General features: G+C 32.8%; 2 protein-coding genes across 6 annotated transcripts in view; one reads left to right on the plus strand and one right to left on the minus strand.

The window, feature by feature from the left end:
- The first annotated feature begins 29,532 nt into the window (after positions 1-29,532).
- On the plus strand, positions 29,533-59,493 carry LOC143176975 (uncharacterized). Of its 4 annotated transcripts, none has more exons than XM_076374669.1 (13): positions 29,533-29,966; positions 51,284-51,811; positions 53,166-53,377; positions 53,451-53,551; positions 53,665-53,781; positions 53,961-54,111; positions 54,183-54,521; positions 55,184-55,279; positions 55,340-55,469; positions 55,534-55,691; positions 55,764-55,862; positions 55,949-57,392; positions 57,453-59,493. In XM_076374669.1, exons 2-13 carry the CDS (start codon positions 51,319-51,321, stop codon positions 58,175-58,177), a joined length of 4,065 nt encoding a protein of 1,354 aa, XP_076230784.1. In that variant the 5' UTR covers positions 29,533-29,966; positions 51,284-51,318; the 3' UTR covers positions 58,178-59,493. The 4 variants fall into 4 exon arrangements, with proteins under 4 accessions (XP_076230784.1, XP_076230785.1, XP_076230786.1 ...); XM_076374670.1 differs by having other exon boundaries at positions 57,462-59,493; XM_076374671.1 differs by having other exon boundaries at positions 57,475-57,677.
- Positions 59,494-66,103: 6,610 nt separating this feature from the next.
- The window catches only part of Hppy (MAP4K3-like protein hppy), a 9,368-nt gene continuing 8,976 nt past the window's right edge, over positions 66,104-66,495 (minus strand). For both annotated transcript variants that reach the window (XM_076393218.1, XM_076393217.1), the window contains one exon: positions 66,104-66,495. This exon is cut by the window's right edge and continues 290 nt beyond it. The gene's annotated coding sequence lies outside the window, so the exon portion shown is untranslated.

Below are 66,495 nucleotides of genomic sequence, written 5' to 3' on the forward strand. Positions count from 1 at the left end.
TGCTTTGTGTTTACAGCATGGCTTTCGGGACCAGTGTGTCATGTATGCGCGCGTGAAAGTCGTTATGTATCGGGGGGGAAAAAATGCACGCATTTAGTAATGACCTAATACCGATGTCGACTGTGGCATTAAATTTGAACGACACCCATTGAGATCGCTGAACTGATACTCAGCACCGTCAGCTATTCGATATGCTCGCTAACTGGTAATGACGAGGACTCTAGTTCGGTGAGTAACGAAAGTATTCGGATTGTAGGATAAGTGACATGTTTACCAAAATGTTATCAGGTGGAAGATCGGGTCATCAAATTATAATCTAATCATAACTCTTAATAGTTATAAATATGTTGATCTTGCAATCGCTTCAGTCAGTCTTGCTATAATGCTCAAATAAGTTAAAGTGAGAATACTTTTTCATTTCTTTTTGTTTTATTGAATGGACATAGTCTTTTAATTGTAAAATAAGAAGATGCAAGAAATATAGAGTGATATGTGTAAATACTAATAATTAAGAATGATAACGAATAGAGGTGTATACAACAAATTTAAATGAAGCTATTGTGTCATGAAGTAGTTTTTTCACTAATTTAACTAAAATATTCAAAGGATTTGTGTACATATAGGTAATATAAATTAGATTAAAGCCAAAATTAACATTTAATTTAAGAAACCTAGGCTAGACAATGAAGATTCCATGATAGTGGAACGTAGTAGTACTAATTAAGTTAGAAGGATCAATGAACTAAACAAACGATTAACATTGTTAAAGTATATAATATACATATAGTATTTAACTAGTGATTAAGTTCTAATTTAAAAGTACTAATTTAAGTAATATAAGTGGTATCTTTACCTCTATTTGAATTATATTAATGCAAGTAATGTTTGTCAAAGTTTTCCATGTAGTCATTAGGTGGTCGCTAATAATTATTAAGTTAACGCACTGAACAGTGTTCCAAAACAAAGAAATGAAAGAAAAATCTATAATAGAGGCTAAATTGGTCAACATATTATAAGAAATGCAGAATTTAACTAAAATAAGTTCTCTTTATATTGATGTTACAAAAGTTTCCATTCCTCCAAGTTAGTGTTAAAAACTTAATAACTACACAGTTCATAAACTTAGCTAATAGTAACTAATAAACTTGCGAAGAATTCCGTGTACGTATTGTCGTGCCAGCGTTTCCGTTAATTTACAAACAATCACTTTTTCACGAGAGTTTTCGCCACCTCAAAACAGCACTTTCTCCTGTCATAACGTTCATCACTCAGCTTTTTAATTTTCGATTCGACACGATGGCGTTGACCGTAGAACGAGTTTGACCATTTCACGAAATTCATCGTTCGTATTTGTTCTTTTTGTGAAAGCGGGAATATTGTGTTTCACGGTACACGGCATTAGAAGTGCATTGCTTTGTATCGAATTTCATTCTGCTAGCATGTTACGTTGTCATATTTTGCCGTTTCTTTTCCTTGTTTCTTGGTTGACTAGGGCATTACACATTTAACCCTTTGCGATCCAAGTTGTAGTCGCTGTTTTCTTCTAGCTAGTTCTTATTTATTTGGCCCAGTGGTTTTTAATCTTTTCAGATATATTTTTTTACGAAACACTAACGTTAATTTTTATGTAATTTGACAAAATCTTAACACTAACGATAAAAAGGGCATGCGGTTGACAATAAAACAAATGAGGCATTGGGGGTAGTAAAGGCAAACTCAACAGATCTGAATTTCGGAGAAAACGCTCTTTATTTATATTCTGTAGAAAGGAATAAAATAAAAAATATTTTTGAAATTGTTGATTTCACCCTTACTACCCTCAATGCCTCAAATGTATTATATTTAAAAAAATAGCTTAAGACAAAATGGTAAAAAAGCAAAGAAACAAAAGAAAGAATAAACATAAAAGTATATTACTTCAGGTAAAAAAAAAACGCATAAATATTTTTAAAGAGACATTTGTGACGGTTTTTACATACTTGAACAGTATCAGATCTAATTTCGAATATAGCTACCCTCATTTTCTATTCGCGTGAAACGTGTTTGACTTGGCGCTTATTCTATTGACTTCCCTGTGTCTGGCCTAGCTAGTGCATACCAACAGTAAAATAAGTCTCAAGCTAAATACATTTCACGGGGAATGTTAGGCATTTTCTCAACAATTACTGACTCTAAAACAAAGTCTTGAACGCAATTTTGTCATTCCTGATTTTTGTTCTATTTTGTCACGTAGGATCACCCCTTAGAATTTCTGACATCTATTGTCGAATTATTCTGTACATTACTCCATACAGTCACCTTCTTGATACATGTTGTTGCTACAGTAGAGACACAGCTTTATGTCGAGCTGATCTCGATATACGACTGGCTGGAATAAAATACGATGTCGAGTCAGATTTGACATACCACCACAAAGGGTTAGCGATTTTATCGAGCAAAGACTGTCCCGTTCTTCATTTCCGTTCTTATGTTTCTGCTCCACTACGTCTCCAAATGCGAAAGCAACATGAATGAAACATTAGACAACGGCGATTACCATCATCGATGAACTTCAGCTACGCTAACTATGAATATTCATCGAGGACGTACGTGACGATAATAATAACAGCGATGTTTCAGAATGGAGTCGTAGAAAAGGGCGAAATAAGTGCGGATAAACGAAATTACCATCTCTTTGCCTTGGGAAGTCGCCCACGATAATCTTTAGTCGACAACGATTTGTGAACTGTATTAATCGATCAGCCTGATTCCATCGTCGAAGCGCAGCAATTTCATTTTCTCATTGTCATGCATGCTGAATCAGTTACACACAATTGCAGCAGAAACTATGTAAGGTGTGTCTCAAGGCATTGTGCGACTTCATTGAGGTTGGAGTTAGTTAATGATGCATTCTACATTTTACATATGAAAGTGTGAGTTTAAAATATGTTGCAAGGGAGGATAACAGTTTGAATTGCCCCAGAATACTTACGAGTACCTACTTTCTATGTGTAATTAAAGCTGAGTAGCTTGATTTATTTCTTCCATTTTACTTCTTTTTAACTATTTGAAAGGACTTACATCATTTCGAAAAAAGATTAGATTAACAAGATGTATTTTCAAAAGTTATACAGGTTTTTCCGATGTTCCTGTCTCTGGATGGTGGATCTGCTGAAAATGCTTGCACATCATATCGGAAATGACAAAAGTGAAATTGTGCTGCATTAGGCGACGATTTTTTAAATTCTAAGAAATGAAGAAATGCTGGCATGTTAAAGAAAAATTTCAGTTACTTTGGAAGATAAATCAACTTTTTCTGTAACTAAAAAACGAGGAGTTATAAAAAAAGGCTTCGTTGCCAGATGCGGAATCTTATGATGAACTTGAATGCAAAATTTGAAGTCGATTAGTCGAATGAAGTCTGAGTTATTAGGGTCATGCATGTCTTGAAAAATGTCTCAAAGAAACGGGTTTAAATGTTGTGTACAAGCTGTTACACTATCTACATCGTTCTTTGCAAGACTTATAATTCTCTAATTTTTCAAATTTTTTCGCGGGACTTGTTTTGAAATATTCTTAACAGTGTCAGTTCATGTAAATATGTAAGAAAAAAATTTTTTAAAGCTTTCAAACAGTTACCTTTCTTTAAAGTATATTCGATTAAATATTTTTTTTTTTTTTTTTTTTTTTTTTTGCGAGAAACGTGTTTCATTGGTTCTTTTAATTAATGAAGTTGATTGCTTCTGGAGTTGTACCGTGAACGATCTTTCCCACTGGTGGCGATACGTATGCAAAATTCGACATTAGCTAAAGCGTGATCTATCGGTGTCCTTAATTAGTGGCTCGCTAGATTTATCTTGGATATTTAGCAATCCTAATCGTTACGCTTCCGGTGGTCGAGGAATCTCGAACGATGGCTTGATCCCATCTGCGAAAATGACCTCTGTACAGACAGTCTATAGAGAATGAAAAGTAAAGGAATTAAAAAACATTGTATTTCATAATGGTCGCAAATTTGAATCAGTCTGTAACTTATACACATCCTTAAAAATGAATACATATAGTAAGGTATCCCGTATTCGAACTAACAGGAACATAAAAATATTTATACGAGGGAATTTTTGAATAATAGAACAATTAATTTTCAGATGTTAAACATTTATTCAAATAGAAAATAATATTTAAGAATCCTGTATTTTTTCGTCTCCTAAAAGGATCCAATCTTATGGAGTTTCATTTTTTCTGTCTTTAAAACTAAAGAAGCCCTTTTGTTCAATGGCTTGAATGCTTCGACGTCATTGCTTATCTTTGCCATCATTACTTTTGTATTATCATTTTAGCTTCGGCTTGTGTAAAGTATACATGCGCGTCATTTTTATCATTTCTTTATTTATCACAAGAAAATACATGCATATTGTACATACATACTCGATACTTTAAATAAAGTACAGTATACATTTAGTTATTGTAATAGAATTAACTTGTTACAAATCAAATCTTATCAGCTGACGTTCAGCAAATCATTGAAACTGTTCATCCGATTATCTTCAAGTTTGAAACATTTTATTCCTTATAAACGTTTCTAAAATATAGCATAAGATTTATGATTAATTTTGAAAAACAGTGAAATGATGGCATTTTAAGGAAGAATTTTCTTTCTTCACTGAGAAAAGATATCAACTTTAAACATTCATAATATTTTAGTAAATTAGTGTCTGAAAGAAAGCATACACTACATTGTAGATAATCTTATAAGAAATAATATTTATCTATAAATTGTAAAGTTAATTAGGTAAATAATTTCGGGAATCTTTTGGGTTTGAAGTATTTAGTTCATAGTATTTTGAATATGATGTGCAGTTCTCTCTAATGCTGTAATTTTATGTTACTTTATATTAACTGTTTCAATGAAGAAAAATTCCACTACTAAAATATTTTCCAAATATTTTAACAACACAAAGAGAAAACTTGTCGATACTGTGAAGTTGATAAGGTGACGTACCCTTTCAAGAATCCAATTAGACTTCAATGAAATGCATTATTTTCGAACTACTCACCCTGTATATTAGAGTAAACGCAACGAAAATCGTGGCCTAGGTTCACGACATGGACCTTAACGTGAGAAATCACTTTCATCGCTCCTCCTAGGAATTGAAAGAACAGAGAGAGAAGGTGAGAGTCTCTTCTCGTAACCAGCTGATCAAGTTACGCAGAGTTAGAACCTAGACTAATTTCATCCGGTCGTTTACTTTTCTTTCTACCATCTCTTCCTTATGACAGTTTGTTGAACCACGCCCTCTTGGCGTAGTTCATGTACGGCAGAATTAACGCTTTTTGTGGGTACAGATCTGATATTGTTTAAAGTGTTTCCTTATGCCATATTAACATGTGCCTTTCTAATAACCGTGCAACTTGGCAATTAACTATTTTTTTCTTTTTATATTGGTTTTACAGCTATTGAACTAAAAAAATGCGTGGCTCTTGCTTTTACCTTTTCGACACTCCTGGAAAGTTTTATTGAAATTAAAAGGAGGCACTTTGCTATTATTATTAAACTCGTGGGAAATCCATTTATCTATTTCTGTTACTTTTCTGTTTGAAACAAGTGATGAAAAGTGATAGAATGCCTTGCAAAATATTTGAAATTTAGTTTTTCTTATCGTTTCATGCGTATTATTTTCTGTATTCTCTTTTTAAAACATTTAAGATAATAAATGACCTAGTACCTGAACACAATCGCTAATTTTATTTAATTTTGAGCTTCAACTCCAATATACCTAATAAAAGAACAAAAAGTAGTATCATAAAATAGTATATTCAGCTACTGGACTGCATTTCAAGTGACTGGAAGCGTACAGAAGTAGCTAAAAAGCTATTTTAATATCCTAATTATTCTCAATTTCAAGTAGTGAAGGTCTAATGAGCGTATTATAAATTTTATTATCTAATTTTTGATATATAATGTATATAAGAAAATTGACAAATGGAAATGGAATGGAGATTTTCATGAATGGTATCAGTCTATCTACAATAAATTAAACAATAAATTAATACTAACAATAAATTAAACTATTAGATAAACAATCTACTTGTAAAAACACAGCAAATGTGTGTTGTACGTTTCAAAATATTAATTAACAAAATGAACAATAAAATTTACATATACAGAAATCTACAAAAATGTATAACTTTGATAAAAATGTAGCAAGAACTACATAAAAATCTGATATGTTTCTGGAAAATGAATCTTGAATTTTTTAAATTTTATAAAAGTTCAATTGTAAGAGATACAACAAAATGTATCAAGATTTTTTGCTCTACCTCTGCCCTTCAATTCATTTGTAAATCTACAGCATCATTTGATTAGTAGTTTAGGATATAGGTATACTAATTTTGAGACATTAGGTAGGGGAAACCAGAGACAAACATAAGACGGGACGAATGCAACAAACGTTATAAAACAAATACTAATCGATCAATAATCTTGTGCTTCCATTTTTGCATGTCGTTTCCATCTCTTCTTCACCTTAGTTTTGGGCATCACGTGTTAATAAGCGGTTTTTCGTATTTTAACGTTTTATTAAAATAGTATATTCGAGGTAAACTTGTAGAGTCTGTTTCAATTATATATCCTGTTGTTCTGGCTTCATAAAATCCTTTGACTTTTTTGTATTCCATTTAATAGACATTGACCTTTTAGGTAGGTATAAAAATTGTTACGATTATAAGATAGATTAGTATGTAGAACACGTTCCTGAGAAATACTGCTAGTAGGAATAAAAGTAAGAAGTTGTTATTTTTGTCCCGATTGTAACTTGGGACATTCTTCTATGCTGTTTGCTTTAACGAATATGTTATTTTAGTAAAAATTAAAGAAAGAATTTCTTAAGTCACATTTTCTAAATTTTACAGACGAGTGATTTTGAAGTTTGAAGCAGAACACTACAGAATAACAAAAACGAGTGATGCAATCAACCTAGTCAACGTATTTCAATACAATTATTAGAAACTACGAAATAACTTCTCGTTTATTTGTGAAATTGAAAGAATTTCTCGTTTATTTGTCAAATTATTTTCCTGTTTCACACAGACTTTTCAAGTTATTTCCCTGTAGACTCATGATGAAAATATTTATTCATACCTTGGGACTTGTCAAGATTTCCAGCTTTTGATTATCATACGACATAAATAAAAAACAGAAAAAGGACAAAAATGAAGTTATTAAATTCTTAAACGCGATCTTCAAATACGGGATTACTGTTTATAGAATGTCCCACATTCGGAAAAGAAAAACAGATTGTAGGCTGGCTTCTTAAAAGTCTATGTTAAGTTTATATTGATATTTATACGTATTTTCTTCAAAATAAATAGAAATACCTTTCAGAAGTATTTTTTATATTACTTAATTTAATTTTTAAACTTAAATAGGATGTTACCATCGTTCCTACCTCATATTATCGTATTTTACTTTCGTCCCAAGGGGTAGTGACAAAAGTAACAAATGACATACTTCAAAAAAACGTTTATTTCAAAAAATAGCTGTAATATACTGCTAGTTTTTCTTGCTTTATTACGTTGTTTAATAATGTAGGTTTACTGTCTTGTTCAACCTTTTTAAAACTTCTAGGAAACTTAGAAATTACAGAGTCAAAACCCCAAATTGTTATGTTTGTCCCTGGTCTCCCCTATTATTACAAAATGAAGGCATATCAAGCCCTATGTTATAGAATAATTTATGTTCCATTTGAGTTTCCTTACCACCTTATATACATATGTATATTTCGAGTCATTCTGACCTGCGTCTGGTATTATTAACATAGTATAAACCATATAAGGGTCCGATGCCTGAGGCTTAAAGGAAGATGAGAAAATTTATCAGTGTTACGGTGACGTATTCTGAGTATTTATTAAAGATTCTGGTCATACGTCCGCCTCATATGCGCGAGTAATCAAAATTGCGTTCGCATGAACGCGACCTTTCCAATTGTCAGGGCCAACGAGAATGCAGACACGCATTCAGAGGAAAGGAAACAGAAGTTGCTCTTAATCGGTCTGTAAATGTTGAAAAACCAACATACAGTGTTTCTAGTTTTTCTTACAAGTCGTTAGAATGTGTGGCGCAAATTCCAATCGAAGCGAAAGTTTGCGATTACTCGTTAATTTTTTATTTTTATGTTTTTCTCCAGAGGATGTAAAAGGCATAAGAAGTTCACACATAATAAATGCATTGGTTCTCAAATTTCGCGATTATTGATTGTTAAATGTATGCAGTGTGAACAGTATATTTTTAGAAAATTGAAAAATTTTGGTTCGAAGAACCCTATTGTTAGGCATTAAAATTTGAAATTTAGATACAATTTATTCGTGAAATTTCAAGTACGTATACTTATTGTTAGATATAGGATCGTAGAACCTTTAGATTTCGGAAAATGAATATGTTTAGATTCCCAAAATTTATAGGATTCTCACAATTTATAATTCTAAGGTTATTGAAATTTTGTTTCAACACTTTACAATTTTTTAGAACTCAAGAATCTATAAAACTATTAAGGGAGTGTTTTGGTCTAAACAGACAATTTTAAGGTCATTTTTAGGAATTTATTTTGGAGAAACAGATGATGTCACAGCATTGGTGTTTTATTACCATTTGCGTTATCTAAATAAATTTTTTAATGTGCTGTTGCTAATTGATGTGTTTCTGTGTTTCTGAAAATTAGTTTCAATGGTAGCACTGATTGGGCCTCTCCTGATAGTTCGAAGTGAGAAGTTTATACCTCATCTTAATTGTATTGAATGTGATTATCATTCCTGTCAGAATAAATATAAGAATATTTTACAAAGGCGATCGTATAAAGTAAGATATTCTTATTTAGTATGAATTTGCAGCTTTTAAGTGCTATAAGAAAAATATTTGTAGCATTGACTTGAATGTGATAGGGACAATAGCATATGTTTTGAGTATTTGTGCAAAGGTATTTACAAATTAATCAATTGAACGGTTCTAGAAATGGCAGTGTCATCAGTTTAAGAAATGTTGTTACAAGAAACGCATTTAAATTTATATTTTGAACGCGTTCATCATTGTTTCTTTCAAATCTCTATAATTTACAACTTCATTATTCTTTTGAGTTTCAAAGAAAAAGCGTGGAAAAATATTTTCAGAACTGCAAACATTAGGAAAATGGAAAAATTGAAAAATCGATTGTTTGACATTTCTAATCAGAATACCTCTAGGGGAGGCTTGTCTAGGAATTGATTCATACGAGCAGCGGAGTGTCTACTCTTGTTTTCAGAGTAAGAAGCAACGAGTGTCGTATTGTCAAGAGTAATAGGGGTGGGTATTTATAAATATAAACTGTAGTAACCTAATCATTCACATTACACCATGACCTCTCCTTTTTCACGGCTGCTCCAACCATTGGCCTCGGACAGCGAAGACTGCTTTTCATGGTGGGAGTAATCTTTGGATAGGTCTGCTCTATGACCTAAAAGTCCCCTGATTCTGGTCATAGGAACTATTGGCCATGATCACTACTTGGAGTATTACTTCGAACTACATATGTGTGCATAGAGTAAAAACCTAATCACTGTCACTTTAAGGTATTTCTTATTTATTGATCAAAGGCATACCTATGTTTTTCTTACCATTTGTCATTATTCAATCTGTTTATTTGAAACCAAGAATTTGGTAATTCTCGAATCCTCTACTTTTATTTAAAAATTTATTGATTTGAAAACAATGTCTAGGGAGCTGTTACTGTCACTCAATCATTATATCATTATATCATTATCGTACTAAATAAAAAACTTTATCAATTCCTAAATTACAATATAGTTAGTATCTTCCATGACACTTCAGTTGTCTGAAACATTACATTTTATTTATATTAGTAACTCAAACATTACAATTATAGACTTTTCTTCCATATCTCACTTTCTCTGTTATCATTAAGGAAGCAACTTTGAAATATTAACGAAAAGAAATAAGTGGTATTTTTACTCCCAGATAAATTACAGTTTTAATTGTATGCTAATATTTTAGCAAGGTCTGTTTGTTATCTTAATTAAAATAGCTTAGCGTAGCAGTAACAGTAATTGAGTAGGTGTCAGTAATTAGGTTCTTTTCTACTTCTAACTTTATGTTTTCTAAACATTGTTTAAAATACAAGGGTGTAGAACATTTGTATCAAACTCGTTAAAATCCTCGTTAGATGTGCAAGGTTGTGATACTTCATCGATTCACTGTATGCTTGTCAAAAAAATCATTCTCTTTCTGATTAATCGTTTTCTTTGCTTCCAAGGATAGATATCCCACGAAACAAGAATATTTCTCGGTTGTCTTCTTAATTTACTACACCTGTAAGTAAAACGCTGTACTTGTTGGATGGGTGTTCAGTAGAAAGAAGTGACCGGTTTTCAAAATTGCGGGTTAACGACAAACGCGTTGTCGGGCAAGTTTGTGCCCTTTTTTGGAATTTGGCAGTTTGAACATCGCTGAAAATTCGAATTGAGTTATTTTCGGGGAACGAGTCTTCCGAGTCCATCCTCTTTAGGCAATCTCCCTCCCTCCTTGTTTGGTTCGTGGGATGAATTACTTTCGATGTTGGAGAAAGTGACATCAAGGAGAAAATTCTTCGTGAGTATCACCTCCTTTTGATGGATTTTACTTGGCAAAGGAATGTGATTATACTTAATCACTTACGTTCTAATTTTAAAAAAATACCTAAGGGTGGTTAACACGTTCCGTGCCGAGATAAAACTGACATAATATCTCAAAACTGCTAGCCAGGCAGCTCGCCATTAGCTCAGCACAAATGTCTTACGCGATAGCGCGTGAACAGCAATTTACGGAGTATCAGGCGTGTACAAAAAACGGAACACGTGGCACGGAATGTGTTAAGCTTATATTGAAAAAACACTGTGCCAGTTATTTAATTATTAAAAAAGGAAACAATAGTATAATAATTATTGAACGTTACTTCAACTCCTTTTTCATTATTTTTAGTAATATGATAGTAATAATATCTATTTCAGTACGGTATTTTCCCTCTATAATATACTTTTATAAAGCTTTTTATTATCTACATAAAATTTAAGGAAAAAATTTTGCAAGTATAATTCTCTCCTTCGTGACATAGAATCATAAGGCAGTAAAACTAGTACGTATGTATATCTTCAGGAATTTGTGCAAAAAAGATTACAAAATACATTTTTTAAATACATGATTACCAATACATTATCATTCACAAATATAGAAATGATTAAATAACCATAAAAATAAAATAATGAAAATAATTATAATTGCCTGTAGCGTGCACCTTCATTTTAACATTGAAAAATATCTGCGTGTCTTTCCGTCTTTTGCCTTATGTTGCACCACTCTGTATCTAAAAGTCTATGCACCGACTTTAATGTCCATGATGTTTTCAAACGATCGATATATCGTTGCCATTCTTAGTTATAAGTTACAGCTGCAGGAACGTAATAGAGGGACTGTCATTGATGAATTACATCACTTCTGATAAATCGTGTTATCCGCGTTGGGTGAACTTGACTTTGATTACTTAAGGCTGGTCCCGAAGCAATTTTAGTTCCTCGAATTTATCTTATCGCTGGTCCTTTTAATTCCTTATATGAATACCGTACGATGAATATTATTGCTCTGTAAAATGGCTATCTTTCCCACTTCTTTCTCTCTCTTCTTGATCATGAACCAAAGTCAGTTTCAATACTTTTCCCGCAGATAATTTTTTCAGTTTATTTTAACGATTCATTTATTTTGACTTAATGAACTTGTTAACGTAATCATAGAAATAAAATTGTATAGAAATAGAATTTTTTATCCATTTATTTACTTTTTAATTGTATTCGTGACAAACTCGATATCCACATCTAGTGATTTTCAAGATACTGATTGGACAACTACGGCAAAATTGCTCCTAAACCGGTAATAAATACATATATACGCAACTTGAGCTATACATAAAAACAAAACGCACAGAAAACATCGTGGAACACATCAGCACTATGGAAGCACTAAGTAGAATCTTATTTTTTTCACATTTCTTTTCTTTACTTCCGCTTTAGGCGCAAATAATTTTCAACCAATCAGCAATCTTCATCATCTTCTCCAATTATTCCCCCGAGGATCACTATCCACATCTACCTACTTTCTTTAGAATTTCTTTACAGTATAACTATTTTCATAATGGGTACACAGGAAAATAACTTGATAACTTCATGTGGAGTAAGAGAATAATTTAGTAAGTCAACGAGAAATTCGGTATCTACATATGATTGAATACATAGTTCCAAATAATTTTGTTGAAGAACATTGGCTGTACTGATTGCACAATTCGTTTTTGTTATGTTTTAACTCCCTCTTTCAAGAGCCTTGTAATTGTTCTCCTAATCTAGAGTTTAGGAAATGTGATTTAACGGGTTCTTTCTCTGTGGTCTTCATATTAAATCGTTTGAACATCACCAATATTAGAGATAGTAGAAAGTAGAGGAGAAGGTAGTAATACGGAACCCCAGTTTGTTTTTTGACGAGTTTTCACCAATTAGTGCATTAACTGATTTAAGTTTGGGCTTAATTTAATCGTCTTTTATTATTCCTTTCTTATATTTAAGAATGTTAAAGAAAAGAGAAAACTTTCATTTTATTTGGTAAAGTATATTTTTCCACTCAAGAGTTCTTGTGCAGCTAATATGGGACCCTGATTTCCTTAAATAGAAAGTTCGATTTGTATAGACATATTGACATATTGTTTACATATTTTCACCCATTTTCTTTGCTTTTATTGCTGCACCGGCTTTAATCGTATAATTTGTATCGCATGACCTTTTACATTTTATTGAAGCTAATGCTTTGAGGCATATCTAAGTACACATATCTAAGAAATGAAGAAGAAGCGTCTACTTAACTAAAATGGACTAGACGTTAACAGAACACGTTTCATATGTAAGGTTCCATATTAGTAACAACCCAACATTTTGCTCAAATTTACAAATAGTCAAAAAATTCAATGCAACCTCTTGTTACAATAAATCAACGTACTTTCAAACTACTTTAAACATCACAAACATCACAACAACCGCCAATAATCACCAATTAAAAAAATAAAAATAAACTGATATAGAAAAAATTAGAAAAAACTTCTCGATTTCACAAAAATGCTTTAACTGTTATACAAAACCAAATACGATTGAATATGTCACTTTTTTCTACTAGAAATATATCTGGTTACACCACAAGTGGTAATGTAATACTTATTTTAATGATGGGTTCCAATTTACCAATGGGTTCCATATAACCACCCACTCCTCTACTGTTTCAATTTCCTAAAACATTTATGGAGGACTCGAATTCGATAAGTCAATGTTCGAGCCTACTTGCGAGGTACTTGATCCCATCCCTATGTACTCTTCCTCATCTCTCGTTGCCTTTCCACTCTGCGTGAACCGCTCCCCTCGCCTCGGTGCACAATCCTCTCCGCCGCGACGCCGCGTGAAGAAGGACAAGAGAGGGGGTGAGAGAGGCGCGGGACGCCTGGTGCTGGCGCCGGCCTGCTGCACGCATTTTTCCGCATCGAACTGTGCCGCGGCTTAGCCCGCTTTCTGGGAGAAGCTACGCGCCAGCACGTGACCGTACGCCCGATAGAATTCCGTTTCATCGGACATGTCAGTGGACTGGGTGGTTTGGAGAACGGGTCGCTTCGAACGATACAAGTTTGCTAAGTATAGTGCTGACTCGATACAAGCTCACGAGACTTGGAATCAGTTAAGAGAGGAAAAATGAAGGCGTGGAAAAAGGAGGGATATTCAATTTTAGCATTTCTCAGGAAATGAGAATATAGTTTTCAATATGTTACTTCATATTTTCTTATGTAGCAAAATTAAAGATCTTTTTGGTCTTTTATTCTGCACCATGTTCAACTGTTACTCTAAGCTTAGCTATCTATGTTCGTTTTGCGCAAAATTTGAACGAAGTTTTGAATTTTGACATGTTGCTAAGAACTGCTAAGTAATATATGTTAGTGTACAATTCTGAAAGTTGGTGAGTCATAAGTTCTATTGGTAAATCCTAGCATTTACCATTAGGAAGGGGGTAAAAGGTCGAAAAAAGCTTATAAATGCTTTCATTAAAAACTTTTACCAAACCATTTCGGTAAATGCTGAAGGATTTACCAATTTTCTGACATTCATAGTAACAAGTATACGAGTATAACAGAGTTAACTCTCAAAAAATGAAAACTATTCCAACAGTATTATATCCACAAAGGAGGGATATTAGAAAAGAATTGCTTTTAATATCACTTGTTCTTGAGAAATATTTTTTATTTTTTGTTTTCGAATCTTGGTTGGAAACACAGTATTGTCGTCTTAATGTTCTCGTATTCTAAATAGCTTCCGGTTCAAGATCCAAGTGTTATCTTCGACGACTCAGACTAGAATTTTTAAGCTTTTTCTTCATAGAATATATTTAAAATTTGTAGTTCTTCGAATCGTCGGCGAGATCTGAAACATTTCTTTTTTTGTATTGTCTTTCTTCAACATTCCTAATCTTTTTGTTGAACATCTCAATTTCTTATAACCGTTAAGTTAAAAAAAAATTGTTATTTCCATCGTGATGTAGCCAATGGTTGTAGGTAATTTTCCTTCATTTATAATTACAACATTCTTAGCCTACACTCAAAGAAGGCATGAAGAGGTACGTACCTACATGACCCGCTTCGATTCCGTTCGTGCGTGAAGAAGCTCACCCGCTTTATTTATAACCGCATTGTGGACACTTTCGACGCTGGAGATTTATCAGAGATCCTCGAAACTCTTGAAATCGCACGCACAAGCAAAGTGCACCCTTGAAAAGCACGTGGAACGCGGTCGATACTTGCTCAAGTGAGCAATAAAGATTGGAGAATACTTATTATTATAGTAAAATCTTTCAAATCTTTCTCTTATGTGCTTCGTTTTTTCGACTTAATGTGAGGGAACTTTAAAATTGCGGTATACTCGAGCTGAAAACAGAATGATTAATGACGTTAATTTTAAAGACAATGTTAATTTAATATGCGATACTAGTCCTCGTCATCTAATTCTACTCTGTTTCTCTTTCAAATATACAGGACTGTGCGACTGTAAATAAGTTCTTACTATTCTACTAACCCATTCATCGATTCATTCGTCACTCATGTTGGAACTGAACTTCAGTCATAGTAGAACTCCGTTCATATGAATGAAATTTAGTCTTAATTCTAACTGAGCTCTTACATACTATTCGAACCACTGTTGAGTGTCGCTCCAGATACATATCGATAGCTTGATATACAACCGTTGTACCCGTGTCCATTTTTAGACATACAACGTTTCTGCATTAAACCATTGATATAGTATGCCGATAATTATGAAAGTGGTCTAAAGTAACATATGTTAGAAAGTTAAATTTATCACTATTTTATAATGTAAATGGATGCAATAGAAAACAACTGATAAATTTAACTTTTAACATTTTTTGACTTAGGTCACTTTAATCATTTATTACCACCATATATGTATATGTATGTATGTATAAACGTTTAATACGGCGTAAACAGTAATTTATACAACATTAATTTCATATTAATACACTGCACCATGTGTCAGAATTTATTCGTCCGGTACTACGTTTTTAGTACCTACAAAATAAATCAAGAATTCATTAAAGCGTTAAACACTTGCGTCGTTCCTTGAGGGCCGATGGTATTAAATGGAAAAAAAAGCTTTATGACTCCACTAATAACAAAAAAACTTTTACACTTTTTTATTGAATTTTATTGACGTATTTTTAACACAACTGAAACTCCAAATCATAGCTAGTTGAGGGAACTAACGCAAACTCTTATTGTATGAATCGACCTGCTTACGATGAACTTGTTTCTTCCCCGAAAGGTTCATATAAAATGGAGTTTTACTATATTACTACTACTGTATATAAATTGTTTCACTCATTATTAACATTTTTATATTTAACAATCATCAAATTCGCATTAGCTTCTAGTTTTGACTTCAAATTCAGCCTAGAACCTTTAGACACGCACAGTAGGTGAATGGAACCTGCTTTCGAGACCAATTTGTACAGGCAAACTTTCATAAGAAACAGTGATCATTTAGATCGATGCTCAGTGTAAAAAAACGTAGCTCTTAATCGCGTTCACAGTCGCTAATTATTTCTCTCGTACGCGTTACGTAGGTTGTGCGGAACTCAGGCGCCTCTTACGCGCATTCTTACTCTCGGAATCCACGAGTTTTCATTCCACCACGAGAAAGTTGCCGAACGAATCCAGAGCAAAGTCTTAAAATCTGACGAATAATAATGCAAGAAGAAATCTCCTTCTACATAAAATATTAACTCTGTTACGACAGACTGTCTTTTTAGAGTACATATTAAACGTCACACTAAAATCTTTTACATTTTTATGTTCGTTAAGTAAAATTTAAACTTGCGAAAAAAGTTAAAGAAGTTTCACGCATACTTTCATGTCCGAACTTTCTGTAATGCGAGCTAAATGTCTCCTTTTTATGCTACAAATTTGTAACATTCACGCGCAATATGTACGTCTTTGTATTCGAAATATTAAATATACAATATGGATACGTACATGTATCTATTTTCCTACGATAAAGACAATAAGTTTTGCAGAAATTAAAATAGCAATGGAAAGAGATTTGAAGAAGGGTTTCAATCGTTCGAGACACAGAAAGAATCCAACTTTATAGACTCACATATATTGAAAAACTTATCTGATTTAGCACCTAAAAGGATAGCAAAAATTGTCAATTTTTTTATTTCTATGTGAATAATATTTTCTTTTCCAAGTACCTTTGTTTTCCTATCAAGTCTCCTTGTCGAAATTTGCCAGGAAAAATTATATTTAACTACATTGACTGTACTTAACAATAGTAGTTTATTTTGGCATTCTCAAACATGCGAGTGCATGAAAGCAAAACTCATTCACTTTAGACAATACCAATTCGTATTGAATACAGCAGCAACCGACCTTATATCGAGGGAATGCTAGAATGTTCGTTAAATGCATATCGTTTCTCTCTTAGCCACCCGAAACATGCCCTAAATGAAACGGTGATTCAAAGCTCAGGATGCGAAAGAATTCGCGTTTCGCGCAAGGCAGGGTTTCTTCAGACTACCTTCGTCATTTAAGGGGGCAGACTCCTTCGGGGCCTACTCCGAATCGATCGAAGCGCTGTTGCGAAAAAACGGGCATTAGTGAAAACATATAATTTATACATGCGACATTTGATAATGTGGCATCTAGCGTTATCCTGTTGAATTACAAATGAGAAGTGCGAAGGTATAATTGCCAAATCGCAACGTAGGAAAGTTCTGTCACACTGTTGCCACATCAATTACAATTTTATGCATCAGTAAATCTCTACTGAATACGCCTTGAGCCGATATTTTGCTTCATACGAAATATAGAAAAGGACGGTGCGAGCGAGAAAGAAAGAGTATCACGAATGAAACAATACATATGTGCCCAAAATTATGAAAGTGGTCTAAGAAACAACATTTTCGTATGAGATTCACACAAAATTTCACATTTATAATAAATGTTCATTAATCAACACTAATTATAATGTTACGTAATATAAAAATATTTTCTAATTTATTTAAATATAATCCTTTAAATATCCCAAAATAAGAAATATACAATTTAGACCACTTTCATAATTATGGGCATATATATATACTAATATGTGAAATCCTAAAACTTATATATATAGAATAAATAATTCATTAAATTCATGCTATTCATTCAATCATTCATTCATACTTTTTAAGAAATAAACAAACGAAATTACTTTAATTTTTTTTTACTTAAAAATAAAAATTTTATGAGTGGTATAATTGTAATCTGTGAAAAGGTATACAAAAATTAGAATTATTTAAAATAAAAATTGAAAACAAAAAAAATTAAAAGCTACCACGAGATTCGAACCGGGCACCTACAGATTATGAGGGAATGCCTAATTCACACTCAACTAAAGTACTTTCTTGTAAAATTAGTGGATTAAACTATAACTTGTGATACAATTCCAATTGTTTGTTTATAGTAAATAATAGCTATTGAAGAATAATGATTTGTAAATCACCTTTACTTGCTACATTTTCATCGATGCAAGGGTCACTCACACTGAACCTCTCGTACTGTTTGCAACGAGTGCAAGACGTTGCGAGTATTCATTAGCAATGTTATAATTTATACATTTAGTGAACAATAAACATGTATCATAATATAATGACAAAAACATTATAGGGGTATATATTTTTCGTAAAACCACTCGTTTCAGGGACCAATTTCGCACAAAATGCAGTTTAACTAGGAATGTTATTATTTTGTTTATAACGTAAAAATTCAAAATTCTATTTTAGCCGTGTTTTGTGTTTTGGTTCATAGTATTTGCATACAAATTTGCAAAACGATCGATCAGCATGTTGTCAGTGAAAACAACGACAATATACTATTTTTTAATATATTTTTTAAATAAATTAATATTTTTAAAAACTATTTACATAGGTGGATTCGTCGTTTAAAAATACACAATCGCCCCATTTATATCATTTTGCTATACGCACTAGTTTTGGAGATATTAAACGAAATATGTTTCCCACCCCCAACTTTGGAGGTGGTTTTCACACCCTTTAGATGAATTAGAAGCAATAAAAAAAATACGTGTCGAATATTTTCGGCTATTCTACAATCCTACAAAGTTTCATCAAAATCGGAGACTTTCACCTCGCGATGTTCCCTTATTAGTAAGAATCAAAATCTCGGCTGGAGTTAGATTCGTTCAAGTTTTCCTGATGGGCAGAATTGTAATATGTACATACATATATGTGGCAACAGCGTGACCAAACTTTCAATACGTTTTGGCAACTAAGCCTTTCTTGCGTCTGTATTCGTGTATTCGATGAATACGCCATTCAGCTGTCAAATTCTAGATTACATTTACCGACTGATCTGTATTTTTATCGATGCTGATGGTAATATGACCAAATTGATTAAGATATACCATTAACGCTTCTAACGGCAAATCGTTGAACTATTTTTGTGTCAAAACGGGTGCACAACGAAAATTACGCTTTACGCCTTCAAGAAGTGTTAAATTGAGAAAAATCGCATTTCCACGATATTGTGCTAATTCAAGGAAGGGTGCTCTGGTGTGCTATGAGTGAAAAAACCATTAAATCGTGAGATATTTGCAAAAATGTCACTTCGGCAGCCATCTTGCTAGTTTACAACAGCGTCTGTTTCATGTTTACAGTTTGTAATTTTACAGTTTTCTCAACGTATAGTATTTATTGGAGTTTAAATGGACCAGAGCACCCTGTAGTGAAGTCTACTCGTGGGTTCTGTACCCGCGAAAAATTCATTTATGCAAGTATCGAGACGTAAAGCGTAATTTGCGAAACCGTTTGTCTCTCTCGCTCATCGCGTATACGTGTATGACTTTCTTTGCTTGTGTGAGCGCACGCACACAGCTCAAAACACAAGGAGTCTGCCCCCTTAATTTCTTTTTGAACGTAGGCTCTCCCACTGGCGCACCGTGCCAATTATTCCTCGCACGGAAGTTCCACGGCTTGGCGTGAGAGATTGATGTAAGTCGATGCACTCCGCGCGTATGTTTTATTCATACCTTTCACCGAGTCCGATAAGAAAATTATATTTAAAGCTGGCGCCTCGATGATGTCGCGGGAAAAGAGAAAAGCGGGACCGATTCGACACGATTTGTTTTCGTCCAGTGGAAAGTGATGTTTTTCAATAATGATGCTTTAGGTGGGTGGTCGACTATTCTTTCGCTTTGGTTTTTGTTGAAGAGGAAGTTCTGGTCTAGGCGCCTACAAAAACGTCAGTTTTAGGAATTTTTCGTATAACAAAATGAACAGGTGGTAATCTATGGTTTTTGGTATTTTATTTATACATCCTTCGATCGTATCAAAAGCTGTATATACATATTTCTTTTTTACTATTAAGGAGTTCCGTGATGCATATCATAATAGTCTTGGAAAAATGATCTTTGAACAATGGGATGTCTAGTACCTCAAATGTAAATCGGAACCTAAAAATCGAGTATATTGAACTGTATGAATTTTCTGAAGTAATAAACCTATGAAAGTGAATAAATAATTGTTTTACCATTTTTTGACACTTTAAAGTCAAATATCATTTTTTTTACTGATTCCTTCACAATTATACATCTTTTAAGAATTAGTAAATTTGAAAAAACTCGAAATATCGGGTCATTCCGTGCGAAACCAGACACTTTTTGGAATAACATTTCGGATCTTGTTCAAATTTTGATATGATAATTTTTGAAATTTTGGGAAACTCTGACATACGTTTAAACATCGCTAAAGACTATATGCATATGTATAATATAATATACGTAGATACACATAATATAATATACGTATATACATACAAACATATACATATAATACCTAGATATACATATAACAGTTTTTATTTAAGAAATAACTATGATATTAAATGATGATAAAAAAAACAAAGTTAAATTGTTCCGTTTTATTTTCATCCAATTGTTATAGTCGCTTAAAACGATGTAAAATGAATATAAAAATCTTTCATTTTTATTTTTAAGTGGTTTGTACAATGAGCTATGGTATCAGTTTATATTAAAATAAGAACCTGTATCTTGCAGGTGTAGAAAAGTTCCCCTTTTTGAGTTTATTTGAGTTATTGACAAAGTAAGGTCTGAAAATTGAATTCATTTCATGTAATATGATAATAATATCAGTATCAATTAGATAAAAGTAGATAGTTTGTCAAACTGTTTGCTATTCTCTTTTATCCGACTGTGCATTTCAGCAAAAAGGCCTAAAATACTTTTAGATCTATAGAACTTATAGATCTAAAAAGGCAGTTGAAAATTAATTAAAGTGTTCTACCTATTACTTGTTTAAAACTCTGAAACAAAAATGATAAAAATCCGCTGAAATCAGTTTTAACACGCTATTGTAGACAAAACTGTTAGTTACAAATTCACTATATGCAATACACTATCTTTGATTTTTTACAATTCATTTATATAACATATATAAAATAATTTTACCAACTGTCCATACTAAATCCAGCATAGTTGTTAGGTTTATAGGTGCTGGACACAATCTATCTGCGTTATCTTTGAGTTTAGGTAGTATGCTATTGCGCAGCACATTGTCAACGTTATTGATACTTATCGTAATTATTAAGCACGTAATGCAGCGTGACGCAAAAGGAATTTAGTAGGTCAGTTACTCAGTGATGTTATACGTTACTGGCAGATTTACCTCAGAAGTTGACAATGTATTACTGTTTACCTTTAATGGATATTACTACGTTTAAGAAATACCGATGCAAATTAATACACTGTTTAGAATTCGATTTTTGTAACATTAATACGGACATCAGTAATTCTAACAATATTAATTGTGCCATTTATTTAAAAAAGATATAAAAATCTATATAAAATCTATATAAAAAAAATTGTATTTTGTATTTATTAATCTATTGACAAATGAAGATCAGAAACAGTTTCAGGACTTAAATACCATAAATGTTTCTAAAATTTAAATACAAAATCCTGATTTAGTGTTTTTGCAACAAGAGAGATTTTGCAAATATAAGAAAATTTACGGCAATTGGCGTAATAACAAAGCCATGAAGTACTAATCAAAAAAGTAAAACAAGAATACCTCTAACTAACTGAATAGGTTTGGTAGTGGACTTGAAATAGCAACGGGAATGCGTTTATGAGATTTTACAATTAAAACTTTAAGACTTTGAGAAGAAGAATTCAGAAAAGAATTCAGAATTCGAAAAACAAAGATCACCCTAATACTCATAAAATTAATTGCCATTTCCTTTAACCTATTATGGAACGATAAAGCTTAATCGACTAGGCCGATGCCCAACTTTATTTTGCACAAGATTGATCTAGGCAGCAAACCAAGCCTTTACGAGCACTAGAAATCCCGTTACTTCAAGTTCCCAAGTGCCCTGCAGACGAATATTGTACATACAGGGTGATCAGTTTAACTGGAAATCCTCCGAATGTTGGCAGAATTTTTTGTAAATGTTGTTAGCATTGTAAGTGATGCTAATACTCATTACAAGGTTTTTAGTTAAACTGATATCACCCTGTATCTAGCAATGGACTGATTCATAAACTGCAAGCGCGTCGAGTGCTCATTCAGGGCTTCAAGGGACGTATTTCTTCAGAAGAGGATCCATGCTTTTTTTCCCGCCTTGAATTCTTTGCTTATGAGAGGAGGAAGGCAGACAGAGGAAAAAAAGAATGCTCGATCAGACTGCAATAGCTAGAGCAGCACGTAGTGAGTCACTCTTGGTGACTGGCTTGTTGTAATTCATTGCGATGATTGAACCCCCACTGGGCCTCGAAGTGTACGGCTTCATTCACATCGGAGGAACGATGACTCTGCACTAGTTGCTCGACTTTTTAGTTTTTAAATTAGAATTAAATTTTATTCGGTTTGGTTTGGATGAATCGACTTTGATGAAAAGTTTTAGGGACTTAGGATTGAATTAAAAGGTGGACACGATTGGAAGATAACATTTTTTATGTATCTATTAGTGCAATGTAGAATTTTTTTGTATGTTTCTTAGCGATATAAGTATTATTTTGTAATCTTGAAAAAATTACATATTAATGTGAATTTATGAATGCCCATATTTGGAGAGACGTTAAAACAAGTGTTAACAGAGTAATATAATACAAAGTGTAATATAAGTGTACATAATGGAATTAAATAGTGAAAAAATTAATAATGAATGATGTCTTTCAATTTCATTACTGTTTGGTTTAGTGTATAAATTAAAAGATGGGTAAAGTTGGATTGACAGTTAGAGAAAAGGTTGTAGTTCTAGTGTGAAATGAGTTAGAGTATAAAATAGATTTAATGGCGGTTCGAAATTATCATGAAGTCCATCACTATCTCCGTCTCTTGGTTGTTATTTTTATACGTTTTCTGCCACTTGTGTAGGTATTTTACCGTAATGAACCCATGTGAATTGTTATTTGTTCGCTGTAAATGTTATTCCTATGTCAATACATTAAAAATTTGAAGCTTTCACAATCCAACATCACACAGTTTTCACTGTTAATACAGGAAACGATAGAAAATGAAAATTCTTGTATTTATAAAAATTGTATTACCGGCGGAAACGAAAATTCTTGTTTTGTGACAACTGCATAATAAGTTGTGTCATTAAAATCCCTCGTCACGTCGTACAGGAAAATTTGAGCGGAAAAGTACCTGTCGACAACGTCTTAAAACTCGGATATAATCCAGGTGACCAATTAAAAAACTTATGATTGGTGAGCAATGAACTTGAATATGAGCAGGTATATTTAAATAGTGAATCACTAAAAGAGACATACGATTATCAGCATGTTATTTGACATTCTGACGATGCTATTATGCTTGTGAAACAGTGGAATATTTTTTCCAAAAGAACACAACTTTTGTACTGTTTATTATAAGAGCAATTAATGATAAATGTTAATCAATCAGTTTAAAATCATTGCGTAAGTGTCGTAAATTTGTAATTTCTACACAATGTTTCTAAAAAATGTAAGTAAAATCATGATTCTCAATTAACTTGTTTTCCAACATTTTCACATCATAACGACTTGTCTCTTATTAATTATGTTACTAATAACATAACATATGTTAATTATGTTATATAATACCAGACATATCTTAATTATATTATGTTATTATACTTATGCATACGGTGTTTTCCAGCTAGGCACAGACGACACAGTGTAACACTGTGTTCAACACAGAATGTTCCAACAAAGACACAGCATTACACTATTCGATAAAACAAAAATCTAAGTTATAGCGTGTAATGCGTGTTTGTTACCAACGATATAAAATTTGGTTTGGTAACTATGATTTCACTGTTCGCATCATAACAGTATAGTCGATAGAAAGGCTCTAAGAAAGTACACAGAAAATAGTAAACCTTTACACTCTACACAAAGAATGTGACGAATTTATTCTAGGTACTTGTTATTGTACTTTCCATCAAGTAAAATATAATTTTACGTTCAATTATCTATAATTTCAATAAAATCCAAATTAGAAGACTGTTAATCTTTATAAAACAAAAATGTTTTCAATAAAATTCAGTTTTTTGCTTAGATAATTTATTTTCGAGATTATACCATAGATAGCTCCAAGTTTGATCACTTCTTGAAACGTTTAAATTATAAGTTAATTATTAATTAGATACGCTAAATATTCGTGTATAGATTCAGAAGGGTCTAATGTAGTATTTGTAATACTCTGGTATTGCATTAAAGAACTAAACTGCGTTCCAACAAGTACTTTGCACAGTACAGCACAGTGTAACACAGTGTGTTGTAGTTGGAAAACACTCATAATATCTCTTCTTGAAGGACTTTAATATAAAATACTTCGATCTTTAAACAAAATTTTTCTGAAAAGTCTTAGTTACGGTCTAACTATATCAAATACCAATCAGCATTAGACAAATGTTTTTACGATTTAAGCGGGAATTTTAGTATTATTGAATGCGATATACTTAAAAGTTATTTATAAAAGTGTTGAGACAGAAACACGACTGTTTACAGTTTGGTCAGACTTGTCATACTCTAGAATTCCTAAGAGTAATTTCAGAACAACGACGATCCCACAATAGCCAATGAAAGTACCTTTCCTGAGTTTCCACAGAAATAATTCCAGTAAAACAGTAGGTTATCGGTTTTTCACGCACTTAACAGTTGCCATTGCCACTCTGGAGCTTCAAATTGATTAGAACCAGGGAAAAATACTTTGGTTCATTCTTGGGTCCCAACTGGCTAGCATAATGTTGATTGTTAGAAGTGCAAAGGACCAACAGTCCCCTATTTTACTGAATCGCTTTTCTGCCATCGACTATACAGTTGCAACAAGTCTATAGTACTTTATAGGTATGTACATATATACATTGATGACAATATGCAGACACTTCAACAACAGACTTTCCCTTTTTTAAAAATTCTCAGAATGATCCTCTCTCCTGCAGATAATTGTCAACGCCCATACATTTTTCTTCAAACCAATGATAACAAAGATAAAACCCACTGCCTAGTGAAATAGGAAGGAACTCCAGAAACCTGCCACAAATTATGTAGTCTTATTTTGTTGGTACATTCATACCCATAGTAATCCAAATATAATTTTTATTAATATAACAACAACCATTTTTAATTCTATTATAACAGAAAATGAAGAGCATCTTCATTAGTTTTACAAGGAAACGATTTTCTCGAAAGTTTATTTCAAAATATGTAGTCTGAAATTTTATTTCTAGCCTCTTAATCAATCTTATCATTTATTAACCCTGCCAATAACACAATATATTGTTTTACCAATCGCACTGAACAAAATTTGCACGAACTATTAAAATGTCCATGAAAATCTCGACTTCCTTCAGTAATTGACACACACGTGCACTGATTACACAATTTCTGAACAAGACAACAGATCGATACAAACGTCTTGCCTGACAGATTACGCGATAATCGGAACTCCAGCCAATCCGATAAATGACATCCTCAGTTACAATTTGTTAACCTTCTCATTACGCGCAATCGCGCGCGATACGTTCTTTCCATTTTATGCAACTACGCGTTACGTTCAGTGAATGATTAATAAGGCTGATAAGGAGCGCGCGTTACGCCGAGGAAACTGGCGAGATAACTTCTCCCCGGTTTCGTAAATGTATTACAACGAACTCTGGAATTCTTGGTTTCCCTCAAAGATCTGAAAATGTATTTAGGCAACGGGCATTTGTTTTTGGACTTTCTTTTAAACTAAGAAACAAGGAATGTTTCTTAGAGTTAGAGGGTAGTTTGATCCATAACATTCGGGTATTCGTTGCGTTGAAAGAGAATAAAGATTTTATCGCAATCTGGGTTTTAGTTAGAATTAAAATCCTTGTCCTGAAAAAGAACAATACAATGATGAAATACAAAACTTTTTACTCTTACGTATATAATTTTATAAAAGATAGATACTTTTATGTGAAAACGTCACATCATTTCACTGCTTGGTCCCTAATGTTAAAGTTCAAAATACTAAAGATTGTAAATATAAAACAACATGATTATGTTATGTTATCGAACTTATATCAAGATAAAATTATATTTTAATTTTAGGAAAAGATATTTCAGTGTAGATAAGTGTTATCATTGTGAGATGATATATTGTATAAGTAGTATAAAGATTACTAAAATTTATACACAAATGCTAATCTCTAACACCATCTGTCAAAGGTTTTACAATATTGCAAGAATTTGCATTTTTTAAATTCCCTTTATTTTATATTTTTATTTTTGTTATCTGTTATATTTTATTTTTATTATCTCTAAGATATCACGAAAGGAATGAAACTTGGGGTATCTAAATAACTTTAACTATAATGGGTATATAATTTTATGTAATCATGTAGTACTAATGGATTTTTGACATCAGTATAATTTTAGGAATTAGATTCTGTTAATCAGGTTGAAAGAAGTTTGTCTTAATATTCTACAATAGCTATTTTAATGAAATGTATAGGTACTTCCAGCATATCATTTGTAAATAATTACAAAATATTTAGCAGAGTTAGTGTTTGTAATACCAAGTACCAAAACCATAGGTCACTCACTTAATACAATGTAAGGATAAAAGTATTGTAAAAATAATACTTGTCCTACAATATTTGTCTTTCACTTATTTTTTCTCTTTCTATATTGCCATCAATTACAATTCAGATGCAACAGTATACTCATTTTCCTTGGTTCAGAGAAGTTATGCTTTGATATCAGTTAAAACAAAGAAAATATTAAAATATTTTAACAGAGACATACAACAGTAGAAAATTGCCTATTACCGTCTGAGGCCATCATACATAAGGAACAGTCACATTTGTTCCAGTCCTTTATGTCCTATAAGAAAGGTCCTCTGAGAAATGTTTGTATGTAGCCCTTTAACAATCTTGAAGACAGCATCAGACAAATGATAATTCAAAAGATGTATTCAACTTGTGAATTCCTGAACTGTTTACGCCTATCGTCACATAACAATTTTTTTGTGTTAGGTGAAACGATTGATCATGAAAATTTAGTGAGGCACAGTTGATAGGCAGTTGATATAAAAGAAAAAGATATCGTGTTAAGTACTACATGATATTTTTTATAAAGAAAGATTAATTCGGCTTATTTTATTTTCAAGTGCTCAATGCTCAATATATTGAAGATGTGTACTTAATTTAAAAACGAGTTACTTAATAAGTCAAATTTTAAATTCTAGGAAGGACAATAATAATAATAATAATACTATTGATGATAGTAATAAGTAATAATAATACGTACACATATATGTTGAAATGCAAATATAAAATACAAAAATGTTTCAAAAGGAAACAATAGAATAAGAAGCTAGATTTAGATAAAATAAAATAACTGTTAGCTAATCTGTCTTAAATAATTTTCTTTTCTTGATTTCCCCTATTTACAGATAAGGCACCTCCGTGAGAAAACAGACTCGAGAAAAAATTGTTCAATTCTTTTTTAATCGCGTGGAGTACCCGTCTCCTAATAGGTGTATGTATAGTTTTGCCACTGCTTTTAATTTGAAGCAATAGATATTTGAGAACATTTTAACTCTAGCATTTAAGAATAAGTAATTTTACAGGTACAGAAATTTTTCACTCTTTTGAAGAATTTTTAGTCGTCGATGAGAGTCGATGATAAATTTTCTTTGAAATATTAATTTCGAATTCTTTCAGACAAGTATAAATAAGAAACATATCTTATTACAATAAACTTGATTTATCGAATTTCGACTATGTATATTCCTAGATATAGCAGGATCAAGAGTAGAAGTTCAACAATAATTTAGTTACAGTTTAATCAAATTTAAAAGATTAGACATCAAAGAAAGAAATAAAACTACTAGTACTTAATTTTTGAACTTGATCTGAAGTCAATTAATCGAGGTTTTACTGTAAGTCTCTAAACCATATTATAATAAAGTAAGTATTTGAATTTCCACTTACAACAAATGAGAAGTCAAACTCTAAGATATTTATACAGGATTTTTTTAATTCTTTGCACGTACAATTCTCGCGCACAGTAGCTGTTGACGTATTATAATTCCGTTTCATTAAAGTGTACCATTAGATCATTTTTTGACGTGACCACCCATGGGCCTGTAGGCCTATCAAACTTTTCATCCCCACATCGAAGCTCAAACGAAGTAGTCGATGAGCGTCTTCTACCTAAAAGGCGAAATGTAATGTTTATTGAATTACCTCGAAGCCATATTTATACAGGGTGTCCCAGCTTTTTTCTATAAGCGAAAATAATTGTGGTCTTATAAATGTTTTATTAGAAAGTTATAATAAAAATATAAAATAACAGCGGAATACTTTTTTGTTCGGTACCATATGTAGGAATACATTGACAGTTTACACTACAACTAACTAAACAACATTAGTCCCAAATAAAAAAGTCAATAATTGTACTTCAGATGTAAATGTCAGTTCACATAATACAAGAAAAAAATAATAACCCCTAAGCTATTTTATAATAATAGGAAAAAAAATAAAAAGCACTCTATGCAGAAAAGAGTGGGCTTTGTAAAACTAGAAAACTTAAGAAATCGATTTTTTAAATCCATTTGTCTACTCTTAATTCAGATACTTGGAACCAAAGGGATGCAAATGATATTTTTGAAATTTTGTTAACTAGGAACAAAAATGATTAGTTAAGTTATGAAATATAAGTTGTAAATAATTTAAGTGATCCAACGTTGCCTAAAGTATTTCTTTAAAGGCCAGAAAAATTGACTGCTAAGCAAATTATTGAAATAAGTTGGAAGTGAGTAATATCATATAAGTATAAATACCAATTTACCCAGACAAAACTAAGTAAAGATAAACTCAGTATAGTTTTAATAATATTTTAACTATTAGTATTTATGATAAAGGTATTTACTAATACTAACATGTCTTTACAATATAATATTTTATGTTTTCTCCATTTTTTACACTTAAAATTAATTGTGAAAAATGTAGTTAATACTAAAGGGACGCAAGTGCAATAATATTATTTTCCATGTACATAATTCAAAAACTCATAAATTAAAAAGTGAAGTTCATTAGAAGTTTGCGTATACGCTTCTTACTATTACCAAGCGCTAAAAATAACTTAATTTTCATATAAACTTTATTGGTTTAATTGGTTTAATGCATTCGATTTCAAATTGAATTTCCTCGATTTCAGAAAAATGTCACTTGCAACCCTTTGATTCTAGATATTTCGATTGAAATAGGTGACACTAAATTAAGTCTGCGTACGACGTGCGACTAAACCGTGCATTAGCACATAACAGTCTCGGTGTGAACTCGGATTGAGCTACGCTCAATCCCGCTCGTCGGCATTCGGATCCGTCTATCCGAGTGGCACACTCGCTCCATTCCCATCTTCGCCTCTCTCCGCAGTGTCTACCTGTTGCTCGACCAGCGAAGGCTACGCTCTACCTGCCTCCGCTCCGAGCACTTTCAGAATACGTCATGTCTCGTGCACCTGACTCAGTCTCATCTTCGTTTCTTCGACCATGACCGAAAGTGCTTCCTAACATGTGATTCGTATTGTTTTCCAAACAGTGAACCGATATTACAGTGATAAAAAGATCGTTCCTTCGAGAACGACTGGTCTGTTTTCTGCGAAACGTTGATCAGAGGATGCAGTGATCGTGACGAACGTGATCGGACTTCATTGCCTCGAATCAATTGCTTCCTTCCTGGCCAGTGTCAACGTGGACATCGATTAGAATGGTTGTATGTGAACGCGGTGTCCTTTGAAGTGTTAGTGAACTTTTTGGTCATCCGAGGATCATTTTGGTGAGTAGATTCAGAAGAAATAGTTGATAGTCTTGACGTCAAAGTGTAGTTGTAGGGGGACCAGTACCTAAGTCACTGACATTGAAGTTCGCAAGAGCTGTTGAGCTAAGCTTCGAATGTAGCTTTAGAACAGTGATTGATTGATGGAGTTTAGTTTTAGAGAAATTCAACGTCAGATTCTTGATATTGATTCACTGACTATGTCTTTGTCAAAAAACGCAGGAGGCTAAAATAATTTTCCAGTTTTTGACCACCAGTAACCACGTGAATTATTGATACTGCAATTGTAGCTGTTAGTTCTAGTTTCATGGAAAAATATAGGTACCATGTGGATTATTACTCTCAGTCGTGATATTAATTGTTTCAGCTTCTACAGAAAAAGTGCTTTACTTCGAATTTCGTATAATTGTGATTACATATCTAGAAATTTCCATAATCCGAATATAAAGAAAAGCCGTTATCGCGAAATGACCTTGCATCTATTCCATGTCCACTCATCCGATGGAGTGATTCATTGAAACAGTCATAGATTAATCGTCTCTTTTGTGAGCGATCTATTAACGGAATTATCAGTATCCTCATACGTTCAATATTGATTGCGTGATTCAAGTAACAACAAGGAACCGATGAATGGATATGAATGAAAATGGGAAGGTGATAATTACTGAAATTGTATGGTTATGAGTCTGGAGGAATATCACTTTCATGAAGCCAAGTCGTTATAAAAATCAAAATGTCGGCATCAGAATATCAGTTCTTATCCGAATATCAGAAAGTATTTTCTTTTCTTGGTAGCAACGATTGGAAACATCCATAAAATAGGTAAAGAAATTAAAATTCCACTACGATTATCTTTATCCGAGATAACGCTTATCACAGATCTATGACTCGATCGCACACATGCTGATAAGTAGCTTACCTATCGTTGTTCAAACATCGACTACGACTGTATTTCGCACAATTCCTGCGGATATGAGATTCGCATATTTACGCGAAGTTCGTAAAATGCGCAATATTTCATGACGTTGCAAATTCGTAAAAAATATAGTTCATCATCATCATGTACACATAATATGACAATACAATCAAATTTGGCCTTCAAATAATGTTTTGTCACAACGTGGCTAAATTTATGCGAAAGGACATCAAAGTATATATACAAATAGTGTAGCATAGTATATAGAATATCTATTTATTTATTATGAGGCGTAATACGTAGCATATCTGTGTATATGTACATATGTGTGTATAAAGGTATATCATTTTTATCTATTGATTGTTTCGTATATTATTGATAGCTTATTATAGAAGATATTTACAATTAATATTACTTGTAAACTAGATAAATAATGCACTTTATCTTTTCTTTACTTCCCTACGCGGCATGCCTTTAGTTATATATATATACTGCTCTTTTTTTCATGAAAATTGCTAATTCTCACAGCTGATTTTCTTTGTCCCGTTTGACTATATCTCTCCAGTCATTGTTTCTTTAGAGATTTTATTCTGAATGCAGCATACTGTAGGCATTCTTGTAGCTTGTGTCTTCTGGATTCCGGATGATTTTTATTGCACACTGAACATAGGTATACTGTCTTCAATTTTTGTATATTTTATATGCTACACCATTTCCTATTCTTTTAACCACTTCTGTCTTCCTACAAATCTGGCTTGTGTTATTGCTCTTTTAATTGTTAGAGGTATGTATAAGTTTAAATATTCAGATCAAGAACACAATAGAAATAACGAAGTACTGTTTGTGTCCCGTGAGAAGTCCCCTGGAAAGCAGTGCCTTTAATGTGTTGGCCTGTTGATACACTTCGCTATATACGGATCTTATAACTCTGTCTCTGCGTTCTCTATAGAGTTTTTGTGCCATCTTTGTTCTTGTTCTTTCATTAATATTGCCCCTGTTAATCCCTCATTAACCTCATTTGTATACGTATAAATATATTTATGTATATATTATATAATATATTTATAAATATATTTATAATATATTTATAATATATTTATATATTATAAATATATTTATATATTATAAATAAATAATATTATAATATAATAATAAAAATATATTATTTATAAAAATATAAATAAAATATATTTATATATTATAAATATATTTATGTATATATTATATAATAAATATATTTTATAATATTTTATAATAAATATATTTATTGAGTTTAATTTTTAATTGTATATACCAGTTCCTTTTCATACCCGATGCTTCATTGTGTAATGTCTGTAGAATGTGCATACATTTCAAACTATACAAATATTAAGGATGAATTTTTAAATAATTAGATATATGTCTGTATTAGCCAAATCATAGTCATTTGCATCTTATTCTAATCTTTCAACATACTGATTCATTATAATTGTTTCCATTCACTTTTTATACAACTCAATTGTTTGAACAGATCAGTTGTTCCTTGAAACGATTTGGATGCAGTGGTTTTCACAAACTTTCTTGTTGAAAGAAATGATTCTTAAATTCCGTTCTTAAGTTCCACAACGACATTGTTCTGGCTAACGTAATATCGTCACCTCCGGCTAGCTAGATTATTCTAGCAATCAAGATTAATCCTTGAGATACCACCCGGCCATAATTGACTACACTGTAGTCTGTAGGACGTACAATTAGCGTGAACGTTGCTGTCTTTAGTAGAAAACGGTCTAATTGCCCAGCAATTGGATTCCTTGCGTTCTTGCAAAATCTTAGATAATCATTTATGATAAATCATTGCAAACCTTCGTGTGTTTATAAATGGATTTTGATATCGTATCTAAAATTAGTGATTCGCTCATTGATTCACCGAAGGACTAATCCAAACGTTTTTTTATCAGTCTGTTGCTTTAAAAAGATTTAAAAAAGCTCTGTTATTTAAAAATTCTTTAATGGCGCTAAAGACGGGATAGTCGAAGATATACAAAACTATTATCTTTTTCCCTTTATGAGATTTAGCGAGTATAGAAATTCACATATACCTTTCCATAGTTTAATACAAAATGTAACATTTTGCTAATGAAAGGAAAGATGTGTAAGTTTACGCAGAAAGGATTCGTAGTCTTTTTTTAAATACTGTGCTTCAGGTGGACCTATTTTGCTAATTTGTTCAGTTTCATGTATGGAACAGGATTTTACGAAATTTGAATAGTTGTTGAGGTTACAGCACTGAGGACAACTGCACGTCATATTCAGAATAATGTGAACTTAAAAATTTAAATGCGTTGTTCTCGAAACTACATTTCCTGATCTACCACTTAGTCAATTGACTAACTTCAAATTTGAATTCTTTGTTATAAGATTACTTAAACTGTAAAGCATGACATTTCCGATATTATAATTGATTTAAATATTATGAACGTTTAAAGTTACTTTTTCAACAAAGAAATAAATCTTTTCCTTAAAAATCCGCAGTTTCCTTATTTTTTCAAAATTATAAGACAGTTGTACGCTAAATTTCACATACGTTTATAAAGAAAAACTTTCCAAAAATTTGAAAAGGATTAGGTGAATTTTGGAAATCGGCTGGGTATCGACTGACAAGATCCTGTTAAACGTGGCAATAGATAATGTTGTATTACTTCGACATTTTGTAATTTTAAGTAATAATTGTTATACAGAGATAAAGCTAAAACGTTGCTTAACATAACCTACAAAATCGCGCAATAGTATTAAATAATTACCATAGAATTAATAGAATAGAAGCTTATAATTTAAATGTTTTTCTAAATTTTGAAAATGTTGAGATAATCTCTTCTTGATAACAGTAGTAGGTCTTTCTTCTAGCTGCTAACAGGTAATAGTAAAGGCTATTATCTCTGATCATCTCAGGGTTAATTATCGTGCTACACATAACTTATGTAAAAAAAGCCTGAAAGAATTCTTCGACAACATTCCAATTGATTCTGGGGTCACTTCACACTTCCACCGTTCCACGCGACGTATTATCGCAATCCACTTACATCTATGGCATCCTTTCCATTCTGCCCTCAATATCACTGTCTTTGGTGCCTGTACACCTTTCAATATTTAATATCATTAACGTTTTTAGCTTATCTGCTCATATTTCTCGTTTTTCTACGCAAGACATTGTTACTATTCACTACGAGCGAGATTCCTATAGATTGGCAGGGTGAACTATACTGGGTCCTTTCTCCTGAAATTTGGTCTAGAATAAACCTTACTACCGAGAAATCGAGTAATGTCTTTCGAATCCTCTTCAGTGTATTATTAGGAATATTTTTGGATATTTGAATACCCAATATTCTGATATCAGAGGACTAGGATTGATTTAAAACGTTTCGAGCAATAAGGTCATAAGTCATATTTTGACAAAAAACGAGATACCTACATAGAAACATGTCCCAAGGTGGTAGCAAACCATCTAACAAAAATTGTTGAAAAATAATGAAAAATTAGTGATACTGTTTTTAAAATTCCTTATTTGTTCAACTTAAATACAGTACTGCACACTTAAATTCCAATAGAATTGTTTTACCGAAATTCCAATAACCCAGACCTACTACTCATTATCTGAAGAGTCAGTGTAATTCAAACCTAGTGAAGCCCATTCGAACTCAAGGTTTTTCCTGGAACATAATCTCGACCCGTGGAATAATTCTCGTCCGAGAATTATTACATCATGCAGAGCCCTGACTCTATCAGAACTTTAATATGCACTACTATATTTACATTATTTTGGGTCAACAATCTTCTAAGCTACACACGATTAAACATGGCGGATACGGAAAAAGTTAAAAGTCAGTCCTTATACAAAAACTGTAAAAAAACACATTATATAGCATAAATTTAATAAATTTAATAAATTTTTATTGGATTTCAGGATTTAATGAAAACCTTTGAGGTCGATTTTCTCAATAAACTTAAATCCATTGTGCCTATGACCCTACTGCTCCGAATGCTTCATTTGTCCTTGCTTGTTCACTTGATAGTGACAAGTACTGAGAATAGATTTACAGTTTCCCCAAAGAACACTCAGTTTCTCCGTAAGAGAGTGAAGCGTTGTTCTTTCCCGTTATCTTCAATGTTACAATCCACAACTCACTGTCAGAGACTTGAGACCTTCAGCCCCCGAATGAACTCCTCTCGCGTTGGGACAGTTAACAGGTAGCTCCGTTGAAGAGAGTAGACACTTTTACACGGCACGTCGCTTTATCCCATGGAATGCATGCTTCGGAATGCGCTTCGGTGGCCAGCGCGTTTCCGGGTGCATCTCCAGGAACAGATAAGAGAAGAAGCACAAAAGGCAGCCTGGAATTCCGGGGCAGAAGAGTCTCACGTTGGCGCAACGTGATCCTCGTACTTGTCGCTGCGAATACGTGAGCCGAATGCGATCTTTCCTTTTCTGGTTCGTCGCCGGTTTTCTGCTTTTCCGGCATTCTTTGCCCGAGCCTCGACGCGAGACTCGTCTACGTGACGTGGTTCGCGACTGGTGGATTTGCAGGGCTGGATTCGCTATTAACTCCTCTGCGTACTTCGAATCCCGAGCATGGGAAATTTGGAGCCTGGCCAAGCGAAACTAATACTTTTTCACCCTGCATTGCTGAGGGGATTTACGCGGGGATTCCCCGTGTCGAGGAATCTCGTTCATTAACCCTTAAATGTATAATGGTACTATGTACGTGACTATACTAGAGAAAAGTGACCAGGCCTGGACCCTCCCCCTATGTCCGATCCCCAATTTATTTCATTAACCCTCGGTTGTCACACCTATTCTACGACACAGTTGTTGCACTAGGTCATCTTAGATGACGTATAGACCCGATTCAATTTTCAAACTGCTATTATTAAAAAAATAACATTTCCGTAATAAAAGGTTAATAAATGAAGTGATATGTTCAGAAAGATTGTTAGGACTGCACGTTCCAATAAAAAACAGTTTCGTGAAAAAAATTGTAACGTTTTCATATTTTAACCGCAGTTGCTAAAAATTTAAAAGAAAAATGTTATGCAAGAGATACCCAATTTGGAGAGAGGTTTAACTTTGATCGCTTTCTTTTTTCAGTTTAAAATTCTAATCTTGTTTTTTGAGATCGATTTTGAATTTCTTGAATATTTTAAATTTTTTACCCTTGAAAGCTCCAGCAATGAGAAGTATCGAGTAATCCTAGCAATTAGGACAGGCTGTATCTGTTGCGCTATGATCAACGAAATGTGTTGCGTTGGATTCATCTGTTGAACCTCGCTTCCTTAATTTCAATTAAGAAACGAAGGATAATTGAATCTTGACTTTATTGTGATGTTTGCACAGAGCTTCTTGGCTATTTGAAGTGGACTCCTTTTGGTATATTTGTAAAAACTTATATATTTTTGTCTGTAGTTCAGTCGAACCAGTCAGGAACTAGGACGATTCCTATTGGTTTGGGCCTAGCTTCAGTTTTCAGAGTGTCAGGTCGCGAAAAGACCTGACCTACGCGTCAACGACTTAATTGCGGTATGGTTCGACGTGGCGCGATGGTGTCGCAGTTTCATGGCACTTGGTCGAAAAGTGAAAAGAAAAAAATGAATTTATGACGGTAGAAGTTAATCCTTAATAAATGTTCGAAACTCTTGTAAGTTTCAAAAATAAGATTTCTACATCTGGCGTCAATAAAAGCAGATTGTTGCTTCGTCGAATGGAACAGTATCTCTATTTTAATTGAAGCTATAAAAGAAATTGTAAAGGAAAGCTTTGCGCTGCTTAAGACTCTATCATCCTACAGTAATTTTGTTCAACAGATGGCAATTTCATAATTTGATTGCTTTTGGAAAATTATGCATTTAAGATAATGAATTCTGACTAAAATCAGACGACAAGAGGTAGTATTTAGGATAATAATTGGAGTAATTTGTATGCATCGTTATGTAATTGAAGGTTGGTTATGAAACACAGTCGTAAAGCTTTGTTCTTTAAATATTGAGTTATTTGTGGCGATTGAAGTTAGGGAACAGTTTTTGCAATCTCAGCTGCAATGCAGAAATTTCGTTTCTTTTTTCTCAAAGATCTGGGTTGAAAATATGGGTTATTACTGTTTGACAGAGATTGATATACGCGTGGCTGGAATGCATGACACGATGACGAGAAGGTAGAATGCAGAGGAATTTGGATGACTCATGGAAAAAGATCGAAGCTTCGAGGAAGCTGCACCGTGAAGCCCGACACGGTACACCAGCGTCTCGAAATCTTTTGTTAATAAAAAGGCGAGAATCTCGTTTCTAATAGTGTTTATTCTAAGTATTTTACTTCGCTATCATTATAAAAATCCGTTTTTTTATCGAAGAAACTTCCAATTATAATCTGTTACAATTTCATAAAATGGATATCACTTAACATGCCTCACTCCTTAAGCACTGTATATAAAACCTAGGCATTAACCATTCGAGCATTTATGATCTGAAAAAAGGTAGACTACTTAACACTTATGAGTTAAATAGCAAAAAATTATTAAAGCAAAAAACTATTGAAATGTAAAATACTATCGATATAAATATTGTACATACATTAGGGTATAATATGAAGTATTGTCTTAGAATATTGTATTAATATGAAGTATTGTCTTACATTATTCGATTTGGTCCAAATGTGATGCATTAGATACATATAATCTTGATGCTTTGTCTTACAATAGATAGCTAGAACATTATCTTTAGAACTGAAGTTTAACATATGTACCTATTATTATTCTTTAAAGATTAGGAATTATTTTCGTGACATATCTGTGATTGGCAGCAGAGAAAATTTGACACGGAAAATTATCTGATACAGTAGGCAAAAGTCCCTCACTGAATTGGTACTAGGTATGGGACTTTAAGACTAATCTTCAAGTCTCAAAAGTGGAAAAAAAATTAAATTTAATAATTGTATTGGATACAGATGTACATATCCAGATTTATCATTTCCTCTAATTCTGAAAAAAGAATGTTTCATACACTTTTGAATAAGATTTGAATTATTTGACTTATCGTTAGAAATACTCTTTTAGTTATAGCTGTACTTCTTTTATAACTTCAAAATTTTCTCTACCTATTGAATATACTTAACACTGTTCTATCCAATTCTTCATTATTCCTATCAGGGGTATTCGGTTGTAATTACGTCCCTTAAATTCATACGCAAAGCTAATTGCGTGTAGTTATAAACTAGTAGAGCATCTCAAAATTTGAATATAATTTCAACATTTATTTACTCGAATATTCGAATTTTTTAAAATTTCAATAATTACGTTAGTTAAAACGTTGCTACTTATATATTTGAAAATTAAAAAATTAGAAAAGTAGACAAATAGAAAATTAGAAAATGTATACACCTCACACACACAAACTACTTTCTACGTGCAACAATTTTCGAGATATTAAGCCAAATAGGTTTTCTATCTCCAACTTTTGGGATAGTTTTCACGTCTTTAACGTGAATGTCAGTCGATAAAAAATATATGTATCGAATATTTTCGGCTACTTTACAAACCTGCCAAGTTTCATCAAAATCAGAGATTCACATCTGAGTGTGTCCCTTATCAGTACATACTGGTATATTTGTAATTTCATAAACTTACATATTGGGATATTCAAAGACTCAATACTTAACATTCGAAAATTTAAAATTAAGTAATCGTTCACACATAGACATCTTGAAAGACAGAAGTTTCGTTTGAATATCTTCCTACCAATTCGATAGTAACAGCCTAAATTCCAAAATAATCTCCATCTTGGAATGATCGCTGCAGCGTGTCTAGAATGCAAGAAACCGTCGCGAGCTTCCGGGTAGGTACATCGCCATCGAGATAGGAGAACCGAAACGTCAATTTGCATGGGGAAAGTCTTAGATCGATACGTGTTTTCTCCAGGCGCGAAATAATCGAACGAATCGCGAGTGGTCTGGTCGATAGCGTGACCGCGAGCGCGCAATAGCCATTGCGACCGATAGCAGAGCAGTCGTAAGAGGCGATTTATAGTTGTTTAAGTCACGACCAAATAGACTGTCGACAAACGTGCGTGAGATGCGAGCATTAGTCGAAGAACCTGGCACGTTAACCTATTTACATTGGAATCGTGCAATTAGCTACCACGATCCCCGAATTGCTGGGATTTACCATTTTTTCTGGAACTCGTCTGTTAACACGCTTACGTGATCGCCTATTTAACACCTCGTGAATAGGCCACCTATTTTGGCGCTGTTCCACATATTCGAGATTCGATGCTGCCTGATTTACTATTTCCTCACACTTGATTTGGTACCCAAGGGGAGTGGATGTTTTGTTTATTGAATGATGGGTCTGCTTGTTGAGTTATCTGGACCGTAGGGATTCTCTCTTTCTAATGTGTCTTATTTTTAGCAGTAGCGACTGCTAAGTATGATAGCTGTGGTATCAGCAGTCGGTAGCTTTAATAATGTAACCCTTTCGATCCTGTTGAGACACGTGTCCTAGTGAATTTTGCTGGTTCTCTGTAGAACATGTGCCACATATGTACATACGTTATTTTATAGGTTTTTAGTTAATTTGACTATACATATACTACTGTCTTTGACTGGTAATTACGAAAATATGCAACATAGTAACCTGCTGGATTATTTTTATTTTGATAGAGTATGTGGCTGCAGAGTCACAGTGACAGAAATCGTGTTCCTTTCATGTGTAATTGAACAATGCTAGGAACCCTGAAGCCTACCGTAACAATAACCTAATAAGTTAGTCTGTTTTTAAATGTTTGTTGATTCACATACACACCACGTCTCAATGTACATACTGATGTATGTACATGCCAAATGTCAATTTGGCGAGTTCTACAAACTGGCAGAGACTTATTAAAAAGAGAGTATTACACTTAAGAAACTGTCTCCATTATTATTATGGAAAATTAAACGGAGGCGTTTCCTTTACAGTGGGCTTGATACATTATAAGTGTCAGCTGCGTGGGTTAATGCATACCTACTCCTAATATAGATCACTTTAGTGTATATCACTGGTTTAGCTACTACATAGTGTCTAACTATAGCAGCTATTAGCGATCTCTATTAATAATAGCAATCGTGTTCATCGATGTATTTTAATTAGTGGTTCGATTAACGATGGAACCATCTAAGCACTGAACAGCATTTGCTGTATGTATAATTCTTTATCGATTTACAGTTTTCAAAGTAAATTCTTTATTATATTAGTATAAATACGAGAAATTTTTGTTTCGACATTAGTGTCCCACTTTTCCTCAGTTCAACTCGAGAAATATCCTTGACTTTTCGTTTTGTTTGCGGGCACAGAATTGATTCAGACATGATGCAAGCAATAGCAATAGTCCCTTACTGTGACTGTACCTCGCACCTGGAAATCGTAAAACAAATTTTGCACGCAGCGGAGCCATTTATGTGGCTAACAGAGGAAAGTACAGAGTACAGTGATTGAACTGCATGTGTCAGAGAAACGTATGATTTCACAAGACTTGACTGATTGTCTATTGTACAATCGAGATCAATTTCTAGAAATTGAGCTTTGCTTATCTGTCGAGGCGTAGATTAGATTTGAATCTAAATCTGATTTCATTGAAGAAGTACTTGATCAGGTGCAGATTATATGTTAGCTTCAATCTGATAGATATGAACTAGAAATCATTTAGAAAATGGTGGCAGTTTAGATTGAGTTTAACCCTTAATGGGTCATTATGGTGCCAGTTATATGCCATCAAATGTATTATCCACAATACGTGTCTGTCACTGTGGAACAATTGAATTGGCAGAGGTTTAGAAAATAAGTAATTCACAAGAAATGATAAACTGAAATACTCTACCCTTTCTGTATATTAACACTGCAATTGATATACATAACTACTGTAATTAAATCAGTGAGATGGAGAACAGTGCCAATCCAAAATCCATATTTCGAGATATTTCATTCGAATGTGTAGTTCTGTGTATTTTACATACAATTTTAAGATTATTTGAAAATGAAAATGGCTAACTTTGTACTTGTAATGGTCTTCAACTGATCTATTCAATTGTTGGAAATTCTTCCAGGTAAATGTAATGGATCTAAGCTGAAATAAAATCCAGTTTATTGAATTTGTGTATTGACATTATTTTTTTTCATTTATTTCTACTCTGTGTTAGAAATTCTAGATGGTGTCATTAATAACTGTATATATAATTAATTATGAATAATGTGGGAATCACAGTTTTAAGTTATTTGTTTGTACTAGGATTATAGTATTCGTTTACTATATGCTTGAAACTATTTAGAGCAAATAAATGTTGCTCGTCACATACTGTTATCGACATCTTTGATAAAATCACATTAGACTGCCAGTGCATATATGTATAGGTTGACCTCAAAAACGTATCTTTTGCTAACAAGACCAACAAGGGAACAATACGTAGTGACAATTTTCGAGTTCGATTAAATACGGGATTAAATTCGATTAAATATTTTCGATTAAATATTTTATTTCATAAAATAACCAAAAGTGCGATTATATATTTCTTTTACAATGCAAAAACATGAAGTTCAAAAGTATCCTTATTTTGTATTTTCATCTATGTTATTTGTATTCCACTTTATCAAACAATCAATTCGTTTTATACCTGAAAATTAACAAAAATTTTTTATTTTTTAATATATTGACCAAACAAAGTGATATTTTCAAAATTTAATTCGTAAGGACGAATTCAATGTTAAAAATACCCAATTACTTGACTAAAATTTTGTTCTAATTTCCAATAGTTTACATGTGTTAAGTAAATCCGTTCCATCTCCGACATTGGGGTGGTTTTCACATCTTTAACGCAAATAACAAGATATTTGAATTTATGATTAAACAATTGAAAAAAGGTTCAATATTCTCGACTACTTTAGTTTCAACAAAATCGGAAATTATTACTTCGAGTAATGTTTTTGCAAATTCTAAGCTAGGGGTAGGTTGGAGTCTAATTTTTAAATTCTGGAAATTCGAATCTAAAACTTTGTAAGATTTCAAAATTCTCGAAGTTCTTGAAACTTTTACAACTTGAAACTCTTAAGTCTTGATGGCACTGAGTTTATTTTGTCAAAGAGATATTTTAAGAACTGAAATCTCAACAAAGTTTTTGCATAAATTTTTATTAACCAAATGTAGTCAACCAAAAGAAAAGTAAAAACATAGCAGTATCCAAAAATATCTAATCCTTGTTCAAAGACGCTAACAACTTTCTGGATCTAATTTATTTCCTTTTTTATCGCTTATTGATTGAAAACGAGTTTCAAGAATACGAATCATGAAAAAAAAAATACAAACTTTTAAATTCTCAAAAGTTAAAACATTTTTAGGTGTCTAGGTATATTAAAATTTCAACATTTCAAAAAACTCATTCCAATTTTAAACACAATCAACGTAATTGCGTTTAAAAATCGATGATCACCTCTTCAAAATTGATGATCGCCTACGCACATGAATTTTAACTAACGCAAGATCACTATGAGCATGCGTATTCATAACGAAGGCGCAAGTTTCTCGCTGGTGGTGGAGCATTTTCACTGTTCTCTCTGGTCAGCTTGAATGCTTGCTTGTTAGTCATCGTCTCTCGTCCACGATGTGCTGCTGCGTTCCCGTGAGTCACAGCAACGTGGTCGGCATACAGACGTCCGAGCAACAGCAGCAGCAGCAGTAGCAGCCACTTGAGACTTTTCAGTGGTGATTCTTGCCGCGTTGCTTTTCGTCAATGAACGGACGTTTCCCTTTCTTTCAGAGGCCCCCGTGGAAGCTATTTTTGCCGCCTGTCGGCCAGCGAGGCGCCACGCTGCTCGCCGTCGTTTTTCTCCCGCGATTGTATCCAAACGATGCGGTATCGATACGGAATACACGATCAGGCGAGCCTCCCGCACCGGAACTAGTAGAAGAGACAAAAGTGTTCAGACGAGGGAGTTGTCGAATAATAGATCAGTCACATTCCTGATTTCTCTAGACTTTTAATCGTTAAGGAGCTTCTAGGTACTGTGACAACCCCAAAATAAAGCGATCTTCTAGGTTTTTTTTTTTTTTTTTCAGAAACTATACAACATATATTTTTCAAACTTAGTGGGGTTATTTATTAGTATCTTAAGATTATTTCAATTTTTGAAATAAACATGATGAAACATTCTAGGTCGTCCTGGTATGGCACCACGAAAAAGTTCTTCGTAGTTGTTACGATTCTAGTTGTTGCAGTGGCCTGAAAACACAAAATCGAAAAGATTCTTAATCTGTATGGTCTTGGTTATTGCATAGTGCAGAATGGGTTGAAAGTTTGAAAAGCAAGCAATACCGCTATTTTGAAAGAAATTGTGTACTTATCTAGCAAAAGGTTGCTTGTTTCATGGCTCGCTAAATTCGAAATAATTTCAAATCGAGACAGTTTTAGTAGAGGCGAGAAAGACGCATCTACTGAATATAAGGTAAATGTCCCAGTAGTTGACCATGTCCTGAACACTAATGTTAATTTTATCGAATTTTAGGCTTAAATTCTAATGGATTAGGTAACCTAATTAAAAATAAAAACTAGTGTCAAAATAGTATCTAGTTTCTAGAACCTTATAGTTAAAATATCAGAACATACAGTTTTTGGTTGTTTATTTATTGGAACATTTGATATCTTAAGCGTTTAGGTATTGGGACATTTACCTTGCATGCTGCAACGCCTAAAATGAATTGATCAAACTGCTATGGATTTATCGTGGTGTTTTGTGACGGACGAGCTAGAACTTTTTATACATCTCTTTTCGCTTGAAAAATGTTTAAATAATCTTAAGATGCTACTAAATAATTTCATTAAGTTTTAAAGTGATAGATTGCATAATTTTTTGCAAAAATATTCCTAAAGATCGTCTTTTTTCGGGGTGTCATAGTAGGATAGCCGCCACTTAACCCTTTGATCAGGGAAACTACTTTAACTTGTATTGTACTTCAAACTTTAACTAATTTAATTTGTCCCCTGGTGTCAAATTGACACAGTGACAAAAAATGTGTAAAGTAAGAACATAAATAGTTAAATGTGGAATCATTTTTATTCAAAATAAACAGAATGAATATTTTGGATACGTATATTTTTTATATTGTTGACAAATACTAAAGTGATGTTCAAAGCAAACTGATCTTTGAGTAGTGCATGAGGGTAATGTTTGGTATGATGTGTCAAATTGTCACCAAGCATAGATGAGGGTTAACATGCACTGCGTGGAGAAATTATTCAGCTATACACAACGGTGCATAAGAATTTGATTGTAGGTTGTTAATATTATAACCACTTGGCTAAGTAATAAAAGGCTTTATGTTCATGTTCTTGCTCGTATTCTACAACTTCAGTTTTTTCTGTTGTCAATTGTATGCATAAAAGCAGATCTTTCATTCTATTAATTCTCTTGTAGTGAACCTTTTTAGGGCTCTAGAGTGTTGTTCTTCAACGTGCATTTGTAAGAAACTTTTCCATTACTCTCACTTTTCTTCTTTCAGTCGATATTTCGTTGTGTAAAATTTAGTTAAAATTTAAATGTTTCACAGTTGAGTAATTGTCTTCTTGGGGGGCAGTTTAAACAATGTGTAACATGTCCAACAATATGTAATATGTAATGTGTCACAAATAAAAGATATAGGTAGAGGTAATTTCCACATGGTCAGAATTTACTACAATTGTATACAATTAAACTTTCCAATTGAGAAGTATTTTCTGCACTAAGACTAATAGAATAGTGGTACTACCTGCGAGTTTTTTTTAAATTAGTTAAATTAAAGTTGAGTTTGCATTAGAATGTATGGTACTTTTGGAGGATGACAGATTCTGTTTTTATCATTTCTGAGTTCTAGCTATTAGCGGAAACAACTTGACTTTTGTAATGGTATACCGGAATCTAAATTAGATTAACAAACTTTTTAAAGTAAATCACTTATAAATTATTATTTCCCTTAAATTTACGAACTTTTGTATGCATATAGGTATTGCGTCGCATTACAAAATTTTATCAACTTTCTCCTAAAATCACATCAATTGGCGATAATCTGTGTTTGAAATTTATCAAATCATATGGTCTTTTCACGAAGGTGTTCACGATAGGTGTTTAAGTAAATCGTTGATACAGTCTATGGCGGGGTTGAAGAGCATCTGCTATTTTTGAGCTAGGGCACTTTAGTTTACGATTAGCGTGTTTATTAGACTCGATGCATGTTCCAGCGGGAGAAATTGAAGGTTATTAAAGACAATCTGAGATCTTTGCTTCTCTCGACCTCAACAGCAATGACGTGCCATAAACCACGGGATTTCTGAAGGGTAATTGGTCAGAGTACCGGCCCCAGAACCAACATGCAGCACACAGGTGTCACCTGAAGGAAATTGCCGTTGTTGCTACGATTCCAATCACCCCTTCTAGGGCAAGAGAAAAAGGAGGTATCGAGGGTCTCTGACCCATTGACTGGTCAGTTTTATTAACCATAGCTGACCAATCAGTGGGCAGTTTAGGAAGCATCGACGCTCCAAAGTTTTTAGAAGTTACAGTCGTAGGCAAAGCCAGTCAGTTTTTCAACTAGATGGGCAATCAAGCTATTAAACAGCAATATCTGGTCATAAACCAGCATTACTTGGGTGGGCCTTCGAAATTTTAGGTGGTACAACTAAACTGCACTATTCAAGGCTAACAGTAGGCCTAAGAATAGAAGATGGGAATTTCTAAAAAATAAACATTCGTAGATACCTAGATAATCAAAAAATAAAATTAACTATTTTTCTATATGAATATAGGAAATAAGAACAGGCGAACACATTAACCGATTTTATTAATTAAATAATTAGCCTCGATAGAGTTCTGTTCTCACTAAACTCTCAATTACGAATGAGTCCTTATTTATAATTTGTTACTTATCAGCCCTGTTTCTTTTTCAAGCTTTTCGGTCATACTTAGAATATCCTTCACACCAATTCTCAATCACCCACTTTATTCATATTCCATTTTTCACTCACATACTTCAGGCCCTACGTGAATTTTATGAACTAAAATTTAAGTTCCTAGAGTGCAAGAGATTAAGTAGATTTACGTAACATATTAATCTAAAACCACTCAGATTAACCTCAACAGTTAGGTCGAGAATACAGTCGACTTGGTCATATGAAAGTCTCTAAGACAATAAATCTATTATTCAAAGCTCAAGAGATGGTTCTTGGAACCAATTAGATTCGCATTATTTCCAAAGACCATTGCCTGAGCTCTTAACTCCTATATTTCACCTACAACATAGTCACCAATAAGACCTATAAAGTGTTTAGTCAGTCGCGCCCCTTGGACGTTCATCATCCAGTCAGCAATCGAAATAAAAGGGATTCTGCATATCACAGTGCGCGTGGCATACACAGAATGTCAGAACTCACTTTCACCGACGGAATTCACTGACAATTAACGGCCTCACTGGGCAAGAAACCATCCCTGATGAATCAATTAGATTTCATTTCCAGCTCATCGCTTCGAATCGATTTTCGCTCATAAAGCAGTCTCAAATAGGTACTCCATCAAAGAGACCTAACCTAAAAAGGTATTCCATTCAGCCGTGTGCAGCCTGAGAACCTCGATTCACCGAAAATCACAGGCTACAGTCGCCGAAGAGCAGTCAGGCGCCCATGAAAGTGTGCTGCTGATAAACGATCCACTAACCCGTGTTTTTTCTCCTCTTTTCGAGGCTTGTGCCTGGGATAATCGTTTCGTAACTGCTTTGTAACGCCGTAAATTGCCGCGATAAATCGAGATCGTGAATCGTTTGTGAAGCCACGCGAAATCTGTCCCCGCGACCTCTTCATTTGGGAGCCTTTGAAGGCTGGCCCTGCATTGTGAAAGAATGCGGTTAAGAGGGCGAACTTTTGTGGGAAATTGACTATCGCGGACTAATTATAAGATGGTCGTACGTGACGAGGCATTAAATAGGACAGTAATTATACTCTTGATGATGAGGTACATATCGTTCTAGCTTGATGGACTGATAGGGAATTGTGGGTCACATTTAACGAAAGGATTGGGCTTGGAAGATGCAGGTTCTTGCTGGGAAAAATTTTACATGTTGATTACTGGGAAATTTAGAGTTTTGGTACGTGTAAGTATATTTTCTGAAATAGGTATTATTAATAATAATATCCACATTGTTATAATAATATGTTACTGTTAATGATTATTTGTAGTGTTAGTAGTTCCAGTACATTATTTGTAGAGATCAATAACGTTGAATAGCAATAGCCTGAGAACTAGTTTACTTTTATGGCTAGTATACTAGTCTAGAGGTACAAGACATGACATTAATTAACATTGAAACTATTAAAGAAGTACTTTTACAAATTATGTCTGCGAAATTTGTTTTATTTTTTTCTAGTTTCTCTCTAGTTTCTAGTTTAAAGTCCAGTACACAGATAGCTGAAAAAAGAACCATTATAAAAATAATACAGTACAATATCAATATCCTACATTTCTCTATTATTTTTTGAGATGTTCACATATACATGTTTAGAGTAACAAAAAAAAAAGAAACTAGAAAAGCTGTTTTCCTTAATAGAAATATTGAAATGTATTAAATTGCGTAATGCTAAAACTTCTAGAGCAGCCAAAGTAGACAATACACCTATACAATTACAAACTAGATTAAGGAATCGAAGGTTCTCTTACTAAACACCGAACTGAAGTTACAATAAAAAATTGTATGAATTTTTTTCACTGTAGTTACTAAGATAAACAATACTGGGACTATTACTAAGAGTACTAATCTTAAATAAAAAATACTTTACCACATAGTGTAACTTTAATACGAATTTACAAGTGATTTCAAACTCTTGATCTATACACTTTCTAAATGATTTAATGAAAATAAGTCTTAATTTTCCATACATTTCGTCCCTTTAGAAGAGACAACCGAGTGCAAAGAGATAAAACTTTGTATATTTAAAATATAAATATCTTTGTTTTGAAGAATTAATCGATTTGGTAAATGATTGGCTCATATACCCTACTTACCTACTATTTTTTTCTAATAACACAACTAAGATGACGTTGAAAGCCTAGTTATACAAAAGACAAGAATAAAAGATCGTTAAAAAACTCATTCGGCAACGTTCAGAGGGTTAATAGATGAAGACAATCGTAACAGAGGGACGATCTCGCAGAAAGTGCAGAGCAGAAGACCGAACATGTCATCGGTTTCCAACGTGACAGCCCGCGAGGAAGCCGGTGCACGCGAGGTCAAGACGAAAGTTGGTCCCGGTTCTATTATTAGCCCGGTTCCAGCCAAGTGCAACATCGCGATCGAGGAGGAACGCATATGGCCGGCAACGAGCGGAGTAGAGCAGAGCAGAAGGGAGCAGAGTAGGAGAGAGGAATAGTCTCTGCCTTCTGCAACTCTTTCTGCCACGCAGACTGTCTGGCCATTCGATTCCTCTGAAATCTGATTCCTCTAATCGCGAACAACTTGTTGGAGGGAACTTGGAGCAAATTGGATTATACGAAATTGAACAAATTGCTACATTATTCAATACTATCGTAGAATGCTTGAAAACTTGAGAAAACGTTATGTAACACGGAATCTGAAATGACGAGAATGATATATGAAATGACACAATGCGATGTAAAAATGTTTTTCTGCTTATGTTAGCTGAAATAAAATTAAGTAAACGCTAGAGAAATATGTCAAATAGTAGTACTGCTTTAAATTGTAAATCTTATCTAAAGTTCAAATAAAATTAGCGACGGAATACGAAAATTTAACTACTGTTTCAATTAATAATCTAATGTTAAATTACTTCTTTGAAGATACAGGACTAGACTAGTACATTCAATCATTCTATTAGTAATGTTATCCTCAACGGTCATTTGCGAAAAAATAAATGTTAACTGTTACGTGAAATTTAATATTTCAGATTTTAATCTTTTAGATATGTCCTGAATTCTTTTCTACAACAAGGTCCCACTTTGCTGAAGTAAAACATGAAACAAGCAACCGACATTACTCATGGAATGACCTAGTAATAAACAGTTCCATTAGGCCCAATAATTTGCGAAGTTAAATGACGCAGGTCACTACAGCGACCATTTCGTAACTTTCTCAGACATCTTCATATACTGGATTGTCATCTTGTCTTTTTGTAATATGTAGTAGTACTCGTGCAACATCGAGCTTATAATGAAGTGTTACTATATGGAGTCAATGTAATTTCAGTTTTTGAAACATATATTTTATCTAAGTGTATGAAACCAAAACAAAATCACATTTCTATTGAGCACACACATAAATAATCGACGAGCTAAATCTCCGTCATACAAACATACATACTTTGCTTTCTTTGCGCGTTCTTTATGAAACATATTCACATCCGACAGCTGCGAATCTCGAAAGAACAACTTCCTCCGATGGCCACGGAGGTTTTGTCGAAGACTCTGTAGTCAATGCTCCACTGTTTCCCTACTTGCTGAGGAATGTCTTCAATTATGAACCCTAAAATTTAGAAACAGAAAGAGAATATTTTAGTTGTCGAGAATGGTACTCACGTATTTACGTAAAATATTTAAAATAATTTATATTCGTTTAAGATCTTTAGAACGTTTATTATCAAAATTATTACAGTCAGACGCAAAAATTTACACATACATCTAGTCACATAGCAATTGAGAAAATGCACAAATGATTTTTGTAATATTAGAAATATTCATTAAATTTTATTCAAAGTTTAATATAATATTGTCATCCTTTCGAAGTATGTACTTGTAATTTTAGTTTAAACATTTTAACATTCATAATATTTTAAAAACTTTTATATTACCTAAGAAATAGCATAATGCGTAGATATCTGTAGCTTACTATATATATACTTATTAAAATTCTCTGTTTTAATTATTTTGTTATTTTATCTTATAATTGAGTTTTACAAACACTTTTACTTCATGCTCCCTATATATTTTGAACTCTAATTGATACACAATTTAATATCTATACCTCTATCCAAAATTTTATATTTTAAGATTTATAAACTAAACTTATTGTAAATTATAAAGTGTATATTGTATAGGAACTAAAATTTTCAAATACTATGTACATATTTGGAAGTCTTCTATGGGCGTTGATCTGACTTGTTCCCTCGTTGCAAGGTCCAGCCTAGCTGGAGTCTTGCAGTCAGGATTCGCCATTGAAATTCGATTCCTTGAACGTTGCAGATTATGCAGATATTATTAAGAGAGACTTCCGCAAGTTGTATCTAACAACAAGAAATGTAGAATTCATCGCTGCTGTATTAGAAAGATATTCTTTTGTTGTTTTTTTAACAATATACTCTTTACATTTGTATTTCCAATTATTTCAAGTATTTGTTGCTTCCCAAGATTTGTGATTTTAAATTAAACATCTTGGATGTGATGAACTTACATTGCGTTACTTTTCGAGGAAACTGAAAATAAACCGTTGCAACATGTTTCGTGGATCAGCTTGTACAGTTTCGATACGTGGAATACAAAAAACTTGTGGAGTGATGTGTATATACGTGTTAGTGCAGACAAGTTCATTGCACGTTGATTCACGTCTGCTCCGGAGGGAATTGGAAACCATCACCCTGCTCGTTTGTTTATGCAATATTGTTATGTTTCGTTGGGGTTTGCGTTTAAAAGCGTACACTGTTTTCTAGCAAAAGCAACATTGGTATCTGGAAGAGAAGATATTGGCAATAAACAAAGTTCTTGGGAATATCAGTCTTAACAAATGCATTTGAACAATTTAGGCAAATATTGTTGTAACAAAAATGCCGAACTTTATTGACCAAGTAAACAGTGCTTAATATATCGATGTATGCACAATAAAGTTTGCATGTAGTATTGTAAAAAGCCAGAATTTATGAAATTTCAAATACATCAGTTACGAAGTTGGAACGTTGTTTCGTGATCAAGTTTTAAGAAATTTTAAGAGATGCAAGACTAATGCGATTGAGTACAAAATTTTAGAGAGGCTAAAGAGTGTTTGCTTTAAAATCCCTAATTTAATAGTATTGAACACAAAGTTAAGTGACTCAGATAGGTGCGCAGATAGTAGAACTATTAGATAAGTATTAGAAGTCTTAAACAGTAATGAAAAATGTAATCAATAGGAACCTTTGTTCAATTTCTTTAATATTCTTTGGACAAAAATGACTACTTCTGCTACCACCAAAGTTCAATCCCAACATCTGTAACTTAATACAGACCTGCCATTTCTAAGCCCAGGCCCCAGTATCGAATGATACCAACAAACCGTACTAATTTTTGTAAGGTAGAGTAAATAAAAGTCAAGAAAAATCACTTTTGACAGTTATTTCCATCAATTGTTTCAGGATCCAGTACAGACCTGGTTCCCCAGGTATTAGGGATGTTCGACGAGCTAGCACGTCGCGGCAATGGCTACTCCGATCACGTAGTCCTCCCAACGGTGCTGCAGAAGCGATTAAGCCTGGTGTCCCATCGTGGCTCCATATTCGGCCAATACTGTACCGATATGTCGAAAAGTCAGCAAGAGGAGGCAATGACTGATCAATCAAGGGTGGAAAGCATCGTGGAGGTAGTCGTGGCCGATGAAATCACGCGGGAAAAAGAGAACAACATTTACGAGACGCTAGAAAGTAGCCAACAAGAAGATCGAACCGATTGCACGATCGAGGAGAAGCCTTATCGTAGGGAAAGCAATAGACTGACACCCCTCAGGTACAATAGACGATGCAGGAACGCTGATAGGCCGCTTTCTGGGAGCTCCGTAGCCTCCAGCACCTCGTCCAGTGGCTGCAGCAACCAGGGGAATACGTGCAATGTTAATCCTTATTTGGCGTCCGTCGAGTCCCTGGCTGATACCTGCGCCAGTTCTCAAGGTAACGGTTTCAGATTGGTATTTGAATTGAAAATTGTCTGTGGCATCTTTAGAGGTCGTATGATACGGGGAACTATAAGGCAGTGCTTTCTATGAGTCGAGGAGATTGCATGCATATAATGCAATTCGTGGCTATAGAATTAGAACTATTTAAATGGGGATCGACAAAATTTGCAATAGTATAAACGACAACGTTGGCAACAAATGGCTTTTAGTAAACTCATGTAATTAGGGCTAATTCAAATTAGATCATAGAATCATAATTACTCGATCGAGGATCAACAGAGTTTGCAGTAATATAATGGCTTTTAACGAACTCGTGCAATTAGGACTACTCGAATTAGGAAGTGGGTCATATAATTAGGATCAACAAATTTTGCAGTAGTACAAGCATGGTAATAATAAGAGTACAGTAGGACATTAGATTAAGACTTAAACAGTGAAGTAATAGTAGTTTGCTAAAGAAAATAGAGCTCTTTATCTAGAAATACTTCCGGTTTGAATCTCATGATACTTCGAATAATCGAGGCCCTACTGTATTTTTATTTTGTGGAGTAAATGAGCAACTCCTGTAGACAAGTCATTCTACATATTCAACTTATTTTTACGTCAAGAATCGCATCCTTTTCGTTTGTACCACGATTTCAAAAACACCTTACACAAACGCATTGATTGTTCTTAAAATTTTATCATCGATATCTAAAACGAAAATTTTCACCAAATAAATTGATATTTTTATAGAATATTTTCTGAATGATGTTTATCTATATTTCTTCTTTCTTTCCCTCTTTCCGAATGATAACAAATTGTATGAAAATATAATACCATGTTCTTCCGTGAAACGAAAGCGAAGTTATCTGTTCGAAAAGTAATTCTTAGGCAATCGAGGTACATGCATTTTCTTGTTTCGCAGAAGCAAACGTTTTTCTCGATGATCGTTGAAACGCTGCGAGAGGAGAAGTTTATTGCTACCGCGGCTATCATTACTGTCATTGGTAGTTATTACGTTATAGCGGAGAGAAAGTCAGAGTCCTTGCAATTTCCTTCATCCGATCCATTGGCAAACTTGGGTTTCTAAAATATTTCAAGTTTTGGAATGTAATCGTCCCTCTCCCTTCTCCCCACAAGGCATTTTCAAGAGAAAGGATCCTCGTTTGTTCAGAAATAAATTTGTCGATAACTGTGACTTTCTTCACACCAAAATATAGTACAAAGGTGCGTGGTGATTATTTGTAATGATACAAAAGAGATTAAAGTCGAAAGGTTTGAATAGACCAAGCCAGATTATTATTTTTTGCTGCGTGATAATTATTTCGAATTAATGATTAATATGCAAAATTGATTGAATTGTATAGGTTCTGGAGACAGCGGAGTGGTGACAGTTTCGGAGTCGAATTGTCGGATTGGAAACGATGGCAGTGGTCAAAGGAGAAATAGCGCAGAGGAGGATCCACTGTTATATAAACCACGTTACTGCGATCCTCATCGAAATCCTATGGAAAGGGTGCTCCTCGAAATTGTTGATACCGAAGCGATATATGTGGAACATCTACGACAGATTATTCAAGTAAATACTAATTTTCTTTTCTCTCTTTATTACTGAATTCGAGACAAGAAATTTTAATTTGATGAGATTTTAGGGTTACCTTATATTTTGGAGAAACGATCCGGCATCGTTTGCGCATCAAATGCAATTGAGTGACTTATTTAGTAATATCGAAGATATTTTTGAATTCAATAGGTAAAGTATATTATTTAACTATTGATTTTATATCGAATAAATTAAAATTGAAGATGAAGAATCTTAAAGAAATTCAATAATATTTAATTGAATGTAATGTAATCTATTTCCAGAGAATTCCTTAAAGAAATAGAAAAGTGTGGCTTGGACCCTGTTTGCATGGCAAACACATTTATAAAGCACAACTCAGGATTTAAAGTGTATACAGAGTATTGTACTAATTATCCAAGGTAAATTAATTTCTAACTCTTTGCTTCATGACCAGAACATATTTTAGATATAAGTCAAGTATCATACAATAAATGTTTTGAAGCTTGTATAGTTGAGAATTGTAGATTTCACTCGTAATATTTTTATTATATTTCCATATTTCTAACTTCTAACTTGATATTAATACACTTCATTTCAGGACAGTTTCTGTTTTGACTGATCTAATGGGTCAAGAAGAAACTGCACATGCATTTCGAGAGAGGCAAGCAGCTTTGGGACACGCGTTACCTCTTGGATCATTTCTTTTGAAACCTGTTCAAAGGATTCTCAAGTACCATTTACTTTTAGAGGCAAGTCTTTGTTTATATCTTTATTATTAAAGAAGAGTTATAAAAGATGTAAATATTGAATACGTTTATAGAATTTATCGAAGGAGTATGGAGCAGACTGTGAATTGAGAGAAAATGAGGCTGAAGGAAGAAAGGCGATCGAAGAAGCTTTAGCTGCGATGACTGGCATTGCTAAGCATATTAATGCAATGAAGAGAAGACACGAGCACGCCGTGCGTGTTCAAGAGATACAGTCACTTCTTTATGGTTGGCCTGGTCCAGATTTAACTACCAGCGGAGAATTAGTCGCAGAGGGTCGATTCAGAATGCGAGGAGCAAAAGCTCCTAGACACGCTTTCTTGTTTGACCGTATGCTTCTACTTACCAAGAAGAAAGAAGATGGACTTCTAGTTTACAAAGCTCATATTATGGTATGAAATTTCTCTATTCATTAGGATGACTGTCCCATTTGACGAACATTTAATGACAACTTGGAAATTTTTGAATAATTTGAAATCAGTTTTTAAAGTTATTTTACATTAGGATTTGTAAAGAGTTGATTATTAACTATTTTTTATGTTTATTAGTTTCTTTTCAGGCTGAACTTGTTAAAAAATTTTAAAAATATTCATTAAAACAAAACAAACACTATGATTTCTAGTAACCAGTTACCTATTTATTTTATTCATAATAATATTTTTAGCACTTGCAACATTTTATGCCACAATGCAATGAAACCTAAACTCTGTTAACCTCTGATTAATCCATGTTTCTTAGCGCTCGTGTTAACAAAACGAATAAACTACACTATTTCGTGGAATAATATTTTTAGCGAACATTTTTTATATTTCGAACAAGAATTACTTCAATGTTTTTGATTTTCATTTGTAAAGAAGGACTCAGATATTATATTAAAAGATATAGTAATTTTATTAGTGCATGCTTCTCTGTTAATTTAAAAAAAAAATATATTCATTGTCCTGTGATTGGAAGAGGCATTGTAATTGGGCCAGTTACCCTGTTTGGTATTTTTCAAACTTTCTTCGTTGTATTGTTAGACGTATTAAGACATTTCATAATCTTGCATTTACAGTGTTCGAACTTAATGCTCATCGAGAGCATACCAGGAGAACCACTTAGTTTTCACGTGATTCCATTTGATAATCCTCGTCTGCAGTATACTTTACAGGTAAGATATATATATAAAATAGTAGATAATTGATTATTAATTTATATTTATTTTATTTAGGCACGAAATTTGGAACAAAAGAGAGAATGGACTCTACAAATAAAGAGGGTAATTCTTGAAAATTACAATGCAGTCATACCTTCCCATGCAAGACAGTTAGTTTTACAACTTGGCCAGACGCAACCAGAAGGTATATTATTATTAAATTAAATTTTATTCAGATTGGATATATTGCGATAATGAAATTGTTTTAGACGACGCTTTAGCTGATAAAGGATCAGCAAAAAAACAATATTCTGCGCCACCGGAGTACTTAGAGAAACGTAAGCAGGAAAGAGAAAGGAGGAGATCTGAGACTGGACTTAGACAGAGATTTAAGAAAAATGGCAGAAAGTCTGAGACTACAAATGAGGTAAATATAAGGCTGTGACAAATGATATTGCTAATATTATTTATCTTTATTTTAATATCTGTTTCTTTATAGGATTCTCCAGCATCCCCAAGAAAGAATCAGAATGAGGACTCTATCAACGACAGAGATCAAGGTCTCAGAACTTCAGATGGACGCGGATCGAAAGTTAAGGTATTAGAAAGATTAATAATCATTTTATAATCGTACGGAACATGTAAAATTCAAATAAAAAATTATATTTGATATCTGTTACCTAGGATCGCTTTACCGGATGGAGGAGAAAATCTGAACCAGGTTTCCAATCCTACGTATCTCTCAATCAATCTGATGAGGAGCAAAAAGAGGATACGTGTGACACTGGATCTGCTACAGTGGAAACTGAGTGCGCCATAACTGAAAATGACCATCATCCATGTAATTCTCCAACATACGAAACCAAAGAGAACACCGAGCAACAATCTCAAGCGCAAACGGTTGAAGAAATAGTGGGTCATATCCTGATGCAGAATCAAGAATTTCAGAAGCTCCTCGAGAAACAGCGAACGAACAGTATTCTCAACGTCAGACAACAGCAGCGTTTCAACAAACGCATCTCTGCAGACACTTCCGATGACAGCGACTCTGAAAATGTTAATTATATCACTGAAAAAGCAAATAATAACAGAATGTTATCACGTGCCCGCATAACACAACGAGACCGACTGGTTACAACGAATAACACCTGGAACTCGTTATCCTCTTCCAGAGATCATCAACCTGCGTTACAACTATTTTATGACAACCTAAACAAGAAAGAGAGCAACAAACTAGCTGAGAATAGTCTAAAAAATAAAATAAATCGTGTGCAGGAGAAAAAGGCACTATTTGAAGCATTCAAAAAGCAAAGCATTGTTACAGAGAGCAAAATCATTAAGACTGCACTTAGGATAAGAGAGAATTCAACGTCCAAGAGCGATGAACCTGTTCTGACACCCACTTCAAAGGAATCAAATGCACAAATTGTGGAGAACGACAACGAAATATCTGTGAATGGTGACTGTCTGTGTCCAGAAAATTCCCAAGAGATCACAGAGTCTAACAAAGGGTTTGGGAACTACGACAATCTGCAACATGTTTGGGAAGGTCTGCAGGAAGAAAAGGATATAGACGGAAACGACAGCCCGACTCGGCCAGCGGTTTGGCTAACGAAACGTTGCGAAGGACTACCTACTTCTCCTCAAAAGTGTGGCTCCCTTCCACGCAGTTTTCAAATCAATCCCAACTCGAATCAAAATGTGACCAAAACACGATTCTTGCAGAGAGACGGAAAGCCGATGAGCGAGAGACCTTTCACGATAGCCTCGGACAAGCCTGCTGAGATCAATTTGGAGGACATGGAAAGGTACGCCTCCAGCTGTCAGCCTCAGGGAAGAATTGCCAAGTTTCCTACATCTGCCTCTACTTCCACTTCGACATTCTTCTGCTCCTTGGATGAAACATTAACCGATGCTTATTCCGAAATCCATATGTCTTCTACGAACACCAACATCCATCCGGATCACAAAATTTATAGGGCAAACGTAAGTGGCAGCGCTATATTCAAAAATGTCCTTTCAAAAGCGGGAAATCGTCTGCAAGGCTTAAGGAACACGATGAGTACGGAGACTCTAGAATGTAGCGAGGAGCTTGAACGAACCAAGTATTTTCGTTCCCTCAGTACAGGTAAGTCAAAAAAGAAAAGCAAGTTAAAGCACTCCAGAGAAGCTTCGTCAGATGTAGAAGAGCTTGTAGGCTGCGCTGCTAGGGGAACTTCAGACCAGAGGATCCTTTCTCTCTATTATAAACAAGGAAGCGCCAGGCTAGGTGCTCGAATCGCTCAGTCTGACTATGCAGATCCTACAATACTGTTCTCTGAGAGTAAGAGACTTGGACAAATGGCAAATAGTTCAACACAAGCCAAGGAAGAGAAGAAGGAAGATGAGAGCATGGAGAATAGAGAGAGCGAAACAGACAGCTTTTACGAGAAGTCCTTTGAAACGATTGAGAATTATGTTGATGCGGATGTGGACGATACGTTCCGGGACAGTGCAATATTTAGCGACATAGAAGAAGTGTTGGTGGCGAAGCCGCTTTCTAATCAAAATCCAGAAGAATGCGCATCTTTCACAAGCAAAATCGCCCCACCAATTCCTGCAAAGAAAAAAACAGACTTAACTCTAGTGAATTCTCAGGCATACAGTGCAACGATGAAGTGCAAACCGAGTGTTGCTCAGAAGCCTAACCACTTAAAGGTGAAGTCAACGGTCCGAAAGCAAAAATTGGATTGTAGAAGTTCATTAAAATCTCCTGTGACTGAAAGTACTACGTGTCAATATCCCAAGGACAGTATACATAATAATTATCTGGAAAACGGTAGTGAAGAAAGAGATGATGTATCGGCTGGACAAAGCCAGGCTGGATGGGTACGGAAGATTGTGGGTCAGTTACAAGGTCACATCGAAACGTAATTTATACCAATGAAAGTGTACAAATATAATTGGGATTGAATGCTCGTGGCTGGAAGCTTTCAAACACCTGAATTTCACGTTTGTTATCACTCTTAATCCTTTCAAGTCTGATAGACGAAAAATTGAAAGCGAAAAAGCACGAAGTCACAATCTAGATATAATAAAATAAATTAATAAAATAATATTGAGATGCATTTGAAACGGTTTAAGAGTTTTAGATATACAGTAGACTATTTTAGAACATATTTTACAGAAATGTACATCTTGAAAGGGTTAAGTAATTAATATCCAGATCAATAATGCTCAGTCGAAGTATTATTTGGTAGCATTGATGTTTGCTAATAAGTAATCCATAAAGTACAATCTCTGAGATTATATTTTATTAGAGCAATAGAATATGAAAAAGGAGATTAATAGAAGATATAATGATTTCTTATTTGAAGCATATGAGAAACAAACAAGCAGGATCTATAAAGAGTACCATTGATCTAGATAAAACTCAGATATTGCAATGGAAAGCATAATATGTACATAATGAACTCTGCATGGAAGTAAGTAATAACTGTTATTTTTTATAGTTTCCTTCCTACTTATTGAATGTTTCATTTTTGTTTTGTATTTATCATTCATTAAAATTGATATTGAATGGTTAAAGAAAGTTTAAGAATAACCGGAACAATTGTTATGTACACATTACGTTTCCCTTTATATCATTTGTACCTTATATAAACTATTTTCCATACAAACATGAAGTTCTAGTGTTAATAAGTACACGTACATTGTACAACATTGAAACAAATACTGCCGTACGATTTGTCATATCATGTAAACTAGCGGTAAATAGAAAAATGTTGTAAGTGATAATTTCAACTAACGTATACCATATTTAATTTGTGTCATACATAAATTTTAAACCAATAATACAGGGTAAATTAGAAAAAGGATTTGCTACAGTACAGCTCGGTTGAAGCCTTATGGAATATGCTTTCATTCTGCATGCTATGGAATCGAAAGCAAAAGTACAATTGGTGCTTCAAATGAATTATTCAATATTGAAAATTTCACGTCTTCTTAATTTTTATGAGAATTTTAACTTTTCTTTACTGACTGCATTATACGATTTCTTCATCGCATGGTTTGTCCCTAAGTTTTTGAGTCGTAAACAATTTAAATATCAATTTCGGATAAAAATTTAAAGATGATTTTAATTTAAAAGCCTTTAATCTTGCAGATTATACATATTTGTTAAGGGAACAAATTTATATATTCTATTTTTCACCGAAAATATAAAATATTGAAAAAATATTATTGAAGTAATGTTGAAATATTGAAAAAAAAAGAATTTTAAAAATAGTAGTTCCCCTGTATTGTTATAAATTTTAATGAAGATCCTCTTATTTTAACGTTATTGATCAAACTATTGTTTACAGTATGCGTTTCGACTGAATATTTGTAAGTGTTGATGTACCAATAGTAACTCGTTAGGATTCAATTTATTATTTTATTTGTGAATGAAAAACAAATTGAAATAGAAAGAGAAGATCGAAGACAAAGTTTTATTTTTTATTTATTCATACAGCCTAACGAGTTAACTATTATCAAACTATATGTGAAAGAAATCAACACACGGCATATTTAACATTACATAGAAAATAATGAACTTATAATATAAATAAGTGTACGATTTATTTGCAATTACACTACGCGAGGAGTTAGTTTTGTTGCAATAAATCAGTTTAATTATTGTCAATACTCATTTCTGCTTCTATAGCTTTCATACACCTATTATGAACGTGATGCAATAATGCAAGTATTATTCTGGAAGAAGGCGAGAAGAAAAATGAAGAGGTACAAAATATTATTCAGGTAAGATTTTATTACGAGAGACTATTTACAGAGGTTTGGCTAGTCGTGTGCTTACAGATACAAGTAAATGATACATAATATTCATAAATTAGTTTCGCAATACTGTATTTTTATATATATTTATATATATAAAAAAAGGGAGAATGACTAAAATGGTGAAAAGCTCAGTGAACTGAAAGAACGATTAGCGATTATACACATTATATACAATCATAACGACTATAATACACTTAATTGTATTGGTTTGAATTAGAAGAATCTGTCCCCTATTTTCAGAAGAATCGTTCAATCTTCATTAATTCCAGTTATCGATATAAATATAAAGAATAAATTAGAGATCCCTTTCGATACAAAGAATGATGGTCCACTTGAATGCGGAGCATTTCATAAATTCATTCTCTTCAGTCGTTCTCTGTGTCAGTGGTAATTACAAGCTATCACACACCTAATCTCTTAATCTCGTAACAGTGACTGATCACACAGCTTTGTCGCATCGAAAGGGCGATGCCAGCCTTTTCCAACCGATATTTGAACAAAAACGAAAGTTGGAAAATACTGGTTCAAACAGGATAAAATAAAACGAGTGTCTCTGCTCGTTTTTTCTATACATCATCTTAAATCTAAAATTCATTTATGCGATATTTGACGCGCTCCTTCTACGATTTCACACTGTAAGAATAATTTCATTAATCATCGCTTCTATTCGCAGCTAAAGCTTTGGTTAATAACACGCTATCGACATATTGACAATTTTGCATATTTCTCCCTCTTGAAACGGCGCAGAACTAATAAAATTCACGCTAACTTTATATTTCTTTGTTTGAACTTACATTTCTTCGTCGAAGAGTCTTATTATATTTAAATTTATATTCATATATTTATGTGTGTGTGTGTATATATATATATATTTCTTTCTGTTTCTCTTTGCGTATCTCTTTCTTTCATTTTCTTCACATTGTCTTAATACCCCTACGATACGAATTTGCCTCTTAAAATACTTTTTCTATAACACGTTTGCACTTTCATAGAAAACATAATACATAGCTGACAAATGTTAAATAAAGTTTGACAATTGTAACTTAATGGTAACAAAACAGCACCTGTGAGAATCTATGGTTTATGAAATTCTGAAAGCAATATCTTTAAAACCTAAATACAATAATCATATCAACTGAGCCAAGCAATCTCGTTTTGTTCTCATTCGATATGAAAATTCTATTTCATGGAAAACTAAATTTAACACAAGTTGTTCCGAAGAATTATATCAGTAAAATACATAAGTACAATACTGCTAGTACTATTGCTTTCAAGATTAATTAAGAATAAATTATAATGTTATTATTTTAATTTACATAAAAAAAGAAAAATGCAGGTAATTGAGTTACATGTAGAAACAAAGGTACTGATCTGGTCAATACGGACAGGTACATGTTATCGCTGTACTATTTGTCCTACTGCTACAGATGTCTATATTGTGCATGCCAATTGATCAAGAACATGCGAAACAATTTATTTAATGATTCCATAAAAACATTGTTTCTGCATAATTTAAACATTTTTTCTTCATTTATTTCATGGAATCATTGCTTTTACTTTTACATGTTTATGTCCAATCTGCATATAGTATATAGAGTATTCCAAAATAATAGGACAAGATAAAATATGCAAATTTCTCATGCTAAAAAAATAGGAATGAATATTTTTCTGACATGGAGAAGTTACATATTCTAATTTGACTCATTATTTTTGAATACTTGTATATATATCAAGATCTAATAAAAATTAAATGTTTCAGCTATGCACTATATTCAACGAAACTCTATCCAGGGTTGTATTTAAAATTTTGTGATCATAATTAGAGCACGGATATGTAAAATTTACATGTACATAGAATGTTTCCTGTGTTTTTTCTTAACGCTTTGTTTTGTAATAATAGTTGGTCTGCCAAGAAATATGTAAAATTACTTGTTTTTTTTCATTTCCTTGAACAGCATACATGTTTTCCCTTTACATTTAGCCAATAAATATTTGGGTATTCTTTTAAAATGTGTAGTCAACACTGAGAATGAAATTATTGTCTTTATGATAATACAAAAACTTGCCAGGTAACATTGCATTGTAACTATTTTACTACAATATTGAAGTAGATATTTGAGACTGACGTACTGATATTTAGCAAAATAATAAATGATTGAACATTTGTTATATTGAATAAATTGCAAGAACACATGTATATTCAACATTAGAAGCTTAGTAATATACCCAGGAAATTGGTAATTCTTTGTTAGAAAATATAAGAATTTCAATATTAATTTTCCAAATCAACTAATGTTTAATAAAATTTAGTTTAAAAAATTTTTTTCCTGGTTATATTATCAATAATAATGTGTTTTTGCATATATATATATATATATATTCAGTTCAAATTCTTAAAAATTATACCACATAGAACTTTCACATCTTTCATTGGTTCTAATAATCTATATCACACCATTACATGTCCTTCCTGAAGAATGATTTTTAAAATTTACAAAGCATAAATTTCTGTAATTAGATTTAAAATTTAGTAACATACTGACACTCCTTTCCTAATAATTATCATTTGAACACAGGAAACAAAATGCACTCTATAATATCTTTGCATTGATTCTTAATTAAAGTACACGTAAAGCATACTTTATTAATGAAAAGCACTTACTTTTCAAATACATCTAAACCTATGCAGAGGCATTACTTCATAAATTTTCATACACTGTTATAATAATAAATCTATTAAGAAAAATCTGAATTATGATGGACCACAAAAACTCAAATTAAGCAGCAAGAAAAATTCCAAATATGAAATGTTACCAAAATAAGTTTTCTACTTTAAAATACTACTACTGCGAGCACTTAATATTTCCTAATAATACATGCTTAACTGCGAATACAGGGAAGACATTACTTTATACACTTTTCCTTTACATGACCTACAGATTTGTATAAATAATGTCCTAGTAGACTTGTTAAACAAGTTGTTTATAATTTGATTAAACATTTCATTTCATATTTGATTGCTTAAGCACTGATTGTAATTGTATACTAAATAGTTTGTTTAAACGTTGACATGAATGCATGCACGTGTATTGCAACATGGACCTGATTCATTGTATTCCCTGAAACATCTCTCTTGTCTTTAATGCCATATCAAATATATGATTGTTAAATCTAATATAATTAGCTAGACACATTCGAAATTAAACTTTACACAAATTAATTACATTTTGTGCGCGCACATGCAAATTGTGCAATAAATGAATAAATTATATTATAATAAGTTTTATCGTGTTCTGAATGAGCTATTTTAAAAATGAAACGCAAAAAGCTGGTCTAAAAATGATAAGACAAGAGTGATATTTAAGATGGTAAAGTGAACTATCTTGGATATATCTTGAACACAATTAGTTCAATGCACTTTTAAAGAAAATTCTCAGCTTAGAATATTCTTTTGTTAAACGCAGTTTCTCTATATTCAGTAATAACAAATTGTGTTAAATAGCGTCGCAGCATAAGTGATATAAAAACATTGTTTAGAATAATTAGAAGGAGCCAGTATTTCAATTGTAATATTGGACGTATTTTAAAATCCATTATAAAATATTATTATTTTAAACTTCTTTAATTTATTAAATTCTATAAACAGTGCTTTATAAATCTATTTAACCAATTAACATTCATGGAATGCTTGAAATACAACTTAATTTAAATGTTAAAAATTTGAGTTACACCACTTATGCCCCGACAATAGATACAGCAATTAACGTAACATAATTATTTACGACAATAAGCAGTCAGATGTGATACTATCATAGTAAATCTTTAAGTGTGTAATACTTTCTTTAGTAACCTACTTTCTATTTACAGAGCAAATTCTCATATAAAATACCAAAATATGTTAACATTTCCAAGATAATCTTTACTCTGTCAATCCTCTTCTAATTCAATTTACATTTTTGTTTCTCCTGATGCAAACAAATAACTTTGGTTTGTAATGTATTAATGTATCGACAATGGATGGAAAAGTGCCAGATACGATAATCAATAATAGGCATTTCAATATTTTTTACTATTTTTTTTATATGACTAATTACCTAATTTTTGAAAGGCCTGAGACAAAGTTTACATTAAATTCAAATAGTCTTATTTGACACTAATATTAAAATATAAATTCCCATTAATTTAATAGAATTTAAGCTATGTTTTTAATCTTTTTTTTCACTGACTACTAAACATTTCAATGTTAAATGCCTTCTTTTAGATATAAAAACATGTGACTTTAGATTAATTTAATTATTTTAATATCATTATAGGTTGAATGTACTAAAGAGAACTAAAGACCTAAATATTCTCTTAAAGAAGTAGTTCTCTCTTTCTATTAATTCTTCATTAATTCACCATATTTGATAAACTAAATTAAATATTTAAGCGCAAAAATGTCTTTTATTTTATACTATTTACAACATGCAATGAATAAAAAGTCTATTTCTAGAAAAGGTGTTTAGATTGATTAACTTGATATTTATGTTAAAATATAATACTACAACAAAATTTTTATGAATATTACTAAATTACATAAATAATATGAACATTTTTTACATAAATGAAAACACCTAAATATTTGCAAAACACTTTCCTTCAATATAAAGAAATAATAAAAATGTTATTTTTATGTCACGTTTATGGTTATTATATCAGCAATGATTATCTATTTTTGTATTACTTATTGAAGGAAATTAACGAAATATCACATAGTACTGATTAGTACTAACACCAATTAAATTATAGATAGTTTATGCATCTCGTTGACACAAAGAGAAAACAAAATAAATTTCAATCGTTAAAGGAGAAGCGATTCTGACCCAAAGCATAAATTATATAAATTGAATTTAAATTCAATATCGTTTTTATATCAATATTATGTTACCGAATTAGATATTTCATCCAGCACTCTTCCTCCCAAATACACCATCTGAGTGTTAAGGAAGTCTTTCACGAACGAGAAATTTTCTTCCTCCCAGTCTTAATCAATCATGTAAAATGCACTTAAATTCGTTATTTTATGGAAAAAAATATTGATTAAAGATATTAATCAAGAAAATACATTTTTTTTTTCAAACTCAGTAAAGATAATGTGCTCATAAACTTTGAATTCATATATAAAAGAAATTTAAGGCTGCCATAGTTCACATGCATACAATTGCGACTATTTGAAGCGTACACCTGATACCTTCAACAAACAATTTTAATGATAATTAAATATGCAGTGCATACTTACAAGAAATATACATTTAAAAAAAAAAATACTAGATAAATAACGAAAAGAGTATTAGTCCGACTCTGATTTTTTCAAAAAATGACTATTAATATTGAACTTAATAAGTAATCATTATATAATAAAATTGTTTGCAATGTACATATTTAAAACAGTGTATGTACTTAATAAAATGATCATTTTAAATTCGTTTAAGTGAAGTAACTGCTACATATTTTTCGTATATACTTCTTAAAATAAATAATTTATGATTGCCATCATAAACTACTCTGCAATTTATACTGCATCTCTCATAGTACAATCGTCCAAAATTAGAGACACTGATGAACGCAATGTCTTATTAAAATAACTTTGATGCAATAACCCAATGCCTATCAAAGCAAAACTTATACAATGAATAAGTAATGTTGATTCTGAATATTTTCAATTGGATTTTATTTTTTTACAAGAAAAATATATTTAATAAGCATAATGATGTTCCATACTTGTTAAAGAATTTTTATTTTAATTGTATTCGTTGCTCTTCAATATTTAAATATATTTATCTGCTTAAACTACGTATATGGCCAATATCTCATGAGTTATTTTGATGAGAAGCTTACAATCAGGATATCAGGATATTATAATAAGATATAATCTAAAAATGATTCTAAAAATATAAATGTTCATGTATCTACAAGGAAATATTGTACATCATATTGGAAATATTGAAAGCTTTAAAATTTATTGATGGGGTAAGACGAGCTGAGAGATTAACATTTTTTTCTATCTGTCAAAATAAAATTTTTCAATCAAAATTTTAATTTACGTTTTATCTTACTGTAATTTTATGATAAAACGAGAAAATGTAAACTTCACAATAGCGCCGTACATTTTTTGAGCGAGAAAACTGGATTAGTATAAGCTTTATTTTGTCAGGCATAGGGGTAAATTTACACATTATTTTAAATATATTCGTGCTTCTTCTTTATATTCTGCCCCACCATGATTTTCTTTTAGATTTCAACCACTAATTCTAAATCTGTTTTCATTAAAAAGTTTTCCTTGGTAAATAACCAGTCTATGTAGCATTGACTATAATGGAGAAGAGTGATGAATAGTGTGTGTGTTTATGTGCGCGCACACGTGGCACGTATTGTGT

This window comes from Calliopsis andreniformis, chromosome 3, assembly GCF_051401765.1.
Source record: "Calliopsis andreniformis isolate RMS-2024a chromosome 3, iyCalAndr_principal, whole genome shotgun sequence".
In the NCBI taxonomy this organism is placed as follows: Eukaryota; Metazoa; Arthropoda; class Insecta; order Hymenoptera; family Andrenidae; genus Calliopsis; species Calliopsis andreniformis.

Coding starts and splice junctions, on each gene's coding strand:
- LOC143176975 (XM_076374668.1), top strand. CDS start 51,319: ATGTTCGACGAGCTAGCACGTCGCGGCAATGGCTACTCCGATCACGTA. Junction 53,378..53,450: donor ATCTACGACAGATTATTCAA/GTAAATACTAAT, acceptor ATGAGATTTTAG/GGTTACCTTATATTTTGGAG. Junction 54,522..55,183: donor TTTACAAAGCTCATATTATG/GTATGAAATTTC, acceptor TTGCATTTACAG/TGTTCGAACTTAATGCTCAT.